Source organism: Anopheles nili, chromosome 2, assembly GCF_943737925.1.
Source record: "Anopheles nili chromosome 2, idAnoNiliSN_F5_01, whole genome shotgun sequence".
Lineage (NCBI taxonomy): Eukaryota > Metazoa > Arthropoda > Insecta > Diptera > Culicidae > Anopheles > Anopheles nili.
This window is the reverse complement of record NC_071291.1, coordinates 17,121,880-17,189,683: the sequence shown is the minus strand read 5'-3', so window position 1 is coordinate 17,189,683 and position 67,804 is coordinate 17,121,880. Positions and strand designations below refer to the sequence as shown.

Here is a 67,804-nt window from a genome sequence, read left to right as displayed (position 1 = left end):
AAGGAACCGTTTGGCATCCGATGGCGATGCGCAACAGCACAACTCGGCACAAATGCAAGAAAAGGAATGCTGAAGTAATATTACGCAATCGTTCGTAACCCCTGTCGTGTGCGCGTAACGCTAGGATGGTTATCATTTTCTTCAGCTCTTGGTTCATTAGCACAAACTCGCATAACCGCCCAACGGACTAGTTAATGCTTACTTTCACTAGCATTTGCGACGGACGATTTTTCGTAGCTTTGTTTCTGTTACAACGCGCCGACTATTCGAACGGTCGCGGTTTGGTCATTCAAAAAATTGGCAAAAAGATGCAGGGCAAAAAAACAGACCCAACTCTAACGTTCACGATCACCGTGCGGAACGACTTCAAATGATGCTCGCGGCGACTGAATTAATGGTCCAAGTTGTTGAGAGAGTACCATTAAACGATTTCGGCGAAGTGAAATAAATGGATTTATGTCGTTCGCTCGTACGGACGCTCACATCAATTTCCGTATGCTTCAAAGGATGGTTTTTTATTTTTCGTTCGTATGTCTAATCAATCGACTCCAAGAGCTGACGAAAACCATGCGTTTTTTACGTTCTTGATGAGGTTGTAAACACAAACGTGCTGTTTGTAATCGTAAAAGCAAACGCGAACCTAATAAAATATGGCCCTTCCATACGTGCGTTATAAAAAGCTGTAAAAAATACAATTTGAAAAATACTATTTGCTAAATTTCTGTTTCTATTTGAGAATATTTGAATAAAAAAACAAATCTCCTATACTATAATACATTCATATCAACAGTTATAGGCTGCCGCAACTAAAAATTATTCACAACAAAATATACTCACCAACCGCATTGGGAATCACCCGTTCCGGGTATAAATCGCTCAGAAACAAGCTGTTCACCAGGGTGGATTTACCGAGGCCTGACTCTCCGACGACCATCAGCGTAAACTCGAATCCTTTCTTTACCGACTTTCGGTGCACCTGATTCGGAAGGTTGGCAAATCCGACGTAGCCGGAAGTTTCCACGTTCGAAAACTAGTAAAAACGAAACAAAAACAAAAAAGTGTTTTCAATAATCATTCCACAAAATTGAAGGTAATAATAAATAACACCACACACACACACCATTGATTTACACAGTAACCTTAAATCTCGCATCACGATCGCGGTAAATTGACTTCTAACGACGCGATCTAGACACTCCAAGTAGCCGTTGGGTTATGTGACGGATGCAATTAATTACAAACATCGTTTCGCCGTCCTTCCAGCCACGCACCCCTTTCTTTCATCGGGACTAGGAAAAGTAACCTAATTTCTACGGCTTCACTTACCACACCACCTGGTGGAAATTTTGAGCATCACATACCGGCATGCGACCCTAAAGCCACCGGAACAGGTACCGAGCTTCTAACATGGAAGGGAACCTCTTTCTATGCATTGTGCATGCTTCCAAGTACTCATTTGCTTCAGCTTACCCCAACGCTACGTGACGGTATGATAAGCAAAACCGCTCCGCGGCTCAACCATGTAACACACTGCCCTAGAGGCGCTTCTTCAATCGTTGCGTATGCAAAACATGCGCACGCAAGCGCACCATAAGCAGTTGAATCGCGCAGCCAAGGAAAGTTGTGCGAAAGTTCAACCAACTCGTCTACGTCGATGGAGGAGCGGCTTTCGTCCGTACAGTGAGCATTTGATCCCACTCTCACGAAATACCATTTTCATGGTAATGGATCTGTGGTGAGCGATTTAATGCGCTACACTCCACACAGCTCGTGGCGACGATAGGGAAAGCTCGTGCTTTTCACGGTACGAAAAGCTAAGCCTGCGATCCAAAACAGCAGAAGAAGGGGAACTACTGCTGCTATCCGGAAGCAGTTTGGCAAACGAGCCCCGAAAGCAAATAAAGCTAAGATTAAAATGTGCAATTAATGGCCAACCCGGCAGTAGCACAATGCCGTTGCCGAAAATAATTACGAGATTAGTTAACACGAAAATACACCTCCAATCGCCGTTTGATTATGTTGCATCGATTCGGTGGAGCTACCACGAGCTCGCCATGATCGTATGGCCGCGGAGATTGGCTTACGTGATCGAAATCGGATTAAATCAGCATCAATTTGTTTGCCGTGTCTTCCGCAAGCACCGATCGTTCCGGTGTGAAATACTGCACCACAAAATCAAGCGAATGGGAAGATGCAGACGCTCAGCATGAAAAGAAAATGACGACACGAACGTTTGCGTGGTGATGTTCATGGTCCATGAACCTCTGAAATCTCCTATTCAAGCTCAGTGCTAACAGACATGACAAATCTGATAGCCATTGTAGTTAACGGAAGATAATTACCTCATGCATGAAAGAGCTAAATAAAAAAAATAAATGGGGTTTAAACGGAAAATAATTGATATTTTCATCATCACCATTGCTGATATCGAACTAGTGAAATCTGTACATCACCATACGATATTTATGCATCGTCGAAAGGACAAATTGTTGCTGGGACAGTCAGTCTTTGAAGTGTTCTCCATTAAAAATGCCACATAGACGATTGTTTCTATTAGCGAACGAAATTTCCCGCAAAGGTGCTACCACCCTGACAGTGGGGCTTATGTTATGCTGGTTGTTTGAGCTACATTGCACACAGGATATACGTGCTTTTCTTACAGCCGCAGATAAACCAAACAGCGTTAATTCATTCCGGATTAAAGTGAATAAATTTCAATGCATCAACATGCCCTACGAACACAGCACTTTGAACTACTGCCGGACGCTCAAACTTCGCAACCAGACTACATATCTGAACACGTCGGTACATGTCCCAGCGAAGCTGCATTATGTGCAGTTAACTGTGAGATTAAACTATAAATACACATCCTACCAACCGTTCCTGATAGACGTTGTGATTGATATTTGCCAATACCTACGAAACCCGTCAACGAACCCGATTTTATTCTTCATCTACAAGGCGTTTCAAGAAAGTGTTCCAGATTTGGTTTACCCCTGTCCACACGGTGTTAGTTGGAGTTGATAAACGTTATAATAATACGGTAACTTTTCGTTTGGTAATCATTTTGGTTATTTTTTTTTGCAGAATAAAACCTACTACGTGCTTTGGGCAGTCACGGAGAAAGTGCTGCCACCAAACATTCCTCCGGGGGACTACCGTTTAGACATCACATTCCGGGACAAGGACAATGTAACCCTGTTCGACATATTGGTATATTTCTACTCAAGGAGTACTAGTCTCTTAGGTTAAACAATAACCCAAAGTGTTTTCTCAAAGTGAAAAAATAGTACAATAACCTAAAAACTTTGATTATTATTTTAACATCACATAACTCATATTTTAAGCCGAAAAGTAACATAGCAGAAAAAGAAAAAAAATAAGTCAATTTTATGAATTATAAGCATAGCGATTAGTTGAGTTTAGGTAAATCTTCATGAAGCAATTCAGACCACAACCATTGCAGCACATACAAGAAGAGTAAATGATCTTCTTAATAATATTTAACTATGAAAACATATGACATTGAAATCTATATCATTCACAAAAAAACTTGTCCAAAAATATATCCATCTATAAAAGAGACACTGTTGCTTTAATCGTCAAGGCATTAATGAATATGATTGAAAATAATTTCATCTCTATCCTCATCGTTCATTGTATTGCATCGAAAATAAATGCTGTAGCAGTAAAATTTAAACAGTGCACCATACGGTACAAAAATCATAAGAGTTTCTCTAATGGCGTACATATTTAACCATAAAAAAATTATCGCCATAGTGCTAGGACTGATAATCTGGTGGTATCTAAGACATAGTGTACAGGATGTACGTGCTTTTCTTATGGGACTTGAGAAAAGCATGGCGTTACGAACATACCGGATTAAAGTGACAAAGTTTCAATGCGTAAGCATGCCATACGAACGGAGCACTTTGGTCTATTGCCGTACCATCAAAATGCGCAACCAGACAACATACCTGAATGCTTCACTACATGTACCAGCGGTACTACACCACGTGCAGCTTATATTGAAATTAAACTATAAATACACGTCATACCAACCGTTCATGATCAACGTGAATGAAGAAATTTGTCAATATCTAAGAAACCCCTCATCAAACCCGATTAAGTACTACGTTTACAAAGTGTTCAAGGAAAGTCTTCCACACATGGTGTATCCCTGTCCGCACGGTGTAAGTGTATAAAACGAGCCGTCTCAACCAAATCATACATAAGATGGTGACTTTTGCGACTGTTTTGTTTCTACCTGTTTTTTTTTTCATTAGAATAAAACATACAGTGTATTGTGGGCTTTTACAGAAAGCATAACACCACCAAATATTCCTCCAGGAGACTACCGATTAGACATCACATTCCAGGATAAGGATAACGTAACCCTGTACGATATGCTGGTGTATTTCTCCTCCAGAACTACTAATCGCATCGGTTAAACAAACACATATAAAACGAATTTAGTATGCATTCATATTAAAATATCAATAAATAATCACTAAAATGATATGGATTTGAAAAGTAATCAATACCATAAAATACCAAAAACAATGTTTTACTGGAATTTTCTTAAGGTGAAAAATTTACCGCCTCGTAACCAGATACGTTACTTCTCGTTTAAACATATTACATTATATATTATTATATTAAACATATATTAACATTATCTAGCTTTCTGTCTAGATACAATACGTTATATTGGAGTCAGGATCACACGTAAAACTATAAACGACATGTGCTAAACCAAAAACAGTTTGATAAATGCTTTATTGGTGGAGAATCTGATTCATACCGTCGGAACCGTAAAATTCTAATGCAATTTAATGATTATAGTTTAGATTCACTTCCGTTCTTCAAATGTAAATTAACTATTTTGCAGTAATAGGCAAAATTACTCAATGAATAGTATCGATTCAGTAAAATATTTTCATTCTGCCGTCAGTCACTAGAATCCCATCCAAAAACGATGTCACACGGACATTCATTGTTCCTAAAGACTAAAATGACAAACAAAGGTGTATTTGCTGTGGTACTGGGTATATTTTTATGCTGGATTCTCGAACTTGATTCCGCACAGGATTTATTCGGCAATCTTCCACTGTTTGATAAATCTGCTGGGTCCGGAACATTCCGGATAAAAATTAAAGTGACTAAATATCAATGCGTCGGCATGCCGTACGATCGCACCACTTTGTTGTGTTGTCGTTCATTCAAAACGCGAAATCAAACAACATATCTGAACGCTTCGCTACATGTACCAGTGATACTCCACTATATAATACTAAGAGTACGGCTAAACTACAAATACACGACATATCAACCCTTCGTGCTAGACGTCAGCGTTGAAATCTGTCAATACTTACGAAATCCCTCAGCAAACCCGGTGTATTACTACATTTACAAAGTATTCAAGGAAAGTATTCCTCACATGGTTTATCCTTGTCCACACGGTGTAAGTATATAAAACATGCTACCTCAACTACATTATATACCGTATTTTGGCGTGTATAACGACCAACAGAGTAAATATCCAAAATTTAAAAAAAGTATTTTCTCGCATTTGTAAGCAAATGTTACAATTTTATTGACACAATTCATTTTTCGCATTATATTCTATAATACTTTTCCAATTCATCCTCGCTGACGTCTTCATTTTCAACTTTGCAATCGTCAATGTCGTCAACGTCATCATCACTATTTGTATACGACCGTTAATCCATTACGCGGGAATGAAAATGTTACTACCAGTGTATAACAACCCCCTTAATTCGACTAAGACCATTTTTAAGCAAAAAGGAGGTCGCTATACACGCTAAAATACGGTATTATGTGATGACTTATCAGACTTCTGTCTGTTTGCTTTCGATAGAACAAAACATACAGTGTGGTTTGGGGTGTTACAGAAAGCTTAGCACCGCCAAATTTTCCTCCAGGAGACTACCGATTAGACATCACTTTCCACGACAAGGACAACGTAACCCTCTACGATTTGCTGGTATATTTCTCCTGCAGAACTACTAATCGCATCGGTTAAACAAACACATATAAAACGAATTTAGTATGCATTCATACTAAAATTATCAATAAATAATCACTAAAATGATATGGATTTGAAAAGTAATCAAGACCATAAAATACCAAAAAAATGTTTTACTTGAATCTTCTGAAGGCGAAAAATTTACCGCCTCGTAACCAGATACGTTATTTCTCGTTTAAACATACAAATATTAATAGTATCCACCTTTCTCTCTAGATACAATACGTTGTATTGGAGTCAGGATCACACGTAGAAACGACATGTGCTAAACCAAAAAAAGGTTTGATAAATGCTTAATTGCTGCAGATCCAGAATGATACCATCAGAACCGTAAAATTTTAATGCAATTTAATGACTATAGTTTAGGTTCACTTTCGTGCTTCAAATGTAAATTAACTATTTTGCAGTAATAGGCAAAATTACTCAATGGATAGTATTGATTCAGTAAAATATTTTCATCCTGCCGTCAGTCACTAGAATCCCATCCAAAAACGATGTCACACGGACAATCATTGTTCCTAAAGACTAAAATGATAAACAAAGGTGCATTTGCTGTAGTACTGGGTATATTTTTATGCTGGATTCTCGAACTTGATTCCGCGCAGGATATATTCAGTAATCTTCCACTCTTCAATAAGTCTTTTGGGCCTGGAACGTTCCGGAATAAAATTAAAGTGACTAAATATCAATGCGTGGGCATGCCGTACGAACGCAGCACTTTGTTGTGTTGTCGTTCATTCAAAACACGAAATCAAACAACATATCTGAACGCTTCGCTACATGTACCAGCGGTATTGCACTACCTGGTAATAAGAGTACGGTTGAACTACAAATACACGACATACCAACCTTTCGTGTTAGACGTCAGTATTGAAGTCTGTCAATACTTACGAAATCCTACATCAAACCCGATGTATTACTACATTTACCAAGTAGGTAAGGAAAGTATTCCTCACTTGGTGTATCCCTGTCCGCATGGTGTAAGTTTATAAAACGAAAAGTCTCAACGACATTATGTATCAAGTGATGACTATTCAAACTTCTGTCTGTTCACTTTCAATAGAACAAAACATACAGTGTGATTTGGGGTGTTACAGAAAGCATAGCACCACCAAATATTCCTCCAGGAGACTACCGATTAGACATCACATTCCAGGATAAGGACAACGTAACCCTGTACGATATGCTGGTATACATTTCCGCTCGAAGCGCCAGCCGGCTTGGTTAAATTATGAAAAGTAAATAGCAAACAGTCAACAATGATCAAACTAACTGAAATCAAGTGAATAATATAAAATTACTGAATAGTAACAATGCGAAATTAGAAATAATCTGAAAAGGGATTTATTAAGAAATAGCAAGCTTTGAAATATCGGATGACAATTGAACTTAATAATCATTAGAAATCGACTATGTATGTAACAATTTATCAACATGCATTTTTCCTAAACAAGAAAAAGATTTGCCGATTTTAATTCCTATTCACTTTGAGTTGAAATTACTACAGATACATAATTATATTCAAATTCTGTTCGCTAAAAAAAAATTTGGGATAAAAATTAAAACACATGAAATCAGTTGTTAGAGGTCAATTGGACATTTGTTTTGATCAAACGCTTAAACTTATCAAATACGCAGTGCAATTGTTAAGCATTGTTTAACGCTCCCCAAAAAATCACTGAAGTATATATTATTATATATATAACCACGGTATGCTGGATTATATTTCTTTAAAAATATACGCAATTCATTGTGTATTTCTTTCAATGCGTAACAATTCCTTTATAACAACATTGTTCAAAAAGTATCGCAAATTTTTAATCGCAAATGTTTTGAGGACAACGATTTTACAATCGAGACAGCATTTTATAAAAAGTGAAATACGATAAATACATCCTACATGCTTAATGCACCGTATCAGTAGCCGCTGTCGACTGGATTCGCCAATTTGAAACTGATGTTTTTACTATTTCAACCCCTGCATAAATCATTTAAAAAACGAATCAATAGGTCATTGATTATATGTCATCAGATGTAAATCATTATGGGACATCAAAGGTTGTTTCGTAATATTCATGGACGTGACGTTAAATTGCGGGACATGAATCATAAAAAAGCTAATTTTGATTGGAATGAAAAATATCGTTATAATTAATTTGTACTTTCGAAAAACTTGAAGATCCTATTTTTCATATCAGTATTGATGCGTAAATCAGGGAGAGTGGTAGTGCAAGTAGCTTTACTTCACGATGATTTTGTTATCTATCAAGCAAGCAACATTTGTATTCATCTTTATTGCTGTACGAACGCATATTATAGCGCATGGCACGTACAGTGACGCTGCACTAAGTCAAAAAAGATTTCGTAATACATCTTACAACTTGCGTATAACCAAGATGCAATGCTTAGATGCGCCCTACAAAGCTACATACCTAAACCATTGCTACATGGAACAGTTTCCGAACGGCACCAGTGGTCTGAACATTTCGATCACTATACCGATGGTTCTCAACTATCTGGGTATCACCGTCAAGGTATATTACAAGTACAGCACATACCGGCCCTTCATGATCAATTGGAATATGGATTACTGCCAGGGAGAAAGAAATGGGAAGTATAACCCTTCTACGGCCCTGGTGATGAAAATCATTTCCGAAACTCTACCAGATTTTAGCTATCCCTGCCCACATGGAGTAAGACTGCGGCCCACAAACTCATGATCAAACCCTTATGAAATCGGGATTTGCTTTCTCTCTGTTAGAATCGAACGTACGAATGCTTGTGGATGTTTGCTCCAAAATACATTCCCCAAACATTGCCATCCGGCGATTATCGAATGGACGTATTCTTTAAAAATTGGCAGGAAATAACCTTGGTCGCCGTGCAAATGTTTTGTTCCGTACGCAAACAGGGCATAATCGGTTGAACGAACTGTGGACTGCTGTCGATATGGGAATTCGTATACCGCAAAAATAAAATACATATAAGCTAACAATGGTTCTAAACTTGAGTTAAACGGTAAATGAAATGAAATAATTATAATTGACACATACGCATTATAGATAAAATAATTCCTACCGATTGAAAAATACTCAAATTATAAATGCTTAGCCAAGGCTTTCATGACTTTTTTTAATTACTCATAAGCTGGATAGTCAGTCCTGCGTACGGGGGAGCTCAGACAAGATTCGTATATTTTGATAAGGCAATGATAATAGCTGACAAACAATTAAAAAACGTAAATAATTGTACTTCTTACTATCTCTAAACCATAGAGCAATTAAATTACATTTCATCACAGCTAAAATTGAGGATACTACACATGAATTTCAAGTAGTTTATTATCAGTGCTGCCACTAGTATATAGTTTTTTCTAAGTGGAACATGAGTCTGACATTTGGAAAATGCATTGGAATCATTCTGTTATGCGTCTCTATCCAATTTTTCCTTACTACACGTGCCGTTCTCAATATCAACAAAAAGTCGGCATTAGGAAACCGAACCATTTCCTACAGTCTTCGGATGACCAAAATTCTATGTGTTGATTTACCATATCAACGTACACACCTTAACATATGCAAAATGGAACGGTTATCAAATGGCACTGTGGGCTTGAACGTATCTATCGACGTCCCAACATCGGTGAATTACTTCGTGATCTTCGTGAAGTTACATTACAAATATACCACATATCGACCGTTCATGATTGACTGGAGCATGGAGTACTGTCAGGCATATCGTGCTGGAAAATACAATCCTACCAACGCTATTTTATTGAACATAATTGCTCACACAGTTCCAAAGTATTATTTACCGTGTCCTCATGGGGTAATTCGTACGAAAAAAAATCTTATTCATATACTCCTATAGGCTATTATAATAATTTATTGACATGTTTTTTAGAACCGCACATACTCTAGTGTTTGGTTTCTCAACCCTAAACTCATCCCTTCAACTATACCTTCCGGTGACTACAGGTTAGACGTTTCCATACGAGATTCCTCCAATATAACACTATTTTCTGGTCAAGCATACGGTTCCGTTCGAAGGCAAGGTATAGTAGGTTAATCGTGAAACCTAACATATAAGAGATTAAAATTTCACAAAATAATAACAGGAAATTTCACAAAAACAATTCCATAAGGAATAATTTAAAATTTTTGTTGTTCAATTTTTATTGGATACTCGAAATATCATAATAAAATATGGTTGAAAACTAAAAAAAGATTTTAAATTGATTGCGAAAGTGTAAATTAAAATATATTTTGAATGTATATTGTGAAATCCATCGTACACAGGCTATTAATGTATTATCTAATTTGGAAACATGTATGCATGCTTCATACACGCTACCGTGAATAACATCTGGCAGTATAGGATCCATTATTAGACTAGTTTTAGATTTTTCAACAAAATTATTGCAATAGGTTTAAAACAAAATAAATTACTGTTAATTGCGTGTTTGCATATACGATATTTTTTAAAGTCGCCATTACAATCCGTGCTGAAACAGAACCAGTACTCATTAAATTGTAGCAGTGTAAACACGCTTTGGGATGAGCATGAATACAAGTATTGTATTCTATATTACTATACTATCCCTGTTTTTTGAATGTTGGACGAAAGATGGATTGCTGTTCAGCAAGAATTTCGCAGGAAACCGTACCACCTCATACACTTACCGCGTTGTAAAAGTTCAATGCATTGGTGCACCATACAAACATACACGCTTAAACCATTGCAAATTAGAAATATTTCCGAATGCAACCACTGGTGTCAACATTTCAATTACCGTACCGATGATTTTGAATTACGTTGAGATCTCTGTTCAGTTATTCTACAAATATAACAGTTACAGGCCGTTCATGATCGACTGGAGCATAGAATATTGTCAAGCTTTTCGTAGTGAAAGGAACATTCCTTCAACCGCACTTTTATTGAAAGTGATTGCCGTAACTTTATCAGACTTCTATTACCAATGTCCACATGGGGTAAATTGTTTATAATGAACAACGAATGTGCAATTTTCATTTTATTTTTGATTTAATTTTTTTATAGAACCGAACGTACTACGACGTGTGGATGTTGGACACAAAACTCATTCCCCCAACTATCCCTTCTGGTGATTATCGTTTGGACATTTCCTTAAAAGATTCTTCCAATATACCCTTAATAAGAGCACAAATATTCGGCGCTGTACGTAAGCATGGTATTTTTGGCTAAAATAAGGCTTAAGACACTGTTGGTTTGCATCATTGATAAAAAAATAAATAAAAACAGCAGCAACAAACGCTGCCTTACATTTGAAAATAAATTACCATTAACAACAAATGTAAATACGCATAAAGAAAGCAAAGACAGGACAGTTTTTCTAAAATCATTATTTTTTTTGCCTGAGTGGTAAATAAAAATTTATAGAACGAGTTTTGATGAATATGTATAATTGTGGCTGGATGTTTTAATTCATCATGAGTGCTGGACAAACATGTACTACACATGTTTGAATGATTTACCAACCCATTGCAAACATAGAATTTATCCTTTCTAATATGAGCACTCCTAGATTCGTTCTGAGATTTAAATAAATTCGTTCCGAGATATAATTATTTTGGTGTTAGATAACTTTGTAACAATTGTCTTTATTTAATAGGATGCTAATTAATGCCGTTCATAAGCCAATGCCTACGAAAAGCAATAAAGCATCTTGCGGTTAAATAAGATGACGATGTGCATCGACACACCATACAAACGTAGACATCTACAGCATTGCAAAATGGAACATTTCCCGAACGGGAGTGCCACATTGAATGTTTCGTTGCAAGTTCTAGCTCAAGTCGAATACCTGGATACATCGGTAAAAGTGTACTACAAATACACCTGTTACAAGCTATTCATAATTGATTAAAACATGGAATCATGCCAAGCGTTTCGCACTGAAACGTACAGTCCATCAAATGCCTTGGTAATAAGAATTATCCAAGAAACGCTACCGAAGTACTACTAAAGTTGTCCACATGGAGTAATTCAGCATTACAACAGATTGAATTTGAATTGAAGCAGTTCCATAGTATTACAAATTTCTTGTATATATTGAATATGTAGCATGTGAGCAGCATCTTATAACAAAACCGATGTTACGTGTTTTTGAACTGAAACGTATGATTCTAGACGTTAATGTTTTACTAGAATGCTAGTTAATGCTTACAGCGCACACTGCAAACCATAAAACGATCCAAGGGAACCATTCTAGAGCAAAACAATCTAGCATCAAGCCGGAAGTTTACACAACAACAAATTGCTTTATGAACGAATGCACATCACAGCAAGAGAGCGATTAAAGCCCTTGAAGCCGCTGATTAAACATTTTATTCTCTCTCACTCTCTCTCTCTCTCTCTTTCTTTCTTTGTTTTTATGTTTTTAGTTCCTTTTTGGTATCCTTCCTTGTCCACGCGTAATGGCACTGTGGAGAAGCTGGGCATGCATATACCGAAGAATAACATAGTACATAGAACATTGAGGAACGCATAGAGCATTTGAGGAATGCAATAGACTATGAAAAACGAGACGCTTCATGCGTACTGTGCGATCTTGAACCGATTTTTCCAATTGCTTGTAAGAAATATTGAATAGTAAGGCATTTATTCGCTGGTACGGAACTCAAACAATTGATGTGCAAATGTTAGTAATTTAAGTGCTGCATGTATGTGCATTTATACGATACATACAGCATCAACGAATTCTCACAAATGCTGCACGTTTCCGTTTCGCAAACATGTTACACCCCCTACATCGCGTGAGTCATAAGAATGTGCGGACGGCACATAAATGGGTGTCTGGACAAACGCTTCATTGAGGCGAAATGGTGGCCAATGGCGCATAGCAAAAAAGAAGCCGGCCTACATTTATATCAGGATAGTAACTTTGAAGGCAGCTACTGCCTGTAGAGCAATTGTTATCATTTTAAAACCCCACCTATGATGACATGTTAGAAAAGCTAGATGCATATGCTAAACGATTAAGTTCACCTAAATGGTGCAATACTACTTACGTTCTTGCCGGAGTCGGACATCCTGTTATGGTAGTTGCGGTGAAGGAGAAAAAAACAAACGGAAAGATTCGACACAGTCAGCAAACGAAATCGCGTACGCTTGGCAGCTTCAATGGCAAATCCTCAGCAATCCCTTTGAAACAACCCGACACAAGCGGTCCACTTAAGGACATACAGAAGAAGGCTTGGAAATTGAGAATGCAGTAAAATGCCTTCACACGAGGGAAACGTTTTCGTTTCCTAAGTGAACACAATCGTCACAAAAACACGAATCTCTTACGCGATTTAACACGAGTTTTTACACGATGCTATCGGCTTGGTTTCTTTCTTACGTTTGTTTGCACCACGGCGCTAAGTGCTTTTATGTTTTTTGAAGGAATTCCAATTGTAGCGGTAGCCACACAACGCTTTTCCAAAATGGCAACTGTTTTGACAACAGACATGGCTGTTGTCAAATGTATTATTATGAAAACAAAAACAGGGTTTGATGGACTACGTCTATCCTAATAAATCAAGTTTTATAAGATTATTTTTATTCATTTCTTATTAAAATTCTCATTGGAGAATTGAAGATCAATTTATTTCGGAAATAAAAGCGCATTGTGTGTACATAGCCTAATCAGGCTTACAGATTAACGAATTTGAATTGAAACGTCAAATGGTGGCATCAAGTCGTGACGTTGATGGACACAAACAATTCGTACCACGATTTCGCTGCTCATTTCATCAACGTTTGTATAAGTTTAATTGTTACAGAACAACCGAATTTTGGGTACAATGGACAACCGGTTAAATCGTTATGAGAAAATCGACTTTCTTGGCGAAGGACAGGTACTGAAGCTACAGATAATAGTGACGCACTGAATCAGCAAAATTCATATTTTGTTTGTATTGCTTACGGGTTTCAGTTCGCCACTGTCTACAAAGCGCGCGATGCAGAGACCAACGAAATTGTTGCAGTAAAAAAAATTAAAATTGGTAATCGCGAGGAAGCTGCTGATGGCATCAATCGCACTGCTTTGAGAGAAATTAAGCTGCTGCATGAGTTACACCATGATAATATAATTGGTTTGCTGGATGTATTCGGACATAAGAGCAACGTGTCGCTGGTGTTTGATTTCATGGATACGGATCTGGAAATCATTATAAAGGACCCAAAAATAATTCTTACTCCGGCCAACATAAAAAGCTACATGATCCAGACTTTAAAAGGGCTCGAATATCTTCACCTGCACTGGATACTTCATCGAGATCTGAAGCCGAACAACTTGCTGATTAGTGGAAATGGTGTTCTCAAGATTGGAGATTTCGGTTTAGCAAAATTCTTTGGTTCACCCAATCGTATCAATACGAATCAAGTAGTAACGAGATGGTATCGCTGCCCGGAACTCCTTTTCGGTGCCCGACAGTATGGAACGGGTGTAGACATTTGGGCAGTTGGATGCATTTTGGCAGAACTTTTGCTACGGGTACCATTCCTGCCGGGTGAAAGTGATCTCGATCAATTAACTCGAATATTTCAAGTATTAGGCACACCGAATGAAACCAATTGGCCGGATGTAAAGTCGTTACCAGATTATGTGCAGTATAAATTCTACCCACCCATTCCATTGGAAAACATATTCACGGCGGCCTCGGAAGATTTGATCGATTTGGCCAACAAAATGTTAGCACTGTACCCGCTTCATAGATGCTCTTGCACAGAGGCGTTAAAAATGCCCTATTTTGCGAACAAACCTGCACCTACCGTTGGTCCACGGTTGCCGATGCCAGCGAGCTACAATCCAGCCAATCGTCAAGAGGAAAAACCATCGCTGAAACGAAAGCTCCTAGATAGTATTGATAGTGGCACTGTCCCAAAGCGCTTACAATTTTAAGCTATTTCCCCGATGTGAATTTTCCACGGATATTTTAATAAATTTTTATGAAAACTGTAAATTTGCTATCTGTAAAATCCTCAACTAGTACCAATTCAAAAAGAATTAAGTCACGATCTTCAAAACTCGATGAATCGTATTGCGTAAAAAAAAATCGATGTTCATCGATGTCAAATCTGACATATTGCCGAGAGAGTAAAATAGGAAAATATTTATCGTACTATTCGTATCGGAATTTCAGGCTATACGTTGTGAACGATACTGCGAATCATCTAATACATCACCTCTTGTTGCATAGTTTGTTTTGACTGCATGCTCATTTATTGTTTGCGATATTGAATGTTGTATATTAATAACTGGATCGCAGAGTGAAGGACTTACTGAGTGTGGATCGTGGCATGTGTGACGATTTGTGTGTATGTACGTAGCGTTGAATTCAGAGTACTGCCGTCAAGTTGACAGTGAAAACTTCTCGCACCCATTCTTCTCTCCTTGAACCGTTTCACTCCGTGCGCTCGATCGTCGGGAGTGTGTTTTAACCTTTCTGACATTGAAAATTGTAATCACTGTAAAAATTGTACAACTGCTGGTCGGACCCGAGCAGTGCGCGTTCCGTTTCTCGGGAAACGCTCTCCCAAATTATTCCGACAGAGCTGCCTCCCGTGGAGTTCGGAGTTCGAAAGCATTGGAAAATTTGTTCGGTTGTTTTGGGTGCTGTTGCAGCAGCAAACTACTGCATAGTTTCGTGTAAAGTGTCGATCAGTTTCCTAACGCCAATTTTGTTTCACCCGCACCGCATTTTGCTGCGGACCTTTACGGAACGCAAGCACCTCACCGTCGTCGGCATCGTCTACCGTCTCGTCGTGGTCGGCGGATTGCGCGGAATCGAGGTTTTCGGACGATTCCGATAGTGAAGCCGATGCCCGGCTTATTTTCCACCTGAATCGATACCGTTTGTCGTACTGTGCACCGGCGCGTAAAATAAGTCTCAAGAAAAGAATGGCCAAAGACGAGGAGGACGACCTGTTGCCGGATAAGGATGCTGCAAAGGGATTCTACGCCAAATACGAACCGAAGGAAATTCTAGGCAGGTAAGGCAAACGTCCACATCTATTGCGCCATTTCTTCGACAGGGAAACATTTCGCCCGTCTTACATCATAAATCAATCCCAACCATCCGCAACACCAATCGATTTATATCGGCTTGCTCGATGCCCGTGATTTTGTTTCGTTGCTTTCCCTTGCTCCCAGTGCTGCAGCCGTGGCAGCGCTAATGTTGAGTAATCAATTCCGATGGCACCGCGATCAATTTATTTCAATTGATCGAAACGCAACGCGCTGCTTCGCAAACCGGTGGGCCATTCGAATCAGCGATCATTTTAGGGGCTCGTCACTGATTTCTGCGTGTTACCTTAGCACCTTCTACGGTGCGGAGATGAACACCGGTAAATGTTTGTTGAGCATTAGCATTATCTCTAGTTTTATAGTTATTACTTTCCCAGTCTCATGTTAAACTTATTCACCTCTGTTCAAATATATCATATAGATTGCAATGCCATCGCCAAATAGACATATATAGATCCACTCATACAATACAAAGTTTCCATGGTATCTTAAGACAATTGGATGAAAAACGGGACAAACAAATTCTTCGGCCATCGAATATTATTTCCCTTTCCCTACTAGTGCGTGTCGACAAAAGGGCAGCTACTCTTATCAATCAGCCAATCCACGAGTGATAATACACCTAGCTCCAAGGATCCCCAACGTGCGGTTTATTACCGCAATTGAAAACCCACCTGATTCATTGTTTATCGCTCTTCTCCGGGCTTTAAGCCTCTTAGAACTGTAAACAAGAGCTCACATGCGCACCCCGCCAGCGGTGCGCTTTGCTTTTAGATCGTAGTTTAGATTCCGGACCGAGTACGTAGGCTTCCACGAAATAGCTAGGCCACGAAATGGCTTACCGTGAGACGCGTACACCAAACAATGCAGCCTGTTTGAACGAGACGCCGTTTGTTGTGTTACCTACTTGTGGTCTACTTCTTCCAACCCACAGCACACGGTGCGCGGATCGACAACCAGGACGGTGCGACGTGTGGAATGCGCGTCACCATTGACGTGGGTCCTGCTACCGGTAACGGCCAGTTTGAAGATCCACCGATGATGGCCGCGAAGGTGCTAAAATTAATTCTTTCATCGGGATGGCTAAAAGCGACCACCACCGATACTCAAGGCGCACGAGCAAAAAAGCAACCCTATCGCTCTTTTCTCTACACTTTAATCCACGATAAACTGTGAGCTATTGTGGTGTCGAAGAGCGTTACCTTTTTTAACTGGCTCCTCACCGGCGGGATAATTATGGTGTTCCCCAGGACGAGAAAAAAAAGGTTTATCTTGCCCTACAGGCTGCATCGTCCGGTGTAAGCTAAAATTATAAAACGAGACACCAGGTGGCTGAACTTTACGGGTCTGTTTGAAAGGTTCTTTACATCGATCTGTCGAATTTTCATCCATTTATAACATCCTAGTTTGATTCAATTCCATTATGACAAGCTGAAATACTTTCTCTAACCACACCGAATGTCGACTCGACTGCTCGATCGCGACGCCATGACGTCGCGGTTCGGTTTGCCGTGCCCCCAACGTGATGATGTGTGCGCCCTGCACAATTTAACGCTCGTGTATGTATTGTCTGAGCTATTTTAGCTGCGACCCGTCTTCGGTCGATCGTTTTATCCGCGGTGCGGTGTTTTTTTTTGTACACGATCGCTACAGCTCGATTCGATTCACGGAGGCCAATGGCAAATCACCTCGATCGGACGAGGTGTGCATGTGTGCAGTCACGGGACACGAGCGCGCCGAAGGCATTCCAACTTTTGACACGCGCCACGTTGTCGATCGTCGTTACTGCGCCGTTTGCGCCGATCGGGTCACTTGCGCGTGGATGAATGAACGGACAGGCCCTCCGCTGAAAGTCCTGCTCCCAAGCGTGAGGTCTTGCATCACGTTACGTGGCATACTACACTGCAAGCCGTCTACATCCTGGCTTCCGGGCTGCAGATAACACTTTCAATAAGAGAAACTTGTCTGTCTGTTTCGAGCTGCAACCCGCCCACCGTCGGATGATTTGGCTTGTCTGGCTTGGCAGGATCGTTAACAGAATCACGAGGAGAGCACTGACGCTCTTCAATTGAAAATTGGACGTGATTTGCAGAGCGTGCTAATTTATACGGTCATGCGGCGAGCGAACCGGCAGGCCAGCCCGTTTTTCAATAAGAAAAGTGGACAGTTGATCAGCAGTTGCTCAATGGTTGGCTTGTGATTAGAGATGATTACGTTTTGCTTAATTTGCAATGGAATGCTAATTTTGGACCGAAGCTTGAACCAAGTATCGAGCATGTTGAAACGCACTGAGGCAATTGGCGTTCTAATTCATTTAAAAATAATTAATTAAAAATTTAAATACATCCAAATAATATTGTCATCATTTCTAGTCCCACTTGTTGAACCAGTGTGCAACGGGTGCACGTGCCGTGTCTAGACGAATTCTTCTTCCCGCGTGAATAACTTAAGGCATCGCACTAATGATGTCTAGCATAAAGCGATTTGAAGCTGTTATCAGAGGGATAACTATTCATCAGCTGTAGAGCAACTAAATAAAAGCTTCTTTCCACACACAACAGGGGCATCAGCTCAACGGTGCGACGATGCATCGAGAAGGAAACGGGCAAAGAATTCGCGGCAAAGATAATCGATCTGGGGGCGGCAGAGACAGGCGATTCCAATCACATGCTCGAGGCAACCCGACAAGAAATTCAGATTCTACGCCAGGTGATGGGACACAAGTTTATCAGTAAGTAATGTTCGTTTGGAGATCCGTCTAGTTTGACTCATTTTCCTGCAGTTCATTAAAAATGTTTTTTTTTGTTGGTACACCACAGTCGAGCTGCAGGATGTGTTCGAATCGGATGCGTTTATCTTCCTCGTGTTTGAGCTGTGCCGACAGGGCGAGCTGTTCGATTATCTTACCTCCGTGGTGACACTGTCGGAGAAAAAGTCCCGCTACATCATGCGCCAAATATTCGAAGGTGTTGACTACATACATTCGAAAAACATCGTTCATCGGGATCTGAAGCCAGAAAATATCCTGCTTGACGATAATCTCAATGTAAAGATCACGGATTTCGGTTTTGCCCGTGTCCTGAAGGAGACCGAAAAGTTGTATGGTAAGTGCGTGGCGAACTACACTACGGTTGATGCTATATTCGATAACTCTACTTGTAGATCTCTGCGGAACTCCGGGATACTTGGCTCCGGAAACGTTAAAATGCAACATGTTCGAAGATGCACCCGGATATGCGAAAGAAGTAGACATGTAACTATCGGTGATTCGCCTATCGGTGGTACGCTTACGTTCTGCTACTAGCTAACATTGTTCTCTTTTTGCAGATGGGCCTGCGGTGTCATAATGTTCACGTTGCTGGTAGGTTGCCCTCCCTTCTGGCACCGGAAGCAGATGGTTATGCTGCGGAACATTATGGAAGGAAAGTACAGCTTCACATCCCCAGAGTGGGCTGACATATCGGGTGAGCAAACCAGCGTGAATTTCCAAAAAACGATTTTCCATTGCTCATGCGGCTTAATTTTCGCACAGAGGACCCCAAGGACCTGATTCGCAAATGCCTGGTTGTGGACCCATCGAAACGAATCACGGTTACGGAGGCACTGAAACATCCGTTCTTCAACACAGTAGTAAGTAGGATAGCGTGGCAATTAAGATTTTTTCTAGGCGTTTAATTGTGGCTTCGGAATGAATTGATTGAACTGGATGTTTTGAAGCAGTGGAAGCGTCTTTTCTTCTACTACCTAATCGAACTTTAGACGCTCTTTTTTTATTCACGGTTTACGCTTTTTCTGTATTTTTTTCATAACTATTAGTTCGTTGCTGCATTTTTTGGTTTATGGTTTCAGTTTTATATATCGGTTTGGAAATATTGACTGAGCGAATTCTTTGCTTTTTTTCTTACGAAATGCACGCAAATTGTTTGTAGACTAAGGGATAAGGGTAGAACGGAAGGGCGACTTGTGAAGGTGATAGCATCACTATAGCTTGACGAAAGAGTCGCGTGATCCGTTCATGTAATCTAAAAATAACTTAATAGCACGTTACACTCGTGTAGAGTACGCGAGATTTCAATCCGACGACATGATACGAAGCGCGAATGATTTGTACTCTGCGTATTTGTCTATGATTCTATTCGCAAGTTCGCAAGCACAGATGTTTACTTTTCATTCATTGATATTGGCTCGCGCGTGCTATTTGTCCAATATGAAAAGTATTATGCGATGCTGGAGAACGGAAGGCTGATAATGATGGAATGAGAGATCATTCGGTCGGCTATAATGTTAGTGCTTTTGTCAAGCTATAAAAATGCTATTGCCTTAGGCTTTCGAAACAAACGAATTTAAACTACCTAAAATGACAAAAATCATATTTATCTTGTTTCAAGCACACTATCAAATATTAACTCCTTTTTTATTTTTGTTTTTTTGTTTACAAATTTTGACTGATATCAACCATATATGCATTTGCAAACAACCTGGAAATATAAATTCAACTTGCCCCAATATGTGCTCATATTCTTCTCAATTTTTTGATGGAATGTTGATGGATTATAAACACGCCAAAACACTGCTACAACAATCCTCATAATTTTGCATTGGTTTGGTGTGGTGCATCATAAACAATGGACTATCCCCGCCTGATGGCTATCATGGTTCCGGCACACGGTCTACTTTCGTTTGGTTATGGCACACAACTTACGCCGATTCGAAAAACAAAAACACACTCAACTGAACGTGCAACAAAAAATTTCCACACACTCGCGGGAAATCCTGTTCCTGTATCGTCTGGGCGTTTCTGGGTTATTCTGCATCGCCGGATATGACGCGGCGAATGGTCGGCCATGTACGCTGTCCCACGATATCCTCCATCATGAAATCGGATGGATTGTGCACGGTTAATAGCTTTTCGAGCAAGATATTGGACCTCTGAAACGGAGCCTTTCGGTTAAATCGAGACGCTTCAGTCGCATTGCTGACCTAGCACTGGTAACGTTGACTTATTGTTTTATTACGTTAAATTTGTTTACTTCATGTTTCGCTGTTTGTCTTTCTTTTTCGTTCTGTGTTCCTTGTCGTTATGTTATCTTTCATGTTTTTTTGTTATTTGTTTCATTTGTTTTCCTTATTGGTTTTGTTAATACCATTCGAATGAGCTTGTTCAAAACGTAATATGTGGTTTTCCATCCACACACCATCGTTTGGTTTTGTGTTCCAATGAGGGTTCGTTCGCATTATTCTGAGGAAGATAAGCGTTGCTCAGAAGATTAATATTAGAACGAATATTTATTTAGTATTTTCGAAATCAAAACTCACCATCGTTTGAAATACTTTTTTTTTCTTAGCAATGCCGCTGATCATGCTGTAATATCTTCATTAGAAACTCCTTATATATATTTCAGTAATCAGGAATCCATGTAGATTCTGTTACTGGGAAAAAGAATAAATTTACACTCTCTTTCGTCACAATCTTCCCTTCATATTTGGCATATCATCGCTAATTTTTGCTGTATTGAAGCGTGTTTTCAATTTTCAGCACGCTAAACTGCACCGCAGTTCATAAACGCATACTATCGAAGGCGGATGTAAACTCTAAAGAGTTTACTAATGCTTGTACGATATTATCCAAACTCTCTAAACTCATCTTGCAATTTGTTTTACTAAGTGTTGGAAGTGAAAACTTTTTCTCCTTTAAATATATTTTATTTTTTTTTTATAAAAACGATGGTGATTGAAACAAAAAATGGTGAGATAAAAAACAAATTTTTAAATTTTTGGTTTATTTTTTGTTTGTTGAGTTAATTTTTGTTATGCCTTTTATCTGTGCAAATGCAGGGCTAAAAGACAAAAAGCGAATATACTATCATAAATTATGATTGAATCGTGTGCTGGTGGTCGACACTTACTATCGTTTTTTCTCATACTTGTTTTCCAGAATCCCACGGAAAATGTACGACTTGATATCAAAATTGAAGCGTAAAATTTTTGAATTTTTTTATTCATATTGATAATCGCTTTACTGCGCTTTACCCGTAGCATGGTCCGGGTATTTTTGTGGTAAAAACGTTCTTTTGGAGATTGTCTATCACAGTTACTGTTCCGTGAAATGAATTGTGCCTGATGATTTTTCAATTTCCAAATTTTGACGTTTTTCCGTACGGACTCTAATTGCTTTCTGCTGTGTGTGGTTTAGGTTGCTAGTCAGAATTGCTATTGCGCTTTTAATAATAGGCTTTGATAACACTGCTGTCCACATTCGTCTTTACAAAGATCTCGCTTTACGCTTTGTAGTAATTTATATATATATCTGTTTGTAAGATCAATCGTTTACTAAAGCACATGATCAAAATAATTGCTATTCCACTTTTCGTCGTCACTGCGTGTTTTGTCCGTGCGTTCCAAACGTATTACCGCTACTAATCTTATCCTTCATCTCCATGTAAAATCAGTCGAAAGAACGTGTTTGATGTTGCCGTAAAATTGTCGATTTCTTTGTTTTATTGTAAACGTATGGGTAGGATAGAATATGTTCGAAAAATGAGAGCACATAATGTTTTTTCATCGTGAAATCTTTTTTTTTCTATGCAGGTAGCATGTAGAGCACTGAAATTTACTTGTATTTCAAAGAAACTGAAGGTAGACCTTTTCTTATTTGCCACCATTTCGTCTCAAATGGTAGACTATAATAGTTTATTAGCTTCGTCAACACACTCTGTGTTCCGGTATATTACAACAGAGCAGAATACACTACCAAAGCTACAGCAACATTACATACACTGGTAAACACGTTTGCGTTGCGATAAGAAAAAGATCGCAAAATTTTGATCCTTTTTGTGGTTTGGTATTTGGGTTAAGGATTTACACGCTTTCACATGTAGTAAACTCTTTCAAACGAAACTCCAACTGAAACAATGTGTCTATTGTGTTTTTAGTACGTACAGTCCATATTTTGTATTCATTCTCCTTAGATCTTCTAAATTATGCAAATAAGGAAGGGTAGGTGCTTTTAATCAAATTGCTTTTGAGTGCTGCAAAGTGCTTTGAATAAATCAGATAGTTTTTATCACATTGCTTCTAGAATGTTCGAGTTCGAAGGAAAAATCTTTTGTATATATGCAAAAAAGGCTTACGCATTTTAAATTTTATTCAACATTGAGAGAGAAGTTTATGCGAGACTTTCAATTGCTAAGAGATATGGCAAATTTTGTACAGTGATGCTCCATCGGTTGTATATAAAATTCTACGTCTATTTCTATCTGTTCACGTAATATTATGCACCAGTTGATCTAAATTATTTGCAAATAGCTTAAGCTTGGCTAAGCAATCAATTTGCGCCTTTTTACTGTGTGTATTGCTTATCCCCATAGCATTAGAACTACGAATTGGATATATTCGTGCTATCTATTTTCACATATCGGTGCAAATATATCTCCAATCAAACTAGGATACATGCTGATGTTTAGCTTATATTTGGTGCATATGTACGAATGTGGGTGTATATGAAAGCTTTTAAACAAAACCACTTTGTGGTGGAAGTGCTGTGTTGAAGTTATGGTGTTTTTTGCTCCATTTGTTGTAATAACACAGACGTTAAGATGCTTACCCATCAACCGAATCAATAGATCCTGATCAAACCAAATTTGCCTATCTATCTCTCTCTCTTTTTCTTCTACTACCTTTTTCTTTCTTCATTCGCAGGCTACAGTTTATCAAAGAAAACAATCAGAATCCTTAAACTCGAACAATACGCTTCATTTGTGCTCTTGTTTCACGAATATCCTCTCTTGTTATATTCATGTAAATTGCTACATTATACGTTACCACCAAAAGAAGGCTAGAATCGTTTTGAGCGATATTAACAGAATAATTTCTTTCTCTTTCTCTCTTTTCTCTCTTCTCTTTTTCTTTCATTCGTCGATCGAACTTGTCCTTTCAAATTGATTAACCTAATTTGGGTTGTTTTTAAAAATCAAAACTTATTCCCAATTCCATGCTGTCTCCTGTTCGTGCATTATTCTGAACTCATAATTCTTCATACTATGTTCACCGATCATTAACAATCATTTTTATTGCGTTATTCCGCGCTTTTTTTCTGATTTGTTGAACCATCCACTTCTTGACGAATATCTATGTGCGTCTTCTGCATCTATTTTTGTTCTTTCCCACCCGTCTGGACACACTTGCAGTTACGTAAGCAAAGTCAGTTCAACGCTAGGAAAAAGTTTCAGTTTGCTATACTTTGCGTACGCGCTATGATCCGAATCAAGAGGCTACGATACACTCCGGAGCCGTTGCGCGTCGAAGATGCCCTGAGGGACCCGTACCGCGTGAAGGTACTACGCAAGGTGAGTCATAATGCGCGTTGCAGGTAGAAACACAGTTAACATAAATGATAACCCTTGATGCATCATTCCTTCCGCCAGGTCATCGATGGATGTGCATTTCGAGTATACGGCCACTGGGTCAAGAAGGGCGAGGGCCAGAACCGGGCTGCCCTGTTCGAGAATACGCCTCGATGCGAGGTTTATAATCTTTATATCAACAGCCTTAATCGATAGGCTGTGATAGGCTTGTAAGCTCCGCAGCTGGATGATAAATTCGCTACGATGGGAAGTAATGACCGATGCAAGGAGTCGGAAGCGAGGACAACGTTGCTGGAAGACCGGGTACAAATACAAACCAAGGCAGCACTGAAGAACTTCAGCATGTTAACAGATTACTGTTGCCGCTAAACGACGAATAATGACGCTGCAATATGTTTGATTAAGCAATGTTAGTGTCTAGCAATGTCTCCTTTAAAATCTATCCGCGCGACCACGCGACGGTAAGATGTGTTGAAATGCGCCTAGTCGCTTTTTCCACCCTCCTCACTTGTTTCCTCGTTACGCTATTCCGTATGCGAAAGTAAGACTTCATTGGTTTCTCTTACTGCAATAAGTTACTGTAAAAGCGGGCACTTAGGATTGTGCTTGGAAAAAGAATATGAACAGGATTGAGACACACGTGATCAAGCAGCAAGAAGAAGCGGTAAAAGCTGCTTTCGTTGACGATATTCTTTTTTTAACACTATAGTCATGTACACATTATTGTTAAAGAGAGTTAGGAATAGTAATATAACCAAATTATGAAACGAATGTAGTTTATTGTGTTTTATTATCAATACTCTTACCATTATCGTATCAAATGCCGAATTCATTGTGAGTACTAATAAATAAATGAATTGGCAACAAACGTATGCTGGCGTCACAGATAAAAAATAAAATCATCCTAATATTTTAATACATTGATGCTATGGGCACTGAAGTGTTTTGAGCCAGCATGTACAACAAATGTTGGACCTCACACGTGCTCATAAGGAAAAGAACTTCCAATAGTTTGTAAAAGGTCGAGAAGTCCTAATTGACGTGAAACATCCGTTTCCGACCTTCGGGCATTGACGAAGGTTACAGACCAGCTAGGTTATAATTAAATTTGTTTTCATAACAGACTTACGGCGGGAATCTGTTTGGCCGCTTTCTACTTCACAGTTAAAAGAATGCAGAAAGGTGTTTTACTACCGTGCGATCAAGAGCGCACATTGCATTGCAACACCGCTTTTAATTGGGTAGCAAATTTCCTGGTAAGCACTGTGGAACGAACACTTCGAGTTCCATCGTGCGGTTGAGAGCTCCATGATCGAAGTGAGTGGTAGGGTTGTAGGAATGAGAACTAAAGATCTCGCAAGATCACGCTGGTGCGAAAAGGGACACAGCTGTTCGTGTGCTGGAAAGAGCCACGAGACGCTTTTACCTGTGCGCAACATGCCACGATCGACCTGAGCAAGAACGAGAAGGGCTGCACGAGCTTGAGTTGCCGGAGCCCCTGAACTGAAATGAAATGTTCCTTGGGTTATTGTCCACCGTCGATCCGTGCCGTTTATCTCAAGATCCCGTCCCGCTCCGATCAAAGTTCTCTCTTCTGTCAACCGGGACGAGTGCGTGCCGTGTTTGTTATTATTATTTCCATTGTACCGTCGCACCTGCGAAGGTTCGTGATCGAGGTTTTCTTCCGTATCAAACTGCCGCCAGCCTGTTGAAAAGTGATAGCAAGCAGTGCAACAAATCCAAGCAATTTTTCAATTCGCGTCGAGTGGACAACGTTAAACGGTATTGCGGGTAGACGATCGATAGTTTCGCAGCAAGCCGTGCATCGCCAGTTGCGGCAGAGCAGATCTGTCAAACAGACTCGTAGCATGCGGTGGGTGGACATTGCTAGGTCAGGAATTGTGTCGGTCGGTACCGTTTAAGATGGCAAATTGGTGGAAAAAAATCCCGCGACCCGCGGGAAGTGTCGAAAATTGATTGGATGAGAAATTTGTGGAATGTGCCGATCGTCCGTCCCGCTCGAACGACATCAAACTCACACTCCCAGCAGCCACAGTGGCCACCCAGTGAGCGTGTGTGCGTGAGTGAAGCGTGCGAAGCAGAAACGTGTCCGAGAGCTGCCCGTTTGTGGAGAGTTGTGCTTTTTTAATATTTTTCTCCTTCGATCGCGTGCTCCCTCCCCGGTGGGACCCGCAGCACCCGTATATCCAGCCGGGGCACCGTAGCTCCCTACGCACGCAGCGCATTCTGTCGGTCGTCTTGAGATCGAGGATCGACCATCGGACGGTGGTAGTGGTGCGATCGCATAGAAACCCCTTTCGGCGTACAGGTGTCTCTCTCGAGCGATCTGTGCGATGGTATAGGTTAGGTACGGCTCAGGAGCGTGTTTGTGGCGTTTTTTGCCCTCCAATGTCGCCCTCCTTCTTTGCCGCCTGGTCGCGACCGTCACGAACGGGAACGCGAGACGGAGAGGGCCGTAAAATATTTTTCAAAGTATTTTTACCGTGCTGCAAAAGGGCCCCGCGTTGGGTTGACTGTCCGAAAAACGCAATCAATTCCCCTATTAACTAGTCCGGGCGGCCTAGTTTGGTGTCTTGCGGCTAAAGTGGGCATACCGCCGAGAAAAGTAGATTGTAAAAGTTATTTAACGTCGAAACGGATGCTGGACGATCCTCGAACGATTTGGATCCACGCACATCTGTTGTCGCTTGGCATCTCTCGGTCCAGGCCTGGTCGGCACGCAATTGTGACAAGGTGTTTCCACCCCGAATTAGGTGAAGCTGGGAGCTTTAAAACCGTCGGAATTTGATACAAAAAAGTGTGCTACTAAGGGTCCGCTTCTAGTTGATATTTAAACCGCGACGTTCGCAGTGTTGTTAATCTTAAAAATGATAACAAATTAAACACTGGTCTAGATCATTCGTATTCCTAAGGAAAAGTTTGTGCGTATTGTGCCAACGATGCTGTTATCAAACACTTTAAATCTGTCGTCTACACTGTGCATTAGATTGTTTAACAAAATCATGCATTCAAATAGTAGGACATAGTAGAAGGTAGGATTAATAAGCCAGCAGACGATCTTGAAAAAGGCATCTAGGCTGCAGCGATTGAAGCTAAACGGGACGACCGGAAAGCTGGCACTTCTCGGTTGAGCACCGGGTTACCCCCCAGTTGCCCCCTATCTGTCGATGTGCAAGATAACGAACCCCATTCCTGCTTTCCCGCGGGTACATTGAGGTGACAAGTGTGCGTTTCTGGTGCGTGCTGCAACGGGACGTCCCGGGCTACCGTTCGACCGGGCACCACGGATGGCTCGGTTGCGATGGTGTTGGTGTCAATGCACTCCCTGTCAAGTACTTCATCTGCCTGCACCCTGTGCCCCCGATCTATCGTAGCGATCGACAGACGATAGATCGATTCCGGTTCATCATCGTCTTGCTCATTGTCAACGTCGTAGTCGTCGTCCTCGTCGTCGTCAACGTCCTCGTCGTCGCCTTCTTCGTCGGCAGCATCACTGATGTTGGGGGAAGTGCAGTCCACGCGGTAGCTGCCAGGCGGCTCGGCTGATGGAGGGAGAGATTTTTATCAGCACCGACGAAGAATGCAAGCCGTTAGCGGTGGCTGCCTGCGGTTGCCTAGATTAGCATGCAGATGAGCATCTGGAGCTGACAGCGGAGGCAGAAAAAAAAAGCGTAACCGGTAAGCGAACAGTTTTAGTTTTCCTTTACCATCGAACCGGAGGGACTACTGCCGGGGTAGATTTGGCGCAAATGCATCTACTCGCCAGCGCAGCACGGCTCGTACACGAAAGACTTCAATGCCCGCTCTTTCGCCTACTAGGCGGTCGGCATGCATAAGCGACGAACCCTTTTTGCCCCCGAGTGGCAGTGGGTTCTGTGGATGGCCGTAGAGTGCTATTTATTTTTCCACCTTCTTTTTGCATTGCAAAAATATGTACAGGATTGTAATGATTAGTATTTAAATGGCCTCAGCGTCGCAAGGGCGACCTGCTAGGGGCAGGAAACACCGTCCTCGTATAAAATGGAATGCTTTGCCACCTCGTGGCACTTTTCTTCGTTCGTTCCGGTGTGTCTTACGATCGACTTACGATCATTTATCAAACGCTTTCGTGGTGGAGCTGTTTTTCCTCTGCTTAACTTTAATGTGAAATGATTTACAATCATAGACGCGAGATTGCGTCTTTTCGGTCAGGTCTTTAGGTTGGTGGCTTCTGTTCGTTAACCAGCTAGCTCTCTTCCCCGTTGGCGCGGTGCGAGGACCGAATGATTTATGCGGAAGATTTTTTTCCCCCCGCATCGTCGCCCGTACTAGCGACACCAGGTTACTACCTGAGAAGATCTTCTCCGGTGTCTCGAATGGCATTAAACTAAATGACAAAAAGGGCACCGGAATAGCACCGTGCCGGTGCGAAACTATACCGAACAGGTGCATTGGGAATATTATTTCTACTACCAACTCCGCATGCGTTTCAAACGAATGGCGAACCAAGAAAACGGCAGCTTTTATACCGGATGATGGTAGTTGATGGTGGTAATTTATACTGCTTCTATTATTAAAATTATTTCCATCTCATTTAGCTCTGTCATCGGGCTGCTGGGTGCTCATTAAATATTTTGCATTATGCTTAAAAGAACGATTTCAAAATAATTCTCCACGCGTAACCGTGCAGACTTGGTAGTTCATTTGCCTAGACAATAAATCGGTTGAAGCATTTTTAAAAGAAAATTATGGCTGCGATTAGTCAGCTTTCTTTTTATTTTAATCTTTTACGTTAAGGATGTTTATGGAAATTTTATCCTTGTTTTCTTAGTGACCGGTCCAGTTTTAATCACATGCACGATCATTTATAGTTTTATAACTATCCGTATTGGTTTCATAACGGTAAAATGCATTATTCAAACTAGGAAAATAATCTTAATAACAATTCCAAGCGAACTGCTAGCTAAACTACACGGCCGAGAGAACTTGCGAAATGCGAGCCAGCTGCATGCAGCCGACTCACCTTCGTTCACAGATTCGCATCCAGCATCGACGCATTGAAACATCGTCAGTTTCCGTCTTATGTTACGGCGATTTGCGCGTGTGTACGGCGGCCGACCGCGATAGATTTCTGCTCCGGGGTTTAATGATTGTAAATACCTATGTTAATTTAATTGTATTGCCTTTTCGGCCTTTTCGATGTCGATGGGCGTGTTTTTGCCCCGCGGCTCATCACACGTTCCACCCTGCGGGTGCGTCTCCGTGGTATCGAAGTCATTGGTCCTGTTTGCAAAGCCGCGTGCGTGCTGGCCAAGGAAACGTCGACACAAAACGATTAGCAAAGCAACAACGGCATGGGAATCCGAGGTTGCGCACAAGAACAAGGACTGTGCGTTCTCAAGAGCATGCTAGGTGCTCGATTCCCCCCGGGGGTTATATAACTTCGCCAATCGACTGCTGAAGGGTGAGCTTGGTTTAATGCCTTTCGGTGCTTTCGGTGGCATGTTGGGCGCCTATTCCGGTTCGCGTCCATAATCTCCCAAAACCGAAAGCCGCTTCTAAGCCGGCTTGAGCCGGCCATTTCTCACACTGCTGCGATGGGATGCCGGTTCCGTTTCAGGAGATAAACATTTGCGCCTTGTCGCCGTGGCTTGATGGTCGCTCTTCAACCGGACACTAAAGGAGAGAAGAAGAGAGAGAGAGAGAGAGAGAATGAGAGAGCTAGTAAAAAAAACGGTATGTAAATTGAATACACGTTTAGCCGTTTGTAATGCGATGACAAGTAATAAACCGCTGGAACGCAGGTCGTAAAAATCCTTCATCTCCGCTGGAGCTTTACGTTGGTTGGTTGTGATTTTTCTCCTTCTGTCTAGCTGCCGATCGGTTCCCACCAGGATGGATTGAAACTGCGGCGCTGCGGGCAGTAGAGAAAGGTTGCAACTCATTTGATAGCTGGTGTTTTTTTGTGGAGTTTTCTTTTCTTCAATGGCTAGCTTTTCGAGTAGCCACTAGCAAGTTATTTGTGTTGATTTCTTTAAGGATGCGGAAGCCTTATGCAGCTATAAAACCTCGCCGAAACAAGACGCGGTGGTAATCGCCGAGCGAAAAGCATCTATTAGCTTCGATCAGGTGTTCATGATTATCATCAGATTTTAATCTCGGGCCTCGGGGGCTACCCTCCAGACGAGCGCCCGCTGCCAAACCCAAAACCTAGCCGCTAGCGGCTTGGACTCGAAACCAAATTCCAGCCGCTTTCGGTTGAGCAATTATGAAATCGAACTTTACGAACGACGAGTGTGCTGCCGCCGGTGCTGCCCATGGGCCATTAACAGTGCCGGGATCCATTCGTCAGAAGAAAGGCCATTAAAAATTCGGCGCTTCGGACGACATAAAGCTCGCTTTTGCTCTCAGCCACCGCACCGCGGCTACTGCCACGAAATGGTCTGCTGTGCGCGGCCTCACACACATCGATGGTGGTCCAAATCGTTCCGGTTCGAAACGATGGGGCGATGAGAAATGAAAGCGAACGGTCTAGCGCGATCGCACGGATCGAACGGATCGAAAAGCGCGCCCCGCCGAGGGACGGGAGCTTTTTTCGCTCTCCAAGCGGGCTGCCAGGCGCGCCCGGGATCTCCTGGGGACACGTCCGGGAAGCGAAGGAAGGCCCATAAAATTGAGCCCATCGCCGACAGCTTGTCTAAACATAATCGTGGTTCGTGAAAAGTAGAATTTACGATTATGAGCGATTCGTTCGCCGGTTCCCCCGATGGGAACCTTCTCGGATGTGTCGCGCGTAAGCTAGGGCTAGTGAACTACCGAAAAAAAAAACGGGCGAAGGAAAACTCTCCACTAACCACCGGCTAATGAGCCGGCTCACGAGGATGGTGTCGCGCTAATGGGAGTGGGAGCAAAAAGCTAGACTCCGTGTACCTTAAATCAACCCGCCAGGGGGTTGATTTTCGCACAGAGGATGGCAAATTTCGACCGACATTAGATGCACCATTGCTCATCGCTAGGACTGCAACAGGTACGCTTTAGGTACGCTCGTTTTCCTTCCCAATATTTTGCTTTTCCAAAAATTACTGGCCCCACTTTAACGCGAAATCCAAGCGATCCGTGCGAAACTAACGGGAATGGCAAAAATTAAACAAATCCTGACCCCAACCCGGTGTCCCAACCATCCACCGCTGGCGGGCTCCAGCCGAGGGGTTTTCGCATTCACGCCGTGTGCCGCCAAGACGGATTAAGTTTCACAGACACTTCAAACGCACTCGCAGGCTGCCTCAGAAAAGGTGGTTCGCTTTCCCGGGGCCGCGCACGTTTTGCCGCGCCAATAACCGAGGCGAATTCCGCCCCGGACAGCGGTGGCAGTTCGGTTAGGCATTACGGGCTTTTTATGCGAAAATAATGACCCCTTCGGGAGTTCCGTGGTGGGATCACTTCACGCAGCGGTTCGTTTTCTTTTTCGTCCCCCCCTTCGATCGTTCGGTGCTGCATTATCCCGATCCTCGGTAGGTTAGAGGTTATGGGAGGTGCGAGAGACGGTGTGTGTTCTGTTTTTGGCAAGGTGATCGTGATGATGAATATTGATATAGTGTGCCCGCCCGGGAGCTTTCGGGTCGAAACGCGATCCTTGTTCCTTCAGTCGGCTGCTGGTGGGCAGGAAAAATATTCAAAGTTTGTGCAAATGAATTGTGAATCCCTTTTTTGTCAAGCCACTGTGAAGGGATTGGCACGGGTTTGCCAGGTTGCAATTACAGCCCATTTCCGGTGGTTTGATTGATGAAGGTACTACCGCTGCGCTGCTGGCCAGGATGCCAGAAAGCTCACAGAAGCATTCCATTCCCTTTACACGATCGTTACGCAACCACTCGCGACAAGTTTGAGCCACGCGCGATTTATGGTGCCGAGTTGGGCGCGTCATGCTCGATGCGTCAACCATCTCGACACATGTTTTCGATGCGGAAAGGAAAACAAAGCCCTCGTCAAGCCCTTCGCTGGCCACCGCACGTTGGCTAGACAAAAAGCTAGCGTTGGCCCCTCAAGAAAAGCTCCATCGTGTTCCGAGCACACAGTGACCGGGTTCCGTTAAACCCCGGCAGTTGTCGAAGCCCGAGGTTCGAGCGCACTTGACATGATTTACATATACGTAAAGTGGACGCTGGGCGCACGCCAACAACCACCACCACCATCAAGTGCGCGTAAGTGTGCTTTGCTTTTTCGTAGCTTTCCGTTGCGCAAACGACCTGGCACCATCCACACTTTTCTAGCCCCAGGCGTTCTGTTCGCGAGGGATAGCACGCGAAAGCAAAAAAAAAAAAAACAAACCTCCCCCAGCGGGTTCCCTACCAATGTTTGCTCGTTTACTCACGCGGGCTTTCCCGGCGCGAGTCGTGGTGCTGAACAGCGGCGTGCAGAAATGCGTGAGCCCCACGTGAGCGCACGTTCGAACCGATCGCACCATGCCGTGTCCCTCACGGGCAGCCTCTGTTCTGCGGTAGCCTGTTTGGGGCGCGATCCTCGGTTTGTCAGCTACCCTTTTCGGTCGAGTGGCGCGCAGGAAGCGCTCGCTTTTGCAGTCACTTACACGCGGCCTCCAGCTACCGAGAGCAAAGGTGCGAGAAGATCGCGGGCAAACAACAACAACAGCAACACCAAGGAATAAAAAAAAAAGCACACACCAAGATGCAGATAAAGCCGACCGCGTAGCGTGGAATGGAGAAAGAAAGAGGATTAGCCTCGCCGGGCGAGGAGCGAAAGAGAGTGCGTTTTTAGCTCCGACCGGTGGGCTAGCACTTATGAGTGGGAAAAAGTCTATGGTAAATAGTTTTACAACCAGCAATTAAGCTTCTTATATGGTGCGCCAGCGGGATTTAGACCTCGGCTGCGAGAGTGCAGAGGTCGCTCCAGTAAGCAGAACGAACGGGCAAGCTCTGGGGGTTGAGCGTGCGAAGGACATAAAAGATGGCCGCCGTTGCCCGGGAAAATAGGTGCCCGCGATCGATGGTGATGATAGTGGCAAATTGAGCGGTCAACCTAGGGTGGGTCCCGGTTGATCCTGCACCATTCCGACACCGGAACGGTGGATTGAATCCTGCGCCATATTGCGAGCGATCGTGTCTTCGTCCGGCTTCGTCGCGCCACGTCGCGCGGTATCGAAAATCGAGTGCTGCTGTGGCCGCCTTCTGAAGCCCATTTCTCGTGGCCGCCCCTTTCGTGGCCAAGCCAGAGGGTCTGCCTGTCTGCCTGCCTGTATGCCTGCCCGCCAGGGCCTGCCCGTTGCTGCAGGGCTTTAACCTATAATTTCAGCTCAATTTCAAGCCGGGAGCAGGAACGGGTCGGTGGGTTAGCACGGTTTGCTGCTGGCTTCATTGAGACAACAGTTCTCGTTTCGAGACGCGTTTCGCGCCCGGGACACAGAGCGGAACTTCCTGGCGAGCCCGGCGCGAATCGTTCGGTCCCTTCCTCTGGCCACGCTGATGGATCGATTCGCGTACGATGGTGGGGAGAGAGGGGGGGGGGAGGGGTGGATGGGGTTTCGGGTGAGAAAAAATGCCTGCATCCCCGCCGAAAAGGAGCCATATAATCACCTGGGTCCCGATTCCGTTCGATGGGTCCATCTCTCGCTCATCGGCTCTCGGTTTGGGTAAGTGGGTTGGTTGCCTCCATCTGCGAGGCTGCAAGGGGTTTTGGAGCCTTTTTTTTTGCTTCTTCTTTTCATTCTTCCTCTTTCTCTTCTTCTTCTTCTTCTTGCTCTTCATTCGAATCCCGGCTTGGGTCGTTCCAGCGACGCGAACCAATATTCTCTCCAAGTGGAGCAAGCGCTCCTTCTGCACCGGTTGATTTTGGTTATCGTGTTTTTGCAGTCTATCTTTCTCTCTCTCTCTCTTTCTCTCATATCCAACCCCCCTCTCACCCATCAACTCCCACCACACCACCCCTTTGGCGCACACCGAATGAGTTTTAAAGCAAATCATACGAAAAAGGATCGATGCGGTCGTGCCCCGGTAATCAGCTCACAGGGCGTTCATCTTGTTTACAAAATCATTAGGATGTGCGTTGCAGGGCAGGGTGTTTCCTGATATTTAAGCCAAAATCGTTTATAATTGTACCGTTTGTACGGGGTAAACAAGGGTCCGAGGAATGCATTTAAAAAAAAAAATGCCCCCGATCCCGGACAAGGATTGCGCAGATGAGGGATGTCAATAATTTACGGGAGAAAAAAAAGCCGTGCGATGCCTGGCCGGTGAAACGAGGCTCGTTTTGTTTGTTTGCCCGCCGACGCTCGATCGCAGGGTGTGTTAATTTTCCTCCTGCCAAAGTATAACCATTTTCGCAAAAATAGCTAATATTAGCGCGAATCCTCCCGGCCGCTGGTACTGTTCAGTTCTCATTAGCTCAACGGCAGCTCGGTTGTTGCTACAGCAACGGGTAAATTATCCACAACCACGGTGCGGGCCACTTTCGTTTGCTCTTCCGGGAACCAATTACATATCCCTTTTTGTCCGCTCGTCGATGCACCAAATATCATCCTCATCATCATCATCGTCGACGTCGTCGTCGCGCTCTCATAATTGTCAGCCGTTTTCTTCGCCGACCCGGTGCGGCTAATAGCTTTATTAGAAGCTTCATTCGTACAATAATGCAATCAGTGCAGCGCGATCCTCCAACGCCACCATTAGTGTCATATCATCAGTGCATCATCGACACCATCGAGCGCTACCTGGGGCGGCACGTTTGTAGTGCTGCGCTGGCGGCCAAGTGGTTGTCTTATCATTGCCGTGAAGGAACTCGCGCTCATTTTTATTGCCATCATAATCATCATCAGTCTTATCGTCTTATCGTCACATTTACCCGCCGGGTAGGCTTGAGACAAGTGAGCCATCCGCCCCGGAAGATGGACGTCTGGTCTGGGCCAAAAAAAATGTCAGGGCACAAGATCAACTGCACAAATGGCGCCGAAGCTGCGTGCGGTGAACGTACGTAATGTGAAATAAACTGAACGAGCAACACCTGCCATTGTTCGCAGATTATTGTTGCGGGTCGGATTTTGTACGATCATCGCCAGGTATTTTTTACTTTAGGTTTTGTTTAATCGGTTTAATTTGGCCCTCTCGTGCACGCTCAGTTTTGGATGTCAAGTGGAACTAGGTTCGAGCCGCGTGGTTTAAGTTACGAAAGAAGTGTCGAACATCGTTAGCGCAATTCAAACGTTTCAGGATCGTTCGGTGAGGTTTCCGTTTCGTTTTTGGTTTCCGTTTGTTCATCCACCCATCCGGCGCGTGATGGAAGCGGTCCGCTAATTTGTTACTTGTGACAGAGTTTGACATGTCATGCGTCACATCGCATTTTATCAACCGCTTACATCAGCTGGCTCTGTAGCGTCGTCACAATGCCGAAACGCGGACGCAATTTTTCAAACACACCAAAAAATAAAATAATCATTTCAATGATTTTTTTTTGCTGTTGCTTTCGTCCTTATACTCATCACCACCGGGACGGGAATAAATGAGCGGCAATTTGCGGGTGCTTCCTTTTTAATTAGTTTAAACTGCGCTGCGCGAATCGATCGCCAGAATCATGTATATGCGTTCTTCCCGCCCATCGTGATCGATTGTCCGGGGTGTGGCCGTTCGAACGGTTTTTGACCAAAAAGGTAGGGGCAACGCACCTAACGAAAGAGCACCCCAAATCAACCCGCAAAACAAAAAACGAACCCCGATGGGATGGCATTATCCGGCGGGATTAACGGCGATCAATTTTTCAACCCCCGGCTCGATAGCTATCGCTCGGCAGAACGTCCCGGTCAACCGCGAGAAAGACACGACAGGTGAAGGCCTAGCCGGGTTGGTGCCGCGGGTGGATTGTCGCAAAAATTTATGTCATCATTAAATTCCGGCCGCGCGATCGCAAACCCGCTGGTTGGCGGTGATGGGCCCACATCGCAATGGCTTCGCTGAAGAGGCTGAAAGGCAAGGTTATCGAGTCGCCGCAATCTGCCACAAAGCCGACGATTTCGCCTCGATCGAGGTTCGATCTGCCCCGCGGGTCCCATGGGTTGAAGATTTCGGCACAGTTTTCACGTATCACTAATGACGCGACCGAAGCCCAGCGAAAGGCTCCGATTTATGTTCATAGAATCGAGCGTACCAATCGATCTTTTGTGTCGGCGACGAAACACAACACACGCCGCTGGCTTTTCGCGGGCCCGGCCTCGGTTTCAACCGTTGCACGGCGTGTGCAGTTGTTGGGCCGACCCGTCGACGTGCCTCACAAAACGTGCAACAAAATTGGCGTTGCCTTTTCACTGCCTGGCCGTTGCCACACTCTCACGAGTGCAGTTGGGAAAACGGTGCGCGGTGGTACGGGAGAAAACAGTGCACTATCTGCATCCTGCCATCGAATGTGGTTAATTTTTAATTAATTTGCGATAACCGAGAGCCGATAATTTCCGTGTACTAATTTATCATGGAGGCATAACAACTTGATCGACTGGCCGAGTGTAATTTGGGCTCGCCAAATGGGGTGTGAGTCTCTTTTTGCAGCTTCAAATGCACACATGGCTTGCAGCGACTTGTCAACCTGGTTGGGCTGGTGGAGCTCGTGATTTTTTTTGTTTCCAGCTTCCAGCTGCCAGCGAGATCACGGCAAGCAGTGATATGGGTTTGCTTCAAATTGCAAAACGAAATTGTTTGAGCCGAATAGGCTTCGAGCCCCCCAATTCGACCGACCCCCGGTGGAGGCAGTGAAAATTGATCTTTTGCTCCCTTTCATCGTCGCCATTGCTGTACCCTAATCGAAGGCTCTTCATTCGCTGCATCCTGCGTACGCGCACGGTAAGGCGAGTGCACTGCGCTGCGATGATTGCAATTTTAACAACTCGCAGAGGACGGTACAGCCGGGAAAAAAAATAACCAGAAATGAGCAACGGAGAAAAGGGAGTGGCCCAAAATGTTTGTGGTGGAGTCTTGCGTTGGCTATCTTCGAGAACGGATGAACAACAGCAATAACAAAAAAAAAGCAGTAACAACCATGCGTCAGGGGTTCCTGTGCTGGGGGGATAAGTATGGCTAATATGGAAAAGGCAGCGCATAAGGGAAAAGGAAGCGCTGAGGGCATGTAGATAGGGTTCAATCATGAAGCATGTTGCTACAGAAGAAAGGAGGAAAATATCGCCCTATCATATGCTGGAATTTGACCAACTACAAAAAAAAACGCTGTTCCCCCCAAACTGCACTCACTCACGCTGACTGGAGCTGGAGAGACTTGCTCGCATGCAAGGGACACGAACCCCTCGGATCGTGTAGATGCACGTGATCCATGTCGGTTTGTTTCTCTCTCACTTTCTCTGCCGTTCTCTCTCTCTCTCTTTTTCTCTCTGTTGGTACCTTCTCCATCAAGTACATGAACGGGCGCAAGGCTGTGGTACGTCCCCTCCAACGCCAGCCCGGGGTTGCTTCTTCATGTTGCTTGCATCGTTTTTATATACATTGTTCTCCGATTAACTGAAAGTAATGGGAATTGATGAATATCTTTCTTTAAAGTTTAATGTTCTTCTCACCGCCGTCACCACGCCTGGGGTTTTGTCCCTCGTGCGCTCGGATTCGTTTTCGTTTCCCGGGCTCTACTTCGCTTCCTCGTCCCATGAGCCCCAAGTGAACCCCGCAAAGCAATGGCCGTTGGTGGTGAACCCGCGACGGTACGCCGGGCGGGAACACCAGCCAGGAGACAAAGGGCAAGCGCGTGCAAGTGAAGAATGTGAGAATGTGTCGCAGTGCATCAAAAGCGATTTAAAAGGATTGATAACAAGTGGCACGAACGGCGAACCGCAGCTTTGGGTCTTCGGAGTGGGCGAAGGCGCGCGCGCGCGCGATCACCAAAGGCTTTCGCAGGGAGGCAAAGGAGCGGATGCGTGTTAAGAGGTGGTGCGCGGGAGGCCGATGGAGGAAGGTGGTGAAGTGGAAATAAAATGTCATGTCGCTCGTCACCCGCACGATGTGAGAGAATATAAGATCTTGCGATCGAACCCAAACCTGACCCGGCGAATGTTCGATTGGAGGCGATCGTTGCGAGCCGAGAGAAACGCATTTTTGTCCAGCGTCCAACGATCGGAAACGTTTGATTTTTCCTTACAATTTGTAAGCGTTTTCGTACAAACCTTACTCATGTTGTAAGCGATCTACACGTTCTTTTGAATTTTTTTTTGTGGTATTTTTTGTTCTCATGCGATTAATCCCACTTTTTTGTGGGCTTGTGGCATGTTTCATCAACGCTTGATTTCCTCTCGCAAATGAAATGATACGCATATCTGACGCCAGCCTTGCAGATGTGGCTCGTACGTGGAAGTTAAGAAGCATTACCAAACAAATGGCCCGGTAATGCGATCAAAGAAGAACCAATTTCGTTAGCTGCGAGTGAGCTTCTCCGGCAGGCTTCTACGAACACGAAACGTACGATCGCTTGCTCGTAGCATGATCGTAAACGGACGTTCATCTATGTCACCTGCGTAGGCCATGGTGCTTTTTTTTCGGCACTCGTCTCCCTCATCATACCTGTTAGATTCCGACAGTGAACTCCCTAAATTACAGCCCCGCATGCCATCACATCACGACAAAATGAGCTCACCAACCCAAAAAAAAACAAGGAAACGGAAAGAGAAATAATGATATTACAAACCCCCGGTCACCGATCGTCGGCAGACGTTGGAGACGGTACTCGTCCGGCCGTGCGGATGCGGCGGCGTTCAGCTTAGAATCGAAACTGCAAACGAAACCGTAAGGGGCAACGCCAATCGAGGCTGCGAGGGTCGCCGGTAGGCTTCCCCCTGGTTCCCGTGCAAGGCTCGATCGAAAGGCTCACCGACCCGCGTCACCGCACAGCTGGGCCGGGGCTTCAGCCTGCTGGCCGGGAGAAAAAAGGTGTATGAAATTAAAAACCAATCATATTTTTTCTCATTATCGTCATTACTATTATCATTCCTTCCGCGAGCGCGCTGGCTTATTTGTTCTCCCGCTGTTTCGACTCCCGAGGAGCGAATCGAGCCCAAGCAGGATGATGGCGGTGCGATCGGTGCTTGAGTCATCCCACACCGACCGGGGTTGGTGGGCTGGAAGCGAAGGAGCGCTTGAACCCGGTATCCGAATCTTGCGAATCGAGAAAACCGCCATTGATGAGCAGCGTTCGCTTGTACCAGGGCCAAAACGCGCTGATTTAAGTCACCCAAAGTGCCTCAACGCGCAAGAGGAGGCGCGTTTGGTAAGCGGGTAAGCGGGTGAAGCAATTTCGCTCGATCATCATCGGTGGCACGGCAAGAAGCATTATGTCGCATGCCGATACCGCTGGACGATCGGTTTTCTGGGCGATGCTAGTAGGCAAGGAGGTCCTCTCTGCTGCGTCACACCAAGCGAACCTGATCTTCTGGGATAGATCATAGGGAGGATGGCGCGACAAAAGGCAACCGGAGACCTGGCTCGAGATGTCTACGATCGCCCAGGAAGCTACGAGCGAGCACTAACATCACAATTCGGCTGTGACGCGATCGCGTTCATCGGCACCGGCTGCAGATTGATGGCGGCTGTCAGTTGCTGATGACAGAAGGCGGCGCGACAAGCGGAACATCTTTCAGGCTTTGGGGGACGCTTCTGCGCACGCGGTGACTTGAACGGGTGGCGAAGCGATGAACCGCGATGGCGTGCTGGCAGGCATATCGGCGTTCGAAAGATTTGATCCGATCGGTCGATCAGGTTGCTCTGGCGGCGGGCTGACGGTGGTTGGTGTGCGCGCGATTGGCAGGGAAAACGAGCAAGAAAAATGCCTCACCTCGTCGTGTGAACGCGCCGGAACGCGGTAGAACAAACAGTGTGGGCATTAAAAACTCATTTGCTGTTATTATTAATATCGTGTTGATTTCGATGACTGGCAGCGGAAGGAGAATCGGCCCATTTTCCCTCCTATCCCGCACGAACGTAGCTGAAGGTTTTGTGCCACGACCGGGTTATCTAGTAAGGTTTAATGTGTTGCGTTAAAGTGATGTAGATAGTCTAAATTGTGTTATGGAAGTAATAGATCCCCAAATGTTGTACTTATCTTGCGTAACGTGAGCAAACAAGCGAAGCTCGATCGTGGTAACATTCTATCTCATAAAACTTTCCAACGTGAAAGATACCACCATACATGATAAGCAATACTGTGGCTATTGTAGCTACTTCTTAACTGGATCTATTAGTCCGGTCTTGTGTCCACTTAGCGTGCAACTAAACCTCGCTCGATCTCCATTGTTCGGACTATCTGGAGGAAAAATTGACTGTCGCGATTGCGGTGAATGCAATGGGAAGAATTGCCCCACACCAAAAAGATCCACCGAAACAATGCTAAAACAACGGGATGCATGATGTGTTCCCTAAATTAAAGGAAAACGGAGTTGAAAAAAAAAACAACACAACTTTTCCCTTGTCCCGCGCGCGATGTAATGTAATCGGAAATGGCAGAATCAACATCTGTTTTATTAGTCGCCCGTTTCGTTTTGGGATGGAACAGAGAGAGAGAGAGAGAGGGATACCTTTTTCGGGGAATGCCGATGAGCGAGTTTTCCAAGCTAACTGTTCGCATCCAGCGACCTAGTTAGTTACAGTCATTAAGTTTCAGTTTCTGGCGATTAGATTTGGCTCGTTTGGTTGCCCGCGCGGTAATACCCGTTTGTTGTTCGAGCTTGTCCGGCCGGTTGTTCGATTAAATTGGCAAAATGAGCCATGTCCGAGTTGTCGGAGTCGGCACGATTGTTTGCTTAGAATGCGGAAGGAGGATGAGAAAATCTTCCTCAGCTGGTGGTTTGTAGCCTCACTCACCCGCCGCGGAACGAATGGTAAAGTAGACAAGTTTTGGGATAAATGTTGCTTGGTGTGATTTTCGCATTACGTTAGAAAATGGGACTCGCCCGTCGATCGTTCCTTGGACGTTAATCGATCTGACATTCCTGTATCTTTGCCTTGTGCTGTTTGTGTTTGCTACAGCAACGTTTGAAGGTTGTCGCTAAAACGCCACCGCAACCGTCAATAACAATTTTGTTAACGGCCAGCCAAAAGATTTAGTGAAATACTCACACGCCATTCCGGGAGACTGATGTGTGATGAAAAAACATGGCTGCAGAACGCTGCGATGTCTCATGCATACAATACCTTAGCGGAAGGCTCGTTCACTTCAAAACTGCGTGGGGAAGGCTCTGGCTTGTCCAAAATTCGCCTCCCAAAAGCTATCCATCGTTGTCCGACCAGCGTTAGTAATTTATGCATCGTTAATTAGGGGTATATATAAATTAATTATCAACTGAGAAACGAGTGTCATAAAGCGAAAAAAAAAGGTGATTCCTAAGGCATTCCTTGTAATGAAGAAGAACAAAAAAAAACACGTTTCCAGAAACGCCGTTGAGAACATGATCCGGCTGACCCAGCTGGTGGGTTCGGCGAAAACAACAACAACAAAAAACACAACGAATCCAGCCAAATGCAGCCAAGAGATTTTAAACATTTTTATTGTCGTTTGTTTACTCCGTCGGTCACGATCAAGGTGAAATTGTGCAGTCTCGCTGCGCTGCTGCAGCGCTCCAGTGCAGAGTTACAGGGCAATGATTCCCGTTCCCACCGAGCCGTATCGTAAACAGTGCTGATATAGTGTGAGAATTATTGTAAACTCATTAGCGAACGCAACACCACTCCCATTCCGGGCTCCCGTGGTGTGGCCCACCGGCCGGGAAGCGTAAAACAAATAGTATAACGCAATTAGGATGGAGTGCGAATGGGCTCTTTATGGTGGCGGTCATTCCACGGCCGTTCCCAAAGTTTGCCCACAATCCCGACACCCGACACTGGGTCACGGTCCTTACACCTGACGCGACGTGGAATGTGTGTGTGCGCCAAAGAAAAGCTCGAGAAAAGATACCCACGATCTACGCACGGAAATGACCTTTTCGGGGGGCAAAAGACGTGGCAGACATAACGACAGATGGCTTCATCAGCGTTTCCGAGCTAAAAGGTGGCATTCCCGGATCGACGGATCGGACGTGAGTGAGTCGATAATGGGTCACCAACGTCGCCGCCGGGGTCGTGTTTTCTCATTCGCAGCTTCACCCTTCCGAACGGAACGGGCGGAAGTTTCGTTGCCTTAAGGGGGGGGGTGTCCCTTTAGGAGCCCATTCGGGCGGGACCGCACCCCAAGGCATTTCCTAACGCCTGCCGTTGAGTTCGACGCGACAGGAAGCGCAATGGATTACGCCCCATTTCATGCGCGTTCTCGCTCGTTCACCAGAAGCCCACGACCGGTAAGTGTGGCAAACGTGTCCTACACAAGGGCCAGCTGAATAGCGAATGGCCTGCGGTACGCAATCCTTTGCCGGTAATAATCTCATCACTGGCCCATAATTCAAAGCCACAGCAGCGCTGACTTGGTGGCCGCCTCTGCGAATTGCTCCTTGCACCAACGCAAGTTATGCTTGCCATGTGGTGCGCCCGTACTCTTGGACGATCGGACGGAAGCACACAACGGATGTGCCGTTTTATTGCGATGAATTTTCGATCCGCGGTGCCGTTGCATTTTTGATTCGTTAATAATTTGAAATATGAATGAAAATTATGTTATTAGCATAACATTTTCTGCCGCTTGTAAATCGCTCAGTCAGACGTTGTCGTCGATGAATAAATGTTTGGTGAATGCCCGCCAGGAGGACACACGGTGCGTTTTTGTGCGTTTCCTTCCATTCGTTGGGCTTGCATTTCTTCTTCGCACGATGACGTAACAGTTTCCAGTGCATATATGGGAACTTGTAGTGGTTTATTATTGCCGCTGTTTAAGCGTTTTGTGTGTAATTCTGTCATGTTTGGTAATAGTTTAAAACGTTTAAATTGATTTGGTTACTGGTTTGTCGTTACTATAGAAAAACGAGCAAAGCGGTTTAAAAAATCAATTGAAATGTTTCAAAAAAACATGTGCATTGGAGCGAATTCCTTGCTTTAGCAGCATTCTACCGCGCGGACATTTAGCAAACGCCAACGACCTCTACCCAATCAAGCTGACTTAATGGGATATGTAAAATGGATTTGGAAACTTTCGTCCGTTTGCACGGGGGTTTTGCGTTAAAAACAATGCAAAATACCGAACCACCGATCGCGCGATCCTTCCACCCCGTCCGCGACGGAAGTGGCAAGCATGTGGGAGAGATTTTTTCGTCCTCGGTTGCTTTCCACCCGGTTGCTCCCGGTGGGGCTTCCGATTTAATTGGGTAGCCAATTTCCTTGGCCACAGTTTCTCACAGCCACACGGTTCCGCGGATTGGCATTGCGCTTTCCGCGCGCCATTTCAATCACGCTCACGGTCGACATTTTCGTCCAATCAATCCGACCCGAGCGAACCGGCAACGCCAGATGCAACCGAGAGTGTTCACACGATAAAAGTCAGCTGCCCATGCAGTCGTCGGTGCACCGGGCTCAGCGTAAAACAAAAACCATCAAAAGCCGGCACAGTCTGCTCCCGGGCACCGTGTAACGCTCACCCAAGTGCTGGTGATCGCTGTTGAGCGAAAACAACAATAAAAAAATGAGAGAAAGGACGGGCAGCAGGAAAGCAAAAACAAATCAACAAAAAACCAACGCCATCGCAGCCCAAACAAACGCAGGACAATGGATCGGATTGGAGTCTAATCTGGCCGCAGTCTGCGTGCCAGGATGATGAGCGTTTCGGGACCCCGTGGATTCGGTTGCAATCGTTGATCTCCACCCCATCCAGACTGTCAAACCGACGGGGATGTCGGAGGGACAGTTTCACAGAAAGGCAAATTTCTCGTCCGGATAGTGCTTCCCGGCGATTGATAGTCTGCCTGACCGGGCCGTCGTCCGCCTGTGATCCCTAAGCGAATTTGTGTACTAAAAGCGTCCTGGCGAACGCTGGGGGAGGGAAGCGTTGGTGGGTCGAAAATCGGTCGCGCGAATTCACTTTTCCACCGAACAATGCGTCGGTCTGCCGGGGCATTTCGGTGGCAAATATCAACGACGATGGAAAAGCTCAATCAAGAAAAAAAAACAATCCCCCCTTGGGATACGTGAAGCAGCAAAGGCAGCAAAAAAATACACACACACACTCACACACACAACGGCAGCACAAAAATGCAACCCATTTGGAGTAGTTTCATTTAAATTTTCATCTCCTCTGCTTTCCTATCAGCTTTATCAGGACGCCTTGTTTGGATGCATCAAATCCACGGGAGCTGATTGTGCTCGTCACTGCATCCGTTTGTTGTTCGGTTTTTCGGTGCCGGTCGTTAGCTCGCTTCATTGGCAGGCCTGCAGGCGGTCCAAGCGTTTGGGTGGTGCACGAGCACAGGCTGGGGGCGGAGGGAAAACCATTTTATTCAAATTGTGCCACCAAAATGGCAGCGCACCGGGCGGAGCGATTCGGAAGCGCTCTGTCACCAGGAGATCGTAGTCGTACGATCAAGAGAGTGCACGTTATTTTACTTTTTGTTGCTCGGCTTCGGTGCTGTTATTTCGTTCGTGTCGTTTTTTCGGCGCTCCGAAGCGCATTTCAAGTTTGGGCTGATCTGGCCCCAACGAATTACTGGGTTTTTGGTTGAAAATTTACATACCTTCATACCGACCGGCGCGGCAGCGAAGATGATGCGGCAGCGTTATTTGAATAAAAGGGTTCCTCCCAGGGAAGATCCATCCGCAAACCATAGCCGTTCCGTGGATGGTAGAGGGCACGTTGGGAATTTCTTAACCGGGGTGCGCTTAATTATATAGCTCTCGGCTACAATGAAGACATTACGGAAGCCTCCGTCGTGTGGCCCGGTGCAAAACAATTCCGTTGAAATGCGTCACGTTTAATGAGCGCGGAGGGCCGCCGGAAAGTAAAACCCTTTGGCCCAAAAACCATCTTCAAGCGCCATCAAGCCGTGGCCTGTAGGCCGCCCGTCTCTTTTGCTAAGGCACACGATCGTCCATCATCTTCTACTGAGCGTGCGTATGTTTTTTTTTCGTGTTGTTGCTGCCGATATGATCGCCTCTATCCGTTCTGTGGTTAGATCGTTTTGCTTAACCGAAAAAAAAATCGTCCCACATGTAAGCGGTCGTTTCCGCGCACATAACACGAACAGCAGAAGCCCGGCACATTCCGTTGCAAATTGAAATTAGGCTGATGGGGTGGGAGATGGATCAACGAGCGACAGAGAGAAAGAGAGATCAAAGAAAAGTACACTCCTAAAAGAAACGATCCCTCCCGCTCGCAACGATATAGTCGCTCGATCCCTGCCGGAATTACCCGGGCAGCATATCAATAAAAGCTAACAAAGAACCCACCTAGCATGGGCTGGCAAGCGTTCCAAGCCTAATCCATCGACGTTTGCCAAGCACTCAGAAGCCGTCAAAAACTCCAAAGCATTCCACACCGCCGATTGCCAGCGGCTCTGGAGGCTTTGTTTGACCGCCACACTGGAATAGTGGAACGTGTGAATGTGGCAAAGGAAACGAGAGAGAGAGAGAGAGATGTAGGGATAGGGAACGGCAACAACAACATGGGCAATTAAAAACACCAAACGGTAGCCGGCTCTCGTGAAAGCGGTGGCGTTCTTTTCCCGGCGCGCACGGTTTGTGCCTGTGTGTGCCTTTTTCGGGCTCGCTAGGATGCGCCCCAAAAGCAAACACACACGCGGGGTGGTGCGTTGGTTTTTGTCGGTTGGATTTTCGGCGGCCCATTCTAGGGGGCAAGGCTTTATTGGACATTTTAACAACGCCCCGGTGACTCGATCGCGCCGAACCGACCCCATGGAAGCGGATTACGCGGGCGCGCGGGTGCGGGTAGAGAGAAAAGCAAACAAAATGGAAAGCCTCCACCCGCTGGCAAAGGGCGCCGGTTGCGGAACAAAGCCACAACATGACCTCTTCGGCTAGCCGTGCCGCGGCAGTTAATTATAAATCTTTAACCCCCGGTCTTTGGCTTTGGGTTTTCCTTCCACCAAGAGGGTGGTTTCCACACCCCACAAGGGACTCGCGCATTTTTTTCGAGGTCACACCGGCGTGGCCTGTTGGGGAGAGAGTCTCACCACCGGGACCGGATGTGCGCGGTTCGGTATGTCCAGCAGCGGCGCATAGAGCGTCCTCCGGATGGGTTCCGGCCGTGCATTAGAAGGGTTGCCGCAGATTGTGATCTCTCGCGTGGTTTGATCTTTTTCGGTAGCCAAAACCCGTACGGCGGATGCCCAGCTAGCCACGGGAATCGAATACTGGCAGGCTAACTTTCACTGCTTCTTGAATTCATCGGCAAGAGGTCACACGAGAGTGGCCGCGTGCTTTTGAGGCTGGGCCTCTTTTCAAATGGCGATGGCCGTAATTCCGGTGATCGTTAGCAGCGTCGTCAATCGATATCGCTTAGAGGTTTAGGCGGAGGTTTTTTTTCCCCCGTGGGGCTAATAATACGCGAGAAAGGACGAGTGAGGGTGTGTGTGTGTGTGTGTGTGTGTGTGTGTGTGTGGTACTCATGTTCGCCATGGGAGAGGCACTTAACTATGGCGTATTATTGTCATCATTGCCGTTAGCTGAAGTTGTTCGATTCGTTTGGCTGGCTAATTTTGCATGTCATCCTCTCACTTGGGTGCGCTTTGTATCGTTGGCTGGGTTGCTAAATGTGTATGGCTCGGTAATTATCCTTCTCTCTCTCTCTCTCTCTCTCTCTCTCTCTCACTCTGTCACTCACTCGTTCGAGAAAGGCGAGTGAAAGTAATCGTTTCTCGGTCGCAAATTGAATGAAGTATGGCCGGTTTGTTGCGGGCCCCAAATAAAGCCTGTCCCATTAACATAGCCCCATCGGTTTGGTGAGGCCACTTTGGGACACTTGAACTCGGTTGCGCTTCTTAGCTGGGCTTCTTTTCCATGAGATCATCCGCTGGTTGTGTCACACCGATGGAATTTGAGACTTACCCAGTTTTTTTGGAGCATCTCGTTCTATTTGCTGCGTTCAGCAAATTTGTACGAACCCCCAGAGTGCGTCGCAAGAAGACCGACTTCCTTGTCCTTACGCAACCCAAAACCTACTGCCAACCACCTGCCCACCAACGGCCATACGCCGGTGCCGTACGCATTGATTTGTGGCACAGCGATAGATGCACTCGCGAAGGGACACTCGTAGGCTAGGGCCGTTGCCTGTTTCACGGTCTCAAGCGCGAACGTAACGCAACGCGCACCGAACCGCCGCATAAATCTTCCACCTCTCGCGACCCACGTAAAACTTTGTATCAACATTCCAGCTGCGTTCCATCGACACACCGCGCCGTGTGACATTTTGCTGAAATTCCTGTGGGAAACGCGGAATCGCTTCATCGGAAATCAAATCCAAACCCGCCCGACGGTCCTGCCCGGCGGTGTCGGTCGGTCGGTCGGTCGGTGGGTAGCCACCGGCGGCTGAAGCTGGCCAGCCGGCCGTAATGTTCCGAGTATCTTCATTATCTCCGCGTGCCGAACAAGTCGACCGACCGCGGCCAAGACCCCGGACCGGTTGCCCGGTGCGGTTTTGGATTCCCCTCGATCGTAACTCGCCCGGGCTGCCGAAGTGCGGAGCGTAATTTTTCCATCAAGAAGTCCCTCTCTGCGTACGGCCAACCCAGGGACACTGAACGGGGGAGGGGGGGATGGACCACGCGGACAAAATGGAACTACGTCCGTAAAAATATCGGTACATGTTTCGCTAATCTCTCGTTCACTCTGTCCGCCCCGGCCGCGCCAGGGTTCTTCTGCGCGTCTGCGCCCACCCGGTTTTTTTTTATGCCGATGCCCAAAGCCGGGACCGGTGGTGTGTCCCTTCCTGGGATCCACGCAGCGCAGCGGGCCCGTTTCGCACCGTTCCGGCAAGCCGGCAATCACAAATTTCGATCGCCAAGCTATGGCGCGCGTTCGTCGCTTGTTTGTGCATCGCTGTCTCATATAGCCCACCAACGGCCGTACGTCCGGCGGTCGTAATCTGTTACCGGTTACCACGGGGGAGGAAGGGAGGGAGGGGGGCCATGTGCGGGACGGCAGCGACGGTGGCGGCGACTTGGGCAGGACGATGGGCTTCAAATTTATTAATTTATGGCAGAAATAAATAAAAATCGAAGAACCAAGAAGCGCCCGATCCATTGGGCGGTTGCAGTTTGTGCAGAGCGGGTTGAGCGGAGATTGCAAGGAGATGTGCACACACACACGCACACGCACATTCACAAAAAAAAAAACGAACGAACTCCACCCGAGATGAAATGATGCGTGTTTTGGTGCTGGAGTGCGACGAAGGACGAACCGCCGGACGAAGGCGAAATATAGATAGTTTAACCAACAAATTCATATCGCTTTTCGAGAGGGCGCAATGGCACAACCAGCAGCACCATTGCGGACGAGAGCAGAACGCCAATCGTCGTTTGGGGTTGTCATCACCGTTAAAAAGCTCCCCAACCGGTAGAGGACAACTGCATCGGGCGAAAAAGGGGAGACGAGTGCGTTTGGAGGCAGCCATGTGTGTGTGTGTGTGCTTGTGCTTTTTTTTTGCTGTCCGTTCGTCTGCCTTTTTCCATGACATCTCTCGATCGTTTCCCCGGGCAACGAGCCGTACACAGGGTGGTTGTGAATCGCAAGGATCTTATTTGGGTGTGGGATTAACCGCGACCATTTCCAGCGCAGAACGGTGCAGAACATTCCATCGAAGGTCTTCGAGTCCCCATTGCAAGATGGTTTTGCAAACGAACGCTGCCGTCATAAACATGGCACATAAACGACGAGATAAATTATCCATCCGGCCGTGCCATCCGCTCGACGAGCGGCGACTTTTCCATCCCGCTCGAAATCGACGAAGCGCGGCGTAATTGGCCCCCGGACAACAACCCGTCGCTCGAAATCAATCGCGCGCACTAAACGCCCTTTGCAACGCAAGGCTGTGGATTATTTAACATTGCTCGAGCAGGGCAACAAGCGCGAACATCCCACGGATTCGTTCATTCGTCGCTGCGTTAGAAACACCCGCTCGAACCAGTCGCGGCAGTCCTTGTTGCGTCGGCAGCGATGCAGTATGTGATCGACTCCACCAGGTTCGGTGTTTTGTGAGCTTTGTTTCATGTTCCGCACCATCCTGGCTCACCGTGATGTCGAGCGCGCCGAGTGCTAGCAAACAATGGAGGAAAAATGTCCAATCACATTTCCTCCGCGCGACGCATCGGTGATCGGTGACTCCGGGACGGCTCTAATGCGCCTTATAGCATGCTTCCATATTCAACGACGCTTCCCTCGGCTAGACGACGTCGTCTGCCTACACAAAAGTCTGCCCGTACCTGCCCGCAGCACGGACGAGGGAAAGCTTTCCTTCCCTACGTGCCAGGCTGTGACGGGTTTTTGAAAAATGATGACGGATTGCCCACCGGTCGTCCGGTGTCATGCTCAGGCGATCCTTTCGTTGGCTGCTGTTTGCTTAGGAGGGGGTTAGCTGGCGGGTTGGTTGAGTTCCAATTACGGCACAGGTCGGCGTCTCTATCTGCGTTTTTTTTTCTCGGTTCGTTCGGCTGGAATGCTAGAAATATCTAGCACAGGTGAAGCCCGAGCGGCACAACATTCCTGCGGTGTCGTTTTGGGAGCCCTGTGGGTGAACGATTTCCCGTGCCACCGAGATGCTGCTTTTGAGGTTGATAGAGTGTTACAACGACACACGGCGAAAGAAGGAGAATAGCAAAAGCTTTCTACTGCACTCGAGCGATGCGCTTTCGCTCGACCGGCGGTACAATGTTGCGATTGATAGATATTCTGCTGGAGCGCCAAAAATTTGCCGCATAGCGCAGGGTTGTACCCGCCAGAGAGCGGCCAAACAAAGCGGGGCTGAAAATTGGGGATGGTAATTTATAAATCATTTTTCGAATACCCCCGGGAACGGTCAGCCCGGTTCGTTTAGGCATTGCGCGCAATTTTTCACCTCCAGCCATCGGGCGGCGGTGATTCTGATGGCGTTTTAAATTAGTTCTGTCATAAAACGGCCTGCACCGGGGTGGGAGAAAGCTGAGGGTGGAGAGTCGGGAAGCACGAGAAAAAAAGGAAGCGATTTCCATCGCCTTTATCCCGAAAGCGCGAAAGTGTGCAAAGCTCAAGACTCTGTTTTTTTGGATGGACGACGCCCGTTCTCGGCCACAAAAGGGCAGTCGAAGTTGCGCACCGGGATTAGCGCAAGGAGCGGTTTTCCTCGAGCACACACACACACACACACACACACGTCCGCTGTTCGGCCCCGCGTTGCGTTACATACATTTTGTGTTTCTTTTGTCGGTAAAAAGTGCAAAATTTAATTTAAATCTCCCATTTTTTACTTTTCGGCCCCGGCAGGAGCCGTCCCATTTAATTTTCTCCGATGTGAAAATCTGTAAGAACTCGCGCGCGCGCGCCCTGCCCCATCGGCCCGCCGGTGGTATTTTTCTTTCCATCCGATTTTTTTTGTCTGCTCTCTTCGTTGCTGTTTTGTTTTTTGTCTACTTCCTCTTCTTTGTGCTGCCGGGGCATGGCCCAGTCCGGCCCATCATCCGCGATTGCCGTGCCGCAAAGCCGCATCGCGCCGGACATCAATTGATTGGTTGGTTTGAGTCCTTTCTGCCCGTGTGAATCCCGTTAGGCCCTTGCCCACCACACACACACACACACACACAGGGTTCGCTTTTTCCCGCGCGTGAACATCATCCCCCCCCACCTGCTTTCCTGCCACCCACCCGATCGGGGCGGCCTTTTGTTAACTGTTTTTCTTTCCTTTTCGTGTGCGCGTTTTTTTTTCTTTCATTTCTCACCTCACTCAATCCCTTCTCTGCTTGCTTTACTTTCAGGTGCGAAACGGTCGAGCGCATGGAAATCCCTGGAGGACAATATCGTCATAATAATCCATCACATTCCGCGCGCTTGCGCGAAAACGAAACATCTCGGCCACTAGAACGAACGAACGAACGAACTGCGCTTCCCACCTCGGTTGGGTTTCCTTCACAAGTCCGCTGCAAGGCGCGTGCAGTAAAGAAGCGAAACGGAACGGCTGACAGAACAGACGGAACCGGGCCATCGCCGGTCCGGTCGGTCTCTAAATCGTGGATTCGACCCAGAGAGAGAGAGAGACGAAAAAAAAAAGCCAAGGAAGAACAACAACGTTCGGGAGAGTTTTATGCATGCACATTGAAGCCACCGCACTTCCCGGAACCGGGTGGCCACGAGCGGAAGAAATTTATACATTTTCTTCCCGATGACCTTTTCCCCCATCCCGCGTGTGTGTGTGTGTGTGTTTGTGTGGCGTAGCAGCTTCCAGAGCGGATCGGCTTCGGCCATGTGGCGCACGGAAAACGCACGGTTGAGGCTGAAAATCAATTAAGTTTTATGGCCACATGTTATTCAATTTGGAACCCCGGGTGGAACCCCGGTGTGGCTGTGGGCACGAATTTTGCACCACTCTCGCGTGTGCGTGTGTGTGTGCTGGTCCGACGCCCGGACGGTGCTATGTCTTCCTTTCTATCTCGCTTCTCGGGGCATTGATGAGCACGACGACGATGACGGGGAAACACGCCGATGATCATGGTAATGACCATGATGATGATGGGAACGATCAGAGCAACAAAGTGGTTATGACAATGGTTGACGACGACTGCGACGACGACTGGTTGCGGCGTTGGTGATGAATAATTCGCCGATGTCGGCACGCGGAGAACAGCGGGTTCGTCGCCTTAGGCCGGTTGGAATCTTTCGATTGCCATTCCCAGAACGTAGTCATATGGCTTCGGGGGTGCATTTAAATCAGCGTGCGGCGAGCGTGTGTAATGGTGGCGTGTGCGTCCAGCGATGGTTAGCCAGTGATGATGCTTATGTTTCGCGTTACGGCTCCGTACCGTTACCCATGCTCGCTGAACTAATCAAACTCTCCCGATTTCTTTCGTGCTAGCAGCGCCACCAACCGTGGCAAAGTGTCAGTGTGTTTTGGTAGCGAAACAATACGCGTGCAGCGTGCCGCAAGTTAACCAGTGAGGTGCGAAACGAATCAAAAAAAAACCCTCCCCCATCGCTCGACGGAGGTGTTAAACAAAAGGCAAAAAGAGCGGCACAGGAAATGGCACGCGAAGCCAGCAGCGCAGGAAGTGAGCACCGGTGCTAATAGCTCTGTGGCAGCATCTCACACGGGATCGGGAGCAGGGTGCGTGCAAAACAAAAAAAAAAGAACGAATGCGGGCATCCTTACCGGCGTACGGAGACGGTGCTACAACGGCAGCAAAATGTCGCAACGCGATTTTTCAGAGGTAAGTTGCGTGCACGTCGTGTGCAATTCCCAGCACACCACGCGCTGGTGCCATTTTCCAGCCATGCTTAGAGAGCACGAAAGAATGGGGTGATCGCGAAACGCGATCCCAAAAGCGAACGCCGGTTTGCAGCGAAATGAAGACATGGGGCAGAAATTATCAACAGGCGGTATTGCACACAAATTAGCCGCGAAAGCTGGTCTCTCGCGCGCACCCGCGTGGTTCATTACAACCGATTAAGAACGTCATTAATTCATGGCGCGTTTGCGTGTAGCCGGAAACACGCGCCCGGTACCTTGGCGCGTGAGGCGCGACAAAACCCCGCGGGGACAGGGAACGCATGAATGAACGCGAGAAGAAGCCAACGAGCCGCGAGTGCTCGATCCCCTAAATCGCGACGCTTTTTCGTGGTGGTGGCGCTTCGCAGGGCGAGTGCGCGCCCTCGGTGCGTGCGGGGATTGAAATAATTAATTGAAATATAAACACGATTTATGTATTTTCCCACGTCGATTCTCGTCGTCGACTCCCGCTGGTGTAGCCCTCGATCGCCGCCGTCCCGCCAGCGTACGCCTCCTCGCGCGAATGGCAGGACCGGGCCGCAGCAGGCGACTCCCGCTGGCTGGGCCGACGAGAAAATTAAGCACAGAGAATTCGAATAATTAAGATAAAGTTTCACGAAAAATACCGCCCCGTAGGGTGCAGTTTGTTAAACGGTAATTAAACTGGCAAATTTTCGCTGGAATGTTAACAGATAACTTTCTTCATTAGTGTAGTACATTTCGTGTCTCGCGCGATAGCCCGCGCGATCACGGTGCCAGGGCGCGTTGTCGCGTTTTATGGTTGTTTCCTGCACGCGTGTGTGTGTGCTGCTGCTGCTGCTGCTGCTGCTGCTTGTGATCATTTGTTTCCGTTCGGTAAAGGACGGCTTAATAAGCGAGACACAGCTGCCGGCTCGATCGAACCGTGGCGTGCAAGCGCGATATATTTATAGCCCGATCGAGACCGCGATCAGGGATCTGATCGCCAGGGCGCGTCCTTGTGGCCATTGTCGAGGTTCGCGTTTCGTAACGAGTTTCGATGGTGCTTCGATGCATCATGAGGCGTTACAGCACCTGCACTAGCGCCTCGAAACCAGCCCGAGATGAAGGCGTTTCGTAACGTTCACTTCCGCCCTGGTTGAGTCGCTGAGCTTGCTTGATGACCGATCGTGTGTGTGTGTGTGCAACCGCTTCAAATGGCACTTCTTCGGTTGCTTCAGTTACATGCATGGGGTGCTAATTGCGATGCCGGAGCGAAATCGTGCGACAAAAATCGTGCATCTTCCCGCGTCGGAGCTTTCGCGTGCACACGCAGGATGTTTCGCAATCGCGGGTTTATTTCATGGGTTCAGTGGAGGTGTTTTAAAACAAAAGTGGCCCACAGTGAACCGATCGAACGCATCACCACCGCTCGGATCGTTAATTTTTTTTCCCATTGGCCACACCGGGATTGGGGCGCGGAATTAATACCCGACCGTGGCCTAGGGGCGCATTTGTGGCGGTGAAATTAATACCGCGAAGCGCCAAAAAACCATTCCGTCACCACCATCCGGCTTGGGGTTCGGGTCGAAAGGAAAGTGCCGGCACCCGCCTTCCAGATCCGTTTGGCACCCGCGTGCGAGAGAGTGGGTCATTCGCGAGACACATCACGTCACACAAGCAACGCTGGGCCGGGAAACGCGCCACCATTAATTAGCATCCTCCTGGAGCGATTCCGGTCCACCAACCGAGCCCAGTGCTAGCACGAGAAAACTCGCTAGCCGCGGGAAATGTGCCAATTTGCACGCGCGCCCCAAGAATGTCGGCCCTTCGGGACAGGTTTTCGGTCAATCAAGCGAGTTCGATTTGTTCCCCCGAGGCTCTAATGGAGCTTGTGGGGCTCTGGTTCTCCACAGGTTTGTCGGACATTCTGGCCATCATCGACGTCGACGATGGGTGGGCATAGGGTTTAGAACGGTGGGAAAAGTGCCAGGACACCTCAGAACGGGGGATATAAATATGAAAATTGCCCCACAGCCAGTTCCACCGCTGGCTTTGGCTGGTTGGATTGAGTGCGAGTGCGGGAGCTTTTGCTGAAATTCCCATCAACCGTCGATCGCTGCAGGACTCGTTTTCAAGTGCATGCGGCGCGTTCTCGCGCTGTCCCGGGGTTTTGCTTTGCCGGGGTCCGAGCGGGTCATTAGGAGCCAATGTTCATTCATTTTCCCTCGTTCCCAATCAAAACACGGCCCATTTGAGGAGAAGCTCGCGCGCGCGCCCGCAAAGGCCGGTTTCTGGGCGCATATTTGCCTGGGCGAAACCATGCGCGAAACTCGTTGCTCCAAAGCCACCCGCCCAGTTGTTGACCACTCTCCTGACCCTCCATGTGGAACCCTGCTCGCGCCACCGTCGCTTCCCGGGCTAATGTCGTTTTCGGGCCTTTAACTGGCTTCATTAAAATTTTATTCACTGATTTTATTTCTGTTGTTCGCCCGTACCTCCGCACCGCGTTCTAGCTGACCGTTTTCCCAGCGTTCGCCAGCCTCGCGACCGGAGAGACCTGCGATGGACCGATCGGACCGAATCCGATCACGGGAATGGTGCTGATCAACTGTCAACGCGTCAGATCGCTGATCAAGGCCAACCATGGGGTCCCGTAGCCGGGTGCTCGCGGGGCAACTGTAACATTACAACTTAATATCCTCCTAGACAGCGATCCGCGTGCGATTGCCCGCCTCAGCCTGCCCGGGGCAGGTTTTGAGCTGTTCCGGCTCAACCCACGGGTTTGAGCTGCGACATGGCTCGCACCTGAAGCTCGACACGGTTCGACGCGCGGAAAGAATCTGTTCGTGGCCGTGGTCCAGTTTCTTCGGGGACAATGGTTGTCCGGGGGTCGGCAAGATTGACGCGTGTTGTAGCGTCAACCCACCGGACACTGGAGGTTCGGTTGTTCGGGAGAAGAAACAATCGAAATCAACCCTTGTTCGGGGGTGATATGAAAAACAAAACACAACTCCTGCGAGAAGCGCTTAGGTCGTTCGTTGAAGATCACATTTGCATTCAACCAGCAAAATTCGCACCGGATATGCGCAGATCTCTGCACTAATTGAGCGCCCGGTTGTCTTTTTGTTTTTTTTTGGGTTTCTTTTTCGAGCTTCGAAGCCATTCTCTCGTAGCAACATTACGGCCTAACGTTCGATCCGTCCATGCATTCGAATGCATCCAAGAACGCGACCCCGGGCTGCTCGTGCAGTTTGATGATTTCATTAAGCGGAAGATTAATGGCACCCCCTTCGAGCCGGGTCGTTGCGCATTTGCGATCGATTTCGCGTAATGGGCGCCCCGGGTTTTTTGGGTGCAAATTGGGAATTGTCCAGCCAACGGGGGGAAACGGGGGTTGCGTAACCGTTAATTAAAGGACAAATGCTGACGAGCATCGGTGCCAATTGGGACCCATACCAATCGTACCCGGTGGTCCACGCCATGATGGCTATCGTCTGCAATAAAATCGCGTATCTTATGCTACCGCGGTATGTGTCGCACTAGCCTCGCGTAGCACAGCGTATGCTTGTGAGGCTTCTCCGATGTGATGCGCTATCAGATTGGCTAATTTGGAGGTGCCACTCGCTGGTGCTCGGTGCTGGTTGGGATCTGTAAACGCACAACTGCGCTTATCTTGATCGTGGTGTCGTTTGAGAGTTTGAGCAGCCTGGCCCCGAAAGGAGCCGGACGTGTTTTGCGCGAAATATCGATCGCAGGAAACAGGGCATCATTTGGGTCGATGAAAAATTACACCTTCCGAACCGAAGCCGGGGTCCAAAACGCGACCGGTTTTGAACGATATTCAACCATCCTTTGCACCATCCGATCAAAATCAATTCAATCGATCGATCGAACGATCGGTTGATCGAGCGAAGCAAAAAAACAGTAAACATGCCGCCGATCGGTAAACGGGGAAGCGGAAGAAAAATTAGAAGAAAACAGAAGAGAACGACTTCTTTCTGGCTCGTTTCTAGCCGTCTAGCGTGGAGGCTTCTGAAGTTTGGCTAGACGCGCGCGCGCGCGGGCGGCTTGGGCGTTTGGGCGTCGAAAGCTATAGATTAAATGAAATGTGTAATATTTCAACCGACCCGTCGAAGAAGAAGGCCCCCACCGCCAATGTTCCGATGCCTCCAATGCCTCCAGAAGAGGCCTAGGATCGATCGTCTAGCCCCACAAACCACGGGCTGTTCAATTTGTTTGGCCGTTTTGTCCGTCAGCCCTGTGGCCCCAAACGTTCGCTCTGATAAATATATCCCATTTTCCATAAATATTATTTAATCGCTTTATCATCGACCGACGAGACAACGCCTAACGAAATCGAAACAAAACTACACACAAAAAAACCGTGTGCACACACTAATACACACGTTCGCGTAGATTCAGCGATCGGGGGGGTGATCAGTCGAACCCGAGCTGAAAGAGTGAGCTGCTTTGTGGTGTTCCAACTTCACCCCAATTCAACCAACCCAACCAGCATCAGGGAATAAATCTGCCCGCTAGATAGAATGTGTTTTTGTGTTTGTGTTTCGGAAATTTCGATCATTTGTTAAGGATTTTTAAGGCCGCTGATAGCTGCGTTATCGATGGTTTTGTTTTAGACACCACCGGACCCTTGTTATACTTATTTATGGTACTGGCTGTGCGACGCGGCCATCTCGCAATCTCGACAATTTATTCGCCATTCGCCTGGGGGTTGGATCGTCTCCCGCTTGTGTTTTTTTTTTGTTTGTCTTATTGTGTTTGTCGAGCAGATTCGAACCGCGTGATTGTGGCGCGTCTGCTTCTCACCGGCTGCTTGCATCGGCTGCTCGTTTCTCGGCCAACACTCGTGAAGGAAAAATGCGCGTTTTCAACCTCTCCCCAAGAATGCGGAAGCCCGCGCCCGCAGGCACAGGAAGCGAATCGTTATTTAAATATTCCATGTTCACAACTCATTTGGCGGGTTAAACGATCACGATTCGCGATCGAGCTCGCCCGGGTGCTGGTCGCGCCACAAAAAAAAAAGCTGTGAAGAAATGTTCGCTACCGCACCCTGAGGCGGGCTTTTTTTTTGCCGCACGATAATGAACCAGCGATCTCCCTTCCGCCCCACCGTGGCCTGTTAGCTTTCCTCGAAAGGGTCGAAAGCTTGTCGCAGCGCCACAAAAAGCACAAGCACAATCCCAAAAAATTGAAAAACAAGCGTCCACCGGGAAAGGGTGCCGCTAGAAAATCGATGCAAATTCCGATAGCGATCCGTGGTTCGCTAATTTTTGGCCTTGGTCCAGCGAATGAACCAGCGCGATGGGGTGGGTTGTTTTCTTTTTTCTACTTTGAACGTTCGATTCTCCTACAGACCCTTCTGGGCGTTCGAAAAAAAAAACCCCACGGTCCCCAAAAAAAGCCCGGGACCCGGGACGCCGAGGTCCGGTTATTGATCTGATAGATTTCCTGTTTTAATACATTTTCATGATTCACACCTTCTCCTCGCGAGCCTCCTGCGTGATCCCTCCCACTCTTCTCCCATCTCTTCCCGGTCGAACCCGACCCGCATTCCGCGAGATTCTCACCGACGCCGCGCTTTTCGCGCTCGCTCGCTCCTTCGCCTTTAGCCAGCGCCCCTCGGTATGAAGTTATCTCGATCCAAATTGAACATGACCCCTCGTCCGGGAAGCGAGAGCCGCAAAGAGACCCGGGCGGGGAGAGTGATGATGTCGTGTGTCGGTTTCGATCGCACCGATTTCGATGGTTGAAATTTCTCAGGTTTCCTGCTGCTGCCCCACTGTGGGCACGGAAATGGATCCGGTCCGGGCGTTAGACCACGTTCGCTCCCGCGATGGCCGACGCGTGCAGGGCCACTTTTCAGCGATTGTGTTGATTGATCGGTATCGACAGATCGGAGTCTCTCTTTGCGCCCGCACACACACACACACACACACACGCGCAGACACAGGTGTGACCTTTTCGGGCTGGCAGGTTTCGGAACGGCGAAAGGAAACAGCCTTCGTGGAGGGAGTTGTTAAATAGGGAAAAGCGAGCGCGTTCGTTAGCGCCATGTGAAAGAAAACAGGCCATGATTTAGTCATTTGCGGTGGAAAACTCACGGCAAACGCCTTCTGCGCTTGTGTGAGCCTTTCCAAGGCGAGGGACAACAACAACAAAAAATGAACCAGAAAATCGCCGACCCAAACCGCGATCCTTGTGTGGATGGATCGAGGTTTGGCCGTGGCGATCGAGTTCGCTAATCAGCGAGCACCTTCGGACCCTTTGGACCGCTAATTCCGGGAACGATCTTCGTCGATCGACGATCGCCAGCTAGACGATCGACGGGAAAAGGCCCACCAAGCGGCCCGTGGCCAGGATGAGAGCCAGGAGAGCAGCAATATTCTCCCAACCGGCGGCAGCCCACTTCGCTAACTAGCTGCGTTCCCTGCAAACCTGTTCCATTCCAACCGCCCCTGCCCCTTTAAGCCCCAGAGTCTGCATGTGTGTGTGTGTGTGTGGATCACATCCCCTCCCTCCCCACCTGGGGCCGGTGGAAGAAAACGTAGAAACCGGCGCACGACAAGAATATGGTGCGCCCGGACATGGGTTGCTCAGTCAGTCGGGCTTTTGATTTAATTAAGTCGGACAAGTGAGAGCATAATATTTTTCCATGCTACCTCGCGCGATCGAACACACACCCGCCGCTCTACCGCCCGCTGTCCGCTAGGCCGGGTGTTTCCTTGGTGTTTTTTTTTTCTTTCGCAACGAACCAAAGCCGGTTTCGATCGCGGCAAAAAGCACCGGAGCGCAGTGGTGAGCCTGGGTTGAAAGGAAATATTTTAATGACATAATGCCGTAATATTGAGATATGCATTCCAAACAAATCTACAACATCACCGGGGCCCTTGCACTTGCACGCATTCCATTGTGCACTTTGCGTAGGGTGGTGGGGAGGGATCCTCCTCCCCACCCTCCTCACCCTCCCCCGCGCTTCGAGCTCGCCTCGCCGGGTGGAGTTAACGAGCTGGTGGCGCACACTTGAACCCCGGAGGGAACGGTTAATCTGACGGCGATGATGATGATGATGATGATGACTTTGATGGTGCTGATCTTGAGCGAGAACCGATCAGCTTGGGTGAATGCAAACCCCACGAAGGGATGGTATTTATGTACGTTTTGGATGCTGCTGAAGCGCGTTTTGTTTCGAGCCCTTATTTCCCTCCGCGTGTTCCCTTCGGGCGGGAAGATGGGCGCGCCCTACGCCAAAATCTCGCACCGGGGGTTTGTGTTTTCTACCTTTTTGCTTTGTTTTCCTCTCGCCGGTTGTGTTTTGGTTTGATTTCGCGTGCCCAAGCAACGCACCGCATCCACAAAAAGGGAAAACGAGGGGATGCGTTCGTGCTGATCGGAAAGCCCCAGACCCGGGTTCGACCTACCCCCAGGGCCGAAACGATAATGTGGCGCGCGGCTCGCCTCTACCAGAGCCCATTTCCCTTGCCCTCTTTTCGCATCCAAAACACAACCAGCGAGGTAATTTATGCTCACCAAACGCTCTCGCCACCACCGACTCACACATGCAACACGACGCCATGCGTTGCGAGAGAGTGTGTGCGCACATGGCGCGAGAAGGCTGGCAGGCATCGGTTGGTACTTAAATTTTATAACTATTATTACCCACCCGGTGCCACCCTCAACCCCCCCCGGGGGGGGGGGGGGGGGGTAGAGAAAAATCTGCGGAAGAAAAACACGCCCCAACGACACCGGCGGACCCCGGTGGAGCCGATTAACACAGTCCCCTCGGCGGAATTCCTTCAGATGTAGGGGCCCCGGTTGGGCTGGGAAAAGAATTTTCATTGTTTTCTCCTTCCTGTTCCGGAGTTTGGCCGGGTCTGGTGGGCAACCGTTTAAGCTTGGGGTTGGGTTTCGCGCGGGTGGTTGTGGGTGCCGAGAGTCGAATGCAAAAATGAACGACGTGTGCGAGAGAGAGAGAGAGAGAGAATGAGGACAAAAAGCACAAATCCATCGAGCCGCGAAAAGCGTTCCTATCCCCATTCAACGGATCTTTCTTTGGCTGGCCCGCCCCGGGGACGTATAATTTCGCTAGAGAGATAAAGTCATCCTGGCGGTGGTTCGCGGTTTCGTCTTATCCGGTTTGGGTGAATTATTTCATGCTAACAATGTTCTGCCCACCGCGCTCGCCGTTTGTTCGGTGCCGGAGGTATTTCGATCCTGCTTATTTTTTTGTTGTTCCAGCGCTCCCACCTCTGTGTGCGAAAAAGGAGGAATTTTTCGGCGCGAGTTCGATTTGGCCCCCGGGAAAAAGGGGACATTCCTCCCGAATCTCGGCCGGGGGGCGGTGTTTTGATAATTTGCAAACTGCCTTTCGCCGGTTATATTTATACGTATGCCATGGAACGGCTTATCGTTGCTGAAATTTTTGGCTTTTACTCTTTTGGTCATCGAATTCCTTCCCGCAAGGATAATAACACGTTCGCGGGGGTCATATATCCGTCACGTAAATGCGCACCCACTTTCGCTCGCGGGTGTGGAAATTGGGGATCGTACGAGAACACGGCCACGATCGAGACGTCCATTTTCCACCCTTAATCAGTTTTGCTGCGGTGTTGAAAGTGGGAGCGAAGCGATGCAAAGCAACAAAAAAAAGCAACACTCTACGCAGAGTAAAATGTGTATATTTAGTAACAAACACACACACGCTAATCGTGGTCCACCACCCCTAGGCCTAGGCCCATAAAAGGGCGAAAGTGGGCAATCGCAGGGCAGCTGATCGTAAGGCCACTCTCTGGCCCTTAGGTGCCGCACTTTCGCCTGCCAACCGCCTGTTCGCCATAAAGTGGCACATCAACCTGTCCCTCGATGGACATGGGCCTCGTGCTGTCGTTTATGAGCATAAATGTTGCCCAGCAACTCGTCCAGCGGGCCGGCCTTTGCGACGACGTCGTGACACCGTTCAGGAGAGCGCCGAGTTGTGGCCCACTAAGCGGACAGATGTGCTCCAAACGGTGCATCTGCATCTCGAAGTGCACCGTTTATTGCACCCCGAGGTGCACAATTTGCTACTGGGCGGCTGGGGTTTCTTTCGCTTCTTCTAACTGTTGCTGAGAGTAAGCAAAACTGTGCACCACTCCACCACGAATCCTTCGGAATCCGGCAAGTCCGGCCGGCAGTGAAAGCACATCCGGAGTCTGGCCGCAATTAGAAGCAGCAGTTTAGAAATATGACGTGTGGTGTGTACATCGGGAGAAAATGTGTCGCCTCGGCGTACGCGATGTGATTTCGAACCGCTCGTGATCGATCATGCATCTAGCCAAACCCACCCCCGGGACCGGTTTCGGTCGAGGGTGTCCGCCAGAAGGGTGGACTCCAATTACACGCACCGATTCGCAATCGTCCGGTCGTTGCTTTTTGCTGTGTTGCAACTTTCTGCGAGCTGATTCAAGTTCCTTGCATACCCGCTGCATTTGATTGCGCCTTAAGCCAAACTCCTGCAGCGGAGGCATTCGATCGATGGTTGCTTTTGCTTTCCCTTTATTTTGCACCATTAGAGAGCACCCTTCAGGACGAGCGGGATATCGATGAAGTGATAACACTAAAATGTGATGTCGTCACAAGCGCTCACATCAACAGAGCACCCGCCGACATTCGATCCGTTTCCGTTTGGGCATTTCCAGGCCCTCAAGGGATGCGTTTTGTTCCGATCGCGATGGTCCCGCCCGATACGGGGCCCGCCCGTTACCGATCCGATCGCTAATTACACGATCCTTCCGCTTACGATGGCGAGCTTTCGTAGCGAGCGATTGTCCCGAAACCGCGTGGAACGCAAGCGCGTCCTCCGCCCGCGATCGAGAATCCCCCGCCGGGTGAGAGACCTAATTTGATACGGCACGAACATAAATCTTGCCAATTACCGACAGGCGGACGGGCGAGAGGAGGGCCACCCTCACGTCACCACGCGTTGTCCGCCGGTCGGAAACGTCCACCCGGAATCAATGGCTGATTTATTGCCACGCGGCAATACAATGTTGTTGGCGGGCAGCATGCGGGGTGGTGATGATGGTGGTGGTGGTGAGAGGTATCCGCGGGGAACCCGCAGGGAAGGGAAGACCGCTCTGTCGTCGATCGGTCGCTCCCGTTCCGAAGGAATCCCGAGGGATTCAGCCACAAGGAGGGCTTGAAATGAATCCAAACAAAAAAAAAGAGGAGCAGCAAAAAAGGGGATAAATACGAACGAGGAGCTGCCTTCAAAGGGGTGGGAGAGGGGGGAGGAAGGAAAAGGAGGGAAGGGGTGGTGTAGGAGCCCCCGTTTCATTTCCGGTGGATTGTATTTTCGAGGATCACCGAAGCGCGCCTCGGTGGGTCTCGCCCAAGCGGTTGCGATCGAGCCTGCAGCAGCAGCAGGTTGCCGGCTCCTTCGATCGCTCGGTCGAAAGCAGAACATTTATAGAAATTTCAAATTGTATTGAAACGTTATTCCCGACTCCGGTGGGTGGGAGAGAGTCGCGAAGAAGGAAGAAGATCATTCCGGACGGCGGAGAGCGACAGGAGCAGTAAAAAAGGTCGCCCAGTGGCAGCTGAATGGGGCCCTTGGCGGGAGCAAACAAACGCGGTTAGATTGTTATCGGAACAAACACACACACACACACACACACACACATATGGATGAAGGGTGGGGGGTGAAGATCGGGCCCCAAATCGGAGAGTAAGGACATCGAGGAAGGGTCGTGGGTGTGTGCGATTGAGGTGAACAAAGACAGCTGTGCTTCGGTATATTAGATAATACGAGTGGCCAATCGAAGTCTTATTTGTGGATAGATCCTTCCCGGTGATCAGGACGATCCCCGATCGGAGGGACGGATAATGCCGACGTTGGATAATTGTTGCGCATTTACCACGCACGTTCGCGTTCGGGTTTAACCGAGCAACGCAAAACAAAACCATGCAAATGAAATCTCACATGCCAGCGGCCGCGTTCGCTTCTATAAATCACTGGCCAAAGCTGCACCGCGGTGCTACTTTGGGTCGTGGCTGGCAAATATCACGACTAAATTGTCCAATTACATCCTCCCGTTTGCCGCGTGCGTGTGCTGATTGATGGAAAGCCCCAATTACACGCAATGGCGCAACGGTCGGGATTCGCGTTGCGATGGCGTGTCGGCCGTCCAGATGGCTTTCCGATCCGTACCGGTCGTGTTTCCCAGGGAAAAGCGCATTCCAGGTGCATAATTGCGAGGTTAATGACCTCCGTTTCGGGCCGGTGTGGTGTGGTTGCAAATTGGGCTGGGACTGTGCAGCTGAGATGGGTGGGAAAAATATGCCAAAAATGCTCCACCCGTTTCGATGTCGCTGCTAGCGCATAATCATAACAAAAGGAATGCATCGGTAGTGTATATCCTGCCGATCCTGAGAGCGCTCAAAAAAGAGGTATGTCTTTGTGTGTGTGTTGTGGGGGTTCCTTTTTTTTTTCGTTGGTGCTTCGTTATTTTTCGCACAAAAAAACGATCGTATTTTCAACCCATCCCGTGATCTTCGCGGTATGCGCGAGTCCTGTCGCGCGGTCAATGTCGAACCGCTCGAGGATCGTTCGCGCGGAATTAGGGTGTTCGATAAATCCACCAGGCACATCCGGGCGAAACCGTGCCGCCAGGGGAAAAAACGCGACGAGTGCATAAAAATTGCATCCCCCAGAGCGGTGGAATGCGCGCGCGCTACACATCTGCATAAGCGACGTGCGGCGTGCCCGAATGCAGATTCCAGCGTGCAAGTGGAAAGTGACCCGCGTGTCCGTTCTTATGTGTTTCTTTTCTTTTTTTTGGCTTTCGGTTTTTACCACACACTCGAGCCTTTGTTTTCGAAGGGCTCACATATGTGGGCTGGCCAGGACCTTGGTGAATTGCCCGTGCGCGCGCGGGCGAGAGAGAGAGAGATTACGGACGCAAAAAAAAAATTCATACCACGAACAAACGATTTGTTCGAACAAAATTCACTCCCCAAGCGGGACACACACACACACACACACGGAATGGAGCCCACAAAACGCCCGGCACCGATGGCAAGCGGTCACGCCGAAGACAATAATCGGCCTCGTGCACAGGATACGGACTACCGTCCGGGACGAAATCGACCGTGAGCATCGACCCGACTGACTTCTATGACGCTTGGAGTGGAGCACTTTCGGAGCTGGCCTTTGGCCGCCGTGGTGAAACAAAAACCGCACACACACACACACACACCAATACCACGCACTCCACGATGAGCGAGGAAGACCCCAGGGGGGAGGGGGTGGGAAATTGCAACCAGACCCGCAAAAGGGAGCAGGCGAAATGAAAGCAGCAAGGAATTAAAGTACGAAATAATTCCATATAATTAAGACTTCTTTATAAATTCAATTCTTTTCGCTTCCTGGCATTCGCGCATTCGAGAGTGGGCCGTGGCGCAAGATTTGGCCCCACGCTGCCGGCTGGGTTTGCCTCTGCGCTCTGCGTCATCAAATATCGTCCCAACCAACGGTCGAGCGGCCAAAACGATGGGTGGAAAAAAAAAAAGAAAAACCCAGTCCGCGTTTGCTTGCGAATCGGCGATGACGGCCAGCTCGGGCCAGCTGGGTGTGTGTGGAGAACGCGAAAACGGGAGGTCACGATCGACCCCATCAAGGATGCGCGGGTGTGCAGGAGCGGACACATCCTCCCTCCCCCACCACCACTCCCGCCCCTCCTCACTCCACAGAACGGAACGTCACGGCGGACAAAAAGGCGCACGGAGAGGCATATAAATTCCGATTGTATTGAAACGTTTAACATTCTCCGGTTTTGCCGCTTGTAAATTACGCATTTTCGATAATGTTGATAAATTTGTAATGTGAGCAGGCGCGCGCTTTTTCTTCCCCCGTTCAAACCCCACCCCGCGGGCCGGGTCCTGCAGCAGCTTCCCTGCGGTTTCCGGACGCGCGCTCGTAATTTCATAACCAAACCGTGCCCAGCCGAGTCGCGCGGACGGAGTTCGATCGCACGCACGGTTACTGGAACTATGTTATTAGTTTATGCGTATGCAAAAAAAAGGCCAAGCTTGCGAGCTGGCCTCACAATGACCTCGCACGGACCCGGGCAAAAAGGGCCAGACACGATGGTGGAGATGGATAGCGCTTTCGTGGCTTGCGCACGGCCGAGGCAACAAAATCAGCCCTCACAGTCGCGCATTCGGTGGGATAAATGTCAATAAGTCGGTAATTTATTTCGGCATCTATGTGCAATAAATTTCGCACCATCGTTCGTCGGCCGCGGCCACGGGTCGGGATTTAGGATGCGCCCAACAACCTACGCCCGAAGCTGGGCATTACCGAAAAATGGCCGACCCGTGGGCTCTGTCGCGGTTGCGTATACGTCTTTTACTTGCTTTTTTTTCTGTTTTCTTTTTTCATCCCCAAACCACACCACACCATCATAGAGGCGTCTTTTAAATCACGCCTTGCGGTTTGTGGCCCATGCGAAGTGACCGGTTGGTTTCCTTCTGCTTCTTGCAAACATTTGCATTTCCTTCCCAGTTTCGTCGCGCTCGTTATCTTCGCTTCCGTCCCGACGGCTTGGGTGACACGTTCAATTACACGTCCAATTCCTCGTGCGGTTGGCGTAAGTAAATGAAGTCCTGCCATTAAATTAGACTCAGCCTTAAGTATCGGTCACGGTGATTTGTGGCGATTTCTTTATTAATGCGCTCCACTCTCGTGGTGGGCGGTTTTTTTTGTTGTTGTGCGTGGTGGGCGTTTTTGGGATGCGTAACGATGATTGAGATATTTATGCTTATCGTTTAACACCGCTGCTGCCGCGCGAGTGTCATTGGCCGGTGAGGGAGGCTAGAACTCGTCCCCAACCAACATGGACCATTGTTCTCCCGGGCGTGATGATTATGAGAAGGTCCACTTCCTCCCCATTGCCATGCAAATGCGCTCGGGCAGAATGCCGGTAGCTTTATCGCGTGGCCACACCATTAAGGACCGTATTTATAGCAATCGCTATAAATTAATAAACGGCTGTGGAATGCCGCATGGCAGCCCCGGAGGCTGTTGCGATTAGATACGGTTGCGATAAGCCCCGCGAAGGCGAACTATTCGGTGACCCGAGGTTGGTTGGTGCTTTTTTTTTCCCGCCAGGAAGCCGGTACACCATTCTTCGCGCATTCCGGTCGCGGGTTTTTCTTTTTTTTTTTTTGTTCTCCACATATTCATTCCACCTTTTCAGCTCCGCACAAACATAATTAAGTTGTCTTACTATCAACCGTGTGGCCGTTGCCAAGCACTATTTGCTGTTTCTGTGTCATTCAACTCACGCCCCGACCGCCGTGTACGCTATATCGGCCAAATGGTAAAATTGGCACGTTCAGATCCGTTGCCCGTTCGAAAGCCGCTCACGCGCGTGTGTGTGTGTGTGGGGGGGGGATTTTTTTGCCTACCTTCATTTCTTCTGGACCCTTCTTGTTCATCTCCCGCCAGTCTCGGGGAGGGTTTTTTTTTCTCGTTCTGTTATCGTCCCAAGCGTTCACGTTCCACACGCGCGAACGCTGCCCGAGGAAAACCCAAAGTTTCGTCCCCAGGTCTTCGCCGGTCGGGGCTGGGTGAGGAAGTGTTACGGATCGAATCGATGAGCCTACAAAACCCAATCGATAGCCCCGGAGGCAATTTGCAGACCAGTAGTCAAAATGATAAACGGTCATTTTCCTTTGCGCTGCTGATGCGCTCCATTCCCGGGCCGGTTCTGCGTGGCCTGCGCTAGAGGAACCGGACTCCGAGACACACCTTCTCGGGATGGGATGCTGGGTTTCGAGCGGTGGCACCACGGTGGCTCCCGGTCCGTCGCCATTCGCCCGGCGGGATAGTGCATTTCATCATCAAAAAACCAAACAAGACAGCGCACGATATTCAAAGCAGGGTGGTGGGCGCCGATGCAGGGTTTTGAATGAGGACGCGTGGTTTGCGTGGTGCTCAGAATTTCCCCCAGGGATGGCGCG

The 67,804-nt window shown here is 47.2% G+C and overlaps 7 protein-coding genes across 10 annotated transcripts in view; 6 read left to right on the top strand and 1 right to left on the bottom strand.

The window, feature by feature from the left end:
• LOC128730856 (septin-1) overlaps positions 1 to 1,367 on the bottom strand; it is a 3,548-nt gene extending 2,181 nt beyond the window's left edge. The window contains exons 1-2 of the mRNA XM_053823943.1: positions 1,362 to 1,367; positions 838 to 1,030 (exon numbers count right to left, since the gene is read on the bottom strand). Of these exons, the coding sequence (XP_053679918.1) occupies positions 838 to 1,030; positions 1,362 to 1,367 (199 nt within the window). The remainder of the gene's footprint in view (positions 1 to 837; positions 1,031 to 1,361) is intronic.
• A 1,360-nt stretch (positions 1,368 to 2,727) lies between these two features.
• Positions 2,728 to 3,252, top strand: LOC128730846 (uncharacterized). Its single transcript, XM_053823931.1, has 2 exons — positions 2,728 to 3,009; positions 3,088 to 3,252. The coding sequence occupies exons 1-2, from the start codon at positions 2,728 to 2,730 to the stop codon at positions 3,250 to 3,252; spliced, it is 447 nt and encodes a 148-aa protein (XP_053679906.1).
• A 5,046-nt stretch (positions 3,253 to 8,298) lies between these two features.
• Positions 8,299 to 8,975, top strand: LOC128730836 (uncharacterized). The gene is made up of 2 exons (XM_053823920.1): positions 8,299 to 8,742; positions 8,811 to 8,975. Exons 1-2 carry the CDS (start codon positions 8,299 to 8,301, stop codon positions 8,973 to 8,975), a joined length of 609 nt encoding a protein of 202 aa, XP_053679895.1.
• A 458-nt stretch (positions 8,976 to 9,433) lies between these two features.
• Positions 9,434 to 10,117, top strand: LOC128730825 (uncharacterized). The gene is made up of 2 exons (XM_053823909.1): positions 9,434 to 9,877; positions 9,953 to 10,117. Exons 1-2 carry the CDS (start codon positions 9,434 to 9,436, stop codon positions 10,115 to 10,117), a joined length of 609 nt encoding a protein of 202 aa, XP_053679884.1.
• Positions 10,118 to 10,611: 494 nt separating this feature from the next.
• Positions 10,612 to 11,272, top strand: LOC128730814 (uncharacterized). Its single transcript, XM_053823897.1, has 3 exons — positions 10,612 to 10,621; positions 10,676 to 11,040; positions 11,108 to 11,272. Exons 1-3 carry the CDS (start codon positions 10,612 to 10,614, stop codon positions 11,270 to 11,272), a joined length of 540 nt encoding a protein of 179 aa, XP_053679872.1.
• A 2,542-nt stretch (positions 11,273 to 13,814) lies between these two features.
• On the top strand, positions 13,815 to 14,996 carry LOC128720317 (cyclin-dependent kinase 7). The gene is made up of 2 exons (XM_053813981.1): positions 13,815 to 13,929; positions 14,007 to 14,996. Exons 1-2 carry the CDS (start codon positions 13,876 to 13,878, stop codon positions 14,973 to 14,975), a joined length of 1,023 nt encoding a protein of 340 aa, XP_053669956.1. The 5' UTR covers positions 13,815 to 13,875; the 3' UTR covers positions 14,976 to 14,996.
• An 828-nt stretch (positions 14,997 to 15,824) lies between these two features.
• On the top strand, positions 15,825 to 25,238 carry LOC128722110 (phosphorylase b kinase gamma catalytic chain, skeletal muscle/heart isoform). 4 transcript variants are annotated; one of them, XM_053815940.1, is made up of 10 exons: positions 15,825 to 16,066; positions 18,662 to 18,831; positions 18,920 to 19,204; positions 19,263 to 19,353; positions 19,428 to 19,564; positions 19,633 to 19,730; positions 21,006 to 21,089; positions 22,036 to 22,050; positions 24,287 to 24,445; positions 24,524 to 25,238. In XM_053815940.1, the coding sequence occupies exons 1-10, from the start codon at positions 15,975 to 15,977 to the stop codon at positions 24,656 to 24,658; spliced, it is 1,266 nt and encodes a 421-aa protein (XP_053671915.1). In that variant the 5' UTR covers positions 15,825 to 15,974; the 3' UTR covers positions 24,659 to 25,238. The 4 variants fall into 4 exon arrangements, with proteins under 4 accessions (XP_053671915.1, XP_053671917.1, XP_053671916.1 ...); XM_053815942.1 differs by lacking the exon at positions 21,006 to 21,089; XM_053815941.1 differs by lacking the exon at positions 22,036 to 22,050.
• The last annotated feature ends 42,566 nt before the right edge of the window (positions 25,239 to 67,804 follow it).

What these genes read in the sequence shown, in the direction of transcription:
- LOC128730814 (XM_053823897.1), top strand. An exon ending in ATTACCAATGTCCACATGGG is followed by an intron (nt 11,041 to 11,107) that starts GTAAATTGTTTA and finishes ATTTTTTTATAG; the next exon opens with AACCGAACGTACTACGACGT.
- LOC128730846 (XM_053823931.1), top strand. Translation starts at nt 2,728, where the DNA reads ATGCCCTACGAACACAGCACTTTGAACTACTGCCGGACGCTCAAACTT. An exon ending in TTTACCCCTGTCCACACGGT is followed by an intron (nt 3,010 to 3,087) that starts GTTAGTTGGAGT and finishes TTTTTTTTGCAG; the next exon opens with AATAAAACCTACTACGTGCT.
- LOC128720317 (XM_053813981.1), top strand. Translation starts at nt 13,876, where the DNA reads ATGGACAACCGGTTAAATCGTTATGAGAAAATCGACTTTCTTGGCGAA. An exon ending in ACTTTCTTGGCGAAGGACAG is followed by an intron (nt 13,930 to 14,006) that starts GTACTGAAGCTA and finishes TACGGGTTTCAG; the next exon opens with TTCGCCACTGTCTACAAAGC.
- LOC128730836 (XM_053823920.1), top strand. Translation starts at nt 8,299, where the DNA reads ATGATTTTGTTATCTATCAAGCAAGCAACATTTGTATTCATCTTTATT. An exon ending in GCTATCCCTGCCCACATGGA is followed by an intron (nt 8,743 to 8,810) that starts GTAAGACTGCGG and finishes TCTCTCTGTTAG; the next exon opens with AATCGAACGTACGAATGCTT.
- LOC128722110 (XM_053815940.1), top strand. Translation starts at nt 15,975, where the DNA reads ATGGCCAAAGACGAGGAGGACGACCTGTTGCCGGATAAGGATGCTGCA. An exon ending in GGAGACCGAAAAGTTGTATG is followed by an intron (nt 19,205 to 19,262) that starts GTAAGTGCGTGG and finishes CTCTACTTGTAG; the next exon opens with ATCTCTGCGGAACTCCGGGA. An exon ending in AGAGTGGGCTGACATATCGG is followed by an intron (nt 19,565 to 19,632) that starts GTGAGCAAACCA and finishes ATTTTCGCACAG; the next exon opens with AGGACCCCAAGGACCTGATT.
- LOC128730825 (XM_053823909.1), top strand. Translation starts at nt 9,434, where the DNA reads ATGAGTCTGACATTTGGAAAATGCATTGGAATCATTCTGTTATGCGTC. An exon ending in ATTTACCGTGTCCTCATGGG is followed by an intron (nt 9,878 to 9,952) that starts GTAATTCGTACG and finishes CATGTTTTTTAG; the next exon opens with AACCGCACATACTCTAGTGT.